Consider the following 70,005-nt stretch of genomic DNA (forward strand, 5'->3'; position numbering starts at 1 on the left):
CACTGGCCCCATGTTCCTAGATGGCACTACCCAGGACCTCCAGTCCCCTCCAGGAAGGAAAGTCTGCTCCCCTCAGGATACAGCGCAGACTGTGGCCGGTGCTCCAGGCACACTCATGTTCTGAGGCACCCGGCTTTGCACCGCTGTGTAAAACTCACGTTCTTGCTTCTCTTCCTCAACTGTTTCAATCCCACATTGAGCAGTTTCTCTGTCAGCCCTGACCCACAAGGACTTCTTTGCAGAAAACCTCCTTTTGGAGTGGTTTAAGCCCTGGTGCAAGCAGCAGTCCCAAGAATGGGTCCCTCAAGCCTGTTTGTGCCTCATGGTCACAAGATGGCTGCTGCTGCTCCAGCATTGCATCTCCTTTCCAGACAGTAGAAGCAGAAGAGCAAAGTTTTCTCCTGGCAAGGTAAACCCTCCACAGGACGTCTGTATACGTGGCAGGTTATGTCACGGGGCCTCTTTTAACTGCGAGGGAGGCTAGAGCGCCAGTGTTTCCAGCCTCTGCGGCAGTAAAAGGCAAAGAGAAAGGGGATGTGTATGGCTTTTGAGTAGCCACTCAACAGCACCTGCTGTGCCTCTCATTTCAGTCACATTTAACTCATACCAGGAACCCCCATTTCACTACTTGAGAAAACCGAGACTCAAGAGACAATATCCATCACCTCCTCCTGGAAGGACTCCTGGATGCCCCAACCCCGAGCGGAGTAGTGCTGTGCCCTTCCCCGAGCACCCTGGCCCACGGCCGTGTTGGCATCTCCAACGTCCTCAGCGGTCGGTGAGCCTCCCCAGGGGCGCCCGCGCCACCTGCTCGCCCAGGGCCTGGCGAGGTCACGCCCAGCGCTGGGCAGCAGCACTTGCGGAGCCGCATGTGACGTGCTGACCCTTTCCACTGGGGTGCCGGGCCCCTAGGGTGCTAACGCATCACTCTTTAGAAGGAAGAAACCAGCAGGTCCCCAGAAACAGGCCCCAGCAGAAACAAGGGCCGCCTGGGCCTGAGAGGCCGCAGCCCAGCGCAGTCTTGTCTCCAAGCGGCCGCGCGCGGGCCGGGGACTCCTCGAGGCGGGGCCTGGGCGCTGCTCCCGGCGGCGCGCCCCGCGCAATGTGGTTTGCGTTACGGCAGCTCAGTCATGGAAGGGGCTCCTTGAGTCAGGCAGGAAGCAGAAAAGATCAGATTTGGAGCCCGCATTCCAGGCATTGCAGGCGATTACCCGGGAAGGCGCGCGGGCGCGCGCAGGCAGAAAGCGGGCCGGGCCGGGGCCTCCACGGGCGCAGCGCGACCGCCACCGGCACTGGGGACAGGCCGCGCCGCCCGAGAGATGGGGGCCCCCGCCCTCACGAGCGCGCCCCTCGGCGGTCCGCGCTGTCGCCGGGGGCTCCTCGGGCCTCGCGCCAGGCCGGCGGGCGTCACCGCGGGCCCCGGGGGCGCGCCCTCCTCGGCGGCTGGGCGGCCCCGCCCTCACGCCCTCTGCCACCGGCCGCTATGACGGCTGTCTCGGCCGCGTCCCGCTTCCACCGCAGTCCCCCGCGCCCGCCACCACAGCCCGAGTCCCGCCTGCTGCTCGCACGGCGCCGCCAGTGCCTCATGCTTCGAGCCACAGCTTTCTGGTGGGGCCGCTCACGCTCACAGCCCTGCGATGGCCTCAAGTGGGGCTTCGGGTTGTGTGCACCTGGCCCGGCCGTGCACGTGCCCCGCGGCTGCGCACCGGCCCTGGCTCTGCACGCGGCCCTGGGCTCTGCACCCGGCCCTGGGCTCTGCACCCGGCCCTGGCTCTGCACGCGGCCCTGGGCTCTGCACCCGGCCCTGGGCTCTGCACGCGGCCCTGGGCTCTGCACCCGGCCCTGGGCTCTGCACCCGTCCCTGGCTCTGCACGCGGCCCTGGGCTCTGCACCCGTCCCTGGCTCTGCACGCGGCCCTGGGATCTGCACCCGTCCCTGGGCTCTGCACCCGGCCCTGGGCTCTGCACGCGGCCCTGGGCTCTGCACGCGGCCCTGGCTCTGCACGCGGCCCTGGGCTCTGCACCCGGCCCTGGGCTCTGCACCCGGCCCTGGCTCTGCACGCGACCCTGGGATCTGCACCCGGCCCTGGGCTCTGCACCCGTCCCTGGGGTCCCTGGGATCTGCACCCGTCCCTGGGCTCTGCACCCGGCCCTGGCTCTGCACGCGACCCTGGGATCTGCACCCGGCCCTGGGCTCTGCACCCGTCCCTGGGGTCCCTGGGATCTGCACCCGTCCCTGGGCTCTGCACCCGGCCCTGGCTCTGCACGCGGCCCTGGGCTCTGCACCCGGCCCTGGGCTCTGCACCCGTCCCTGGGCTCTGCACCCGGCCCTGGGCTCTGCACCTGTCCCTGGGCTCTGCACCTGTCCCTGGGCTCTGCACCCGGCCCTGGGCTCTGCACGCGGCCCTGACTCTGCACCCGTCCCTGGCTCTGCACCCGTCCCTGGCTCTGCACGCGGCCCTGGGCTCTGCACGCGGCCCTCGGCTCTGCACGCGGCCCTCGGCTCTGCACCCCGCCCTCACTCTTGCCCCTGGCCCTGGGCTGTGCAGGTGCCCCTCAACCATGCACGAGGCCCTGGGGTCTGCACCTGGTCTTCAGTTGTGTGCCCGGCCCTTGGCTGTTTACCCGACTCCCACTGTTTACGTGCCCTTTGGCTGTACGCCCACCCTCAGCTTGCACTTGGCCCTCAGTTCACACAGTCCTTGGCCCCGCCCTTGGCTAGGCACCGGGCCCTCCGGCCCCCTACCTGTCTCCTGCCTATCCCTTTTCCTTCCCCTTGCTCCCTCTTCCGCCTCTGAATTCTAAGTTCCCTCCTGTTGTCTCCAGGCTTCCTGCATGATAGTCCTATTCTGCCCTATCCTCATTCTCAGGCCCTCTTGGACTTTGGCTCCCTGACACCCCGCTCCGCAAATATAAGGGCAAGGCAGCCGCCAGCGCAATGGCTGCCCCTTGTTCACTGTACACCTGTACTGCCGCTCCGGCTGGGGAAGGTCTGGGCTGAGGCGCTTCCCACCAGCTGTGTGGCCCGGCGCAGGAGCAGCAGCCTGGGCCTCCACGCCGCCCCGCCTTCCTCTGAGGGGCAAGCCTGGGCCACCGTGAACCCCACCTGCTGGCCTGCGGGCAGCAGCCTGGGCCCCTCCAGACCTTCCTTCCCTCGCTCATCCCTCCTTTCGCGGCCTCAGCTTGTCCACAAACATATTTGAAAGAAGCGAAATAAGGCCATGCGTGTCTGCAGTGCTCAAGATGCACCGGGGAAAGCGATTCGTCTCTCTAAACTTTTCGCTTTAGAATTTCTTCATGAAAACTGGGATTAAATACGGGCGACGAGGCCGGTCACCATGAGGTGGTGGTTGTGAGCGAGGCTCCCAGGGAGCAGGCACACGGCACCAGAGACCATGGCGCACAGGGAAGGGCTTGTGAGCACACTGCTGAGGGGTGCAGTGGGCAGGGCAGGGGTCTGTGCCCCGGGCGGGAGGACCCTGAGGCTGCTTTTAGTCTCTGTTCTCAGGGGCTTGCCCATTTGGGTCAGCGGTTCGCACCTGTTCTGCTGGGATGTCTGGTCTAGGGCGGTGACTTTGGACTCTGCTTCTGCACTCCTGGAGCTCTGCTGGTGAAGGAGGTCAAGGTGGTCCCGCTTAGGCCTGGTTTCCATGGCAACCTTACAGATTCCCTTATCTGTTCAACCCTCCCTGCTGGGTGAGGAATGGGGGCTCTGTGTTTGACCTTGAATGATGCCATGACAGGTATCACCCCATGGTGTGTGGTACCACTAAGCCCCAACACTGCCAGTGGGGCTCGCTGTGGAGATGTTACAGGGCAGGGTGAGGGGCAACCCAGAACCCCCAAACCTGCCCGCTCTAGGTTCTGCCATCTGCCGCATCAAAACTAAACATACTCTGGTGCGTAGGAACTTAATGGAAGGAACTTCAAGACGATTAGTGTGACGAAGACAAGGGAAAGAATATAGTTTCCAAATCAAGCACCTGAAGTGGCCCGTCCCCTCGTGGGTCAATGCCCAGCCAAAGAGGGCTGGCCCAGAGCAGGGCCACTGAGGCCTGACAACTTGCCCCAAGTCTAAGGCACCTTCTGGAAAGAACCCCAGGAAAGGGGCAGAAGGCGCCAGGCAAGTCTGGGCCAAAAGGAGCAAATCAAAGTACAAATCAAGTTAAAGGCTGCCACTGCCAGCCTCCCCTTGGGTCTCTCTCCCACATCTCTTCCAGGTGTTTCTGTCCACAGCCAAGTTCCTGTAGAGAAGGCAAAGGCCGAGAAGCAAGTGCGGCTGCTTCTTCACATGTCTGTCTGCTCCACGGGCCTCCTCCAGGCCTCATCCCTCCAGCCTTCTCCCCCAAGTCCTGTTCGGCTTCCCCTTGCTGCTCAGCAACACCCTCCCTGAGCGGGGCAGGGAACCTGGAACCTGCCTTCCTGCAGGGGTGACACTGTTACAATGCGGACAGCGTAGACAACAGGGAGGTCCTTTTCGGTTGCTACACATTCTCTCCACAGACCCCCCACACTGACTACCTGCACCCCAGTGCCCAGCCCTGGGGGCAGAGCACCTCAGAGGCACCGCAGTGAGGTGGGTGGTGGCACCAGCGTTCCAGAGGGCGTGGGGCCCAGGGGAGGGCTCTTTCCTTGGGAAGCGCAGTCAAGCCTCGTCTTCCTGAGGTAGGAGCAGCATGGCAGGGTGGCAGCAGGAAGGGAGGCAGGCACAGAGGCACGTGGAGAGGGGACGGCCACACACAGGAGGGAGGTTTCCCAGTTGCGGTGAGAGGGAAACGGTGAGGTGGCAAAGGCTCAAAGCTCAGGCTCTTCTGAAGCCTCCTCTCAACTAGGCCTTGATCCCGGCCTCCTGTGGGGAGCCTGGCCCGCCCAGCCCGGTCTGAGCAGCCTCCCGCCCCACCCTTGGAAGCAGGTGGACTTCATCACCACCCGGTCCCCCTCGGGGTGTCCTTGGCCTCCCTGTCACCTAAATTTCCTTGTGCTCCCTCTCCCCAGTATCCTTGTACTGGGGACATGGGTCCCAGTTCTTTCCCTATTGCCTTGTCTGCACCCCTAGTGTAAGTCTTAATAGTCTTCCTGACCACCCCCCGCTTTTTAAAAAAAAAAAAAAAACAAGTGTCAGAGTAATATTTAAGTTTTCAGAAACTTTTTTTAAAGAAGATTTATTTATTTATGCACACAAGAACTGGGATATAGGCCAGAGGTACAGGGGGTGAGAGGATTCACCAGAGACAGAGTGGGGAGCAGAACAGGCAGACTGACTGACATACACTGCTGAGGGGAGCAGCGGGCGAGGCAGGAGAGGTCTGCCTCGCCATGTGGGTTGCTCCCTGGCCAGCCGGGGATCGAACTCGTGCTGCAGAGGCTGCGGATTGCTTCATAGTGCTGTGCTTCACCCCTTGCGCCACCAGGGAGGCCCATTTTTCAGAAACTTTCGTTGGGCAGGGCCAGTTTGCCTCTTTTCAAAGCCAGCGGGAGGGGCCTGGCGCAGGACCGCCTCCAGCGGGCGGCGCGGTGTGTGTTTTGCAGGTTACGTGGCCGCATCTGAACCCGCTGACATGGCTCCGGCCTCTCCTGCTCGGGTCAGGAGCAGCACAAGGGGCCCTGTTTCCCCAGCACCGTCCCCAAAGCGGGGCCACAGCACTCAGCCTCCGAGCCGGGGCGCTCCGGGCACCCTCGCCGCGCTGCGCCCCGGGCGCGGTCAGCACCGCGAGCCCCGCAGAGGCCGGGCAGCCCCGTCCCTTCGCCGGCCGCGGCGGCCACCAGGGGCCGAGCCGGGGCGGGCCGGGGCGGGCCGGGGCGGGCCGGGGCGGGCCGGGGCGGGCCGGGGCGGGCCGTGCGCGGGGCGGGGCCGCGGCGACGCCGCCGCCCGCGGGTCCCGTGACCGCCGCGCGCCCGGAGACCCGCGGCCATGCAGCCCCCGGCCGTGCTCGTCACCTCCAGGTGAGCCGGGCCCCGCGCCCGCCCCGGCTCGGCGTCGTGGGGTCCCGGGGCGCGCGGGCCGGGAGCCGCAGAGGCGGGCGCCCCCGTGGGCGGCGCGGGGTCCCCCTCCCCGGCGCGCGGCGTCTGCGGGAAAGACGGGCGGCCCGAGTGCCCCTGTCTCACACTTGGGGAAACTGAGGCCCCCAAGACCCCGCGATTGGTCTGGACTGGCCGCGCCGCCCTCGCCCGGGGCGCGCCCCTCCTGGTCCCTGGAGATTGGCGGCCGGTTCTGGAAAATCTGGTTCAGCGCGCCCGGCACGCCCCGGGCCCCGCGGCGGGGACTGGATGACTCGGACCGTGCGGGAGAGTGGCCCGGAGGGGGCGCGAGTTCAGGTCGCCATGGGAGCTCGGCGCGGGTGCAGGCGGGCTTGGGAGGGGGTCGGGCCGCATCCTGGAGCAGGACGGGTCAGAAGCTGCTCAAGGAGAAGGGCCGGCGAGGGGAGTGGCGGGGCCACGCGTGAGGGTGGAGCTCCCTGAGCCAGGCCCGGAGGACCCCACAGACGATCCCGAAGGGGCCGGCACGCCGGGGTGGCGCTCTCCCCTGGCCCTCTCTTCTCATATCTGGAAAGCAGGTCAGGGTGGCTCATGTTCTGCAGCAGTGACCGCCCCCCGCCACACACACACACACACACAAAGCAATTTATTATTTAAACTTCCCTGTGACCTCAGGTCTGGAAAAATCTGATAATCTTTCAGGGAATCCTGCCGTCAGGCCTGCTCGCCCTCCTCCGCGTGGTGCCACTTGGTGGCACCTTCACAAGCATGGAAGGTTTCCCTGATGCCACAAGTCACCTCCCCTCCCCAAGCTTCAGTGTCCTTTCCTGTACAAAGGAGCTTTGAGATTGGCAGGTCTGAGCAGGGCCAGCCACAGACCCTCCCAGCCCCACACAGACTTCGGTGCAGTGACTTGCTACTGCCCCACCTGAGCCATCGTGTTTGCAGAGGTGAGGGCCAGGTGAGTGGCTCTCACTTGTCCTGCCTGGCAGGTACTGGCGCTCCCAAGGAACTAGCTGTAGGCTAAGTCCAGATGCCCTAGGCCAGCCACTGGGCAGGCCCTCAGCTTTGCACCCCAACTCAACTTTCCACTCTAGCCCCCCGTTACTCACCAGCAAGGGCATTCAAGCCTCATTGGTCCTGCAAAAGTTTCCTGGGACCTGCTCCGCCTGGGCCTGCTGTCCATTCTGGGACACAGCAGTGACAAAGCAAAGCCCTCTTGGGGCACCCTAGGGGGACAGCAGGCGGTAGGTAAAGATGTCACTTGTCAGGGATGATCAGCAGTAAGAAGGAAAATAAAGCAGTAGGAGAAAAGAGTCATGGAGAGTGAGTGCTGCTGTGTGCGCCTTCTGATGACGGGGCAGCCGCACACATCCCTGCCGAGCAACCTGAGAGCCGCAGAGACACCTTGAGAGAGTCTGACAGGGTACGGCAGGAGCCAGTGTCCTGGGGCGGGCAACTTGACTTCCGCCCAGCTCCGCTCGTCCACACTCCAACAGTGATACCTGCGTGCAGCCCAGGACAGCAGGGCTGGTACTCAGCTTCAGGCAGGAACACTCACTGGGTTACTGGCCAATACTGGTTCATCTTTCCTACGCAGAAGCATCTCTTTGGGTTCCTGGAACACCTCCCTGAAGTCATCTTACCTGGGCCCCAGTGCAGAGCTGCCTCACCCCGTGATGGGCTCCATGCACAGAGGGCCAGTGGCTGTGCATGTGCTCCCACATGTGACAGCTGTGGCCCCCATGTGCCTGTTGTGGAGGTGGGAGTGATCTGGAAGGGGTGCTGCAGGCTGGTGTTATCTGATGGGTTGGGGTGTGATTCCAGAGAGGGATGGGCCTCCCCTTCTGCCCCTGCAGTGGGACCCTGGAAGCCCCTCCCCGTCAGGTATCATCCCTTCCTTGGTTCCCAGCATATAGCAGCACCTGACCTTGACCATCAGTGCCTGGCACTTAGACCTGCTTCCCCGGGGTGCAGCCCTCTGGTTAGGCATCTTCGTCTGCATTCGGGGTGGGATGGGAGTTCATCCCTGCCTCGTGCACACAGCCAAGCACCGCCTTCCAGCACAGAGCCACCAGGATGGTAGGCCCCCAACTCCCACGGGGGCTCACGTGCCCAGTTTGTGTAAGGCAGCTGGCTGTTGATGGTTTTTCTATGAGCCCCATCTTCTCCTGGGGACATCCCCAGAGCCTAGGGGGCCAAGGTCTTTGAGGGGCTGGGGAAGGCAGGGCGGTGGCTTGGAGCAGTGATCACAGAAGCCGGTCAATGGAACAGCTTCAGCTGGCCCAGCCGCCTCAGGGTCCTGCCCGCTTTCCCTCGAGAAGCCTGCTGATTTGACCCTGAGCTTCTTCCTTTGCCTTCTTTCCCTTTGGCAGGCGAGTTCAGAATGCCCACACGGGCCTCGACCTGACTGTGCCCCAGCACCAGGAAGTGCGGGGCAAGATGTTGTCAGGCCACGTGGAGTACCAGATCCTGGTGGTCACCCAGCTGGCTGCGTTCAAGTCGGCCAAGCACAGGCCCGAGGATGTCGTCCAGTTCTTGGTGAGCTGGGGCCCCTGCCAGGATGCTCCCGAGGGGCCTGTGGGTCCAGGTGGGCAGACACACTTGCCATTGGGGCACCAGCAGCAGCAGGGAGCGGGCATGCCAGCACATGTCTGGCGGTAAGGACCATGAATCCAACACTCACGGTCCGTGAGGAGACGGACTTGGAGCCGAGAAAGCAGTGACAGGCACGCTCGGGGGCTGTGGGAGTAGGGGTCACCTAGCCTATCCTCGGGAAAGCCCATCCCAGCGAAGACTTCCTGGAAGAGGTGAGGGGCAGAAGTGGCAGAAGAGGGGAGAAGAGTGTCAGCCCAAGCAAAGGCGTGGAGGCTAGACATGGGTGCTGTGTGGGAAGCCGTGAGTATGGAGTACCCCCTCCTGGGTGATGTGGGAGAAGACGAGGGGGATCATGGGCAGGATCCGGGGGTGAGAGGGTGTGCAGGCTCGCCTGGCTGTCTGGTCTAGCGGGAGAGTGGAGTTCAATGGGAAGGCATGGGCAGGAGCCCAGGTCCGAGGGACCCCTGGGGAGAGCTGGGGGCAGGCCAGCGGTCAGTGACATGGAGCAGAGGGAGAGAGTTGAAAGTATTTCCAAGGTAATATTCATGTAGTACGCCGAGGCATGGTTTCTTCCCGGTGAAATAAGGGGCACCGGCGGGGGCACCAGTGTAAGGAGGGCACGTGGAGTGAGGTGTCCACCCTGGGGACACACAGGCTGGAGCGGGACAGGATCTGGCCTAAAAGGCAGGTTTGGGGGGCGTCAGCTTGGAGGCGATGTTGAAGTGCAGCCAGGAGTGGATGACGGTGCCCGAGAAAGGAGTGGAGGGTGGCGGGAGGGACGGGGAAAGGCCAGGGCGGCAGCGGCTCAGGGACAGTAGAAGAGCAGGGGGGACGAGGGGCGAGCAGGGGCTTTGTGCCCATGGGCGCTCAGGCCAAGAACCAGCTGTAATGCCAGTGGCTCTTCTGGGCCCGCTTGGCTCTGTGGGCAGTTTGCTGTCCTGGTCATCTGACTTGATCCCGGGATCCCTGCGCCCACGTTTTCAGGGACAGGAGAGGAGAGTATCTGAGATGTCCCCAGGCATGGTGGCGAGGCAGCTTTTGGGGAACCCTCGAGGGCACAAGGAGTTCTCACCATCTCTGCACCCCATCAGCACCACTCATTCCTCACCAGTGCCTCTCACGGTGTGGGGGGTCATGCCTGGGTGCCCACAGGAGTGGGGCTTCTCAGTCCTTCTAGCCACCTGTCAGCGCAAGGAGAACTCATTTGCTCCCCCTGAGATCCGGGGGGATAGCCACAGCCTGAAGACTCTGAAATTGCAGAGTTTTTTCAGATTGATAAGCGCCTTGTATTCTACCCCTTCAAAGGACATAATATGCATTTCCATGGACATGGGCCGGAGTAGAGCCAGCTTCGGGAAGGGGCACCTGCCTGCTTCACCACATGTGCTGGCCATGCTGCCACACTCTGACGCTGAGGGACTCAGGGTGATATTGTGGTCCCCTGCAGGTGGGGACACTAAATAAATGGGAGTCCCACCCTGGGCACCCAGGGCCTCTCTCTTGGCCTCCTCCTGTTGCTGCATAGGTCACTACCTGGAAAGGCCTTGCTTTGGGACATGAGTGTCCGTGGACCCTGTATGGAGGTGCCCCTGACCAAAAGCTCCTGGGCCCCATCACGAGGCCTGCAGCTTTCAGAACCCCAGTCCTGGTGGGTCCGTAGCCAGGCCTGCATGGAGCAGTCTGGCCAGCAGAGGGTGCTCGGCCCCCACCTGACTTCTCTGCTGCGCCTCAGGCTTCCAGAGGCTGGTCCAGCCTGGCTGGAGTCCTGAGCCCCCGGGGCTTAGTCCCTGGGGATTGGGGCCTCATCATTTTTGATGAAATGATACTCTTATTCTTCCATGAGGCCTTTCTAGGAAAGCCCCAGAGCCAGTCTCATGTCAGTAGATGCAGGCTGCAGCCCCCTGTCCCAGATGATCCCCTGTGGGGATGGGTAGCCTCAAGTTCCCAGTACCCCAGTCACCTCCTGGCATCTGGAGCCCTCACCTGCCAGGGGTTCTGGTGACGATGCTGGTCAGCGAGGGCTGTGAGACCCTCACAGCTGTGCACAGGGGTGGCAGGTCTCCCGCATCTGACAGCACAGGTGCCTGCCATCACCAGTCATCAGTCGCATGGCAAGTCAGTGCACTCTCGGGCCGGCAAGGCCTGCCACTGTGGGTGGGCACAGCTGAGTCATCCCCCTCGAAGCTCCTTTGGAGTTGGGGAGACGAGCCCAGCATTCAGGGAGAGCACAAAGGTGTCAGGTATGGGGGACAGAGTGGGTGTTCTCTCTGGGTTACAGAGACCAAAGTAGTGGGGCTTACCTGCTCGGTGATGGCTGCTCACCCCACGGGGGAGCCCGGGCCTTGGGACAGACCATGCTGGGGCCCCCACTCAGAGTAAACACACAGAAGAGCTTGAGAAAGCCCTTCGTGGCTATAGATGGTCTGAGGGCCTGCTTCCTGAGGTGCCGGTGTGCGGAGGGGTGCTGGCGGGTGGCAGGGCTGAGAAACCAACTTTGCTCTGCCTGGCCGTTCACCACCTGAGCCCAGTGCACACTGGCCCGCCAGACAGCTGCTGCTCGTTCACAGACGATGGTCTGGAGACCCTGGCTGGAGAACGGTGACAGGTGGAGTTTCTGTGAGATGACTTACCCCCCAGCAGGCTGCGAGGTCACCAGCTAGTGTGCTGAAAGCCCAGAGTAGAGGTGGCAGCCACATCACCTGCAGGCGAGGAAGGGCCTAGCATCAAATGTCTGTCCCTGGCCTGTGGCAGTGCCCAGAATCCACCACCACCTCATCTTTCCTTGGGCCCCTGAGACTTTGCTAACTGGCCTGGCATTGACCGGGAGGGCTAGGAATGGAACCTGAGGTGGAGAGAAAGGCTGCGGGTTCCCCCCAAGGCCTCTCGGAATAGCCTGCCCTCCCGGGCCCCCAGTCAGGGTGAGAGGGGCGCGCCGCTCACTCTTCACTCAGGAAACCACGTCTCCTCTCCTGCCAGGTCTCCAAAAAGTACAGCGAGATTGAGGACTTCTACCAGAAACTGACCAGTCGCTATCCGGGGGCCAGCCTGCCCCCACTCCCCAGGAAGGTGCTGTTTGTGGGGGAGTCTGACATCCAGGAGAGAAAAGCCGTGTTCAATGAGATCCTGCGCTGTGTCTCCAGGGACGCGGGGCTGGCGGGCAGCCCTGAGCTGCTAGAATTCTTAGGTACCTGAGGTTCTGCCCCAAATCCCTGTGGTGTCCCCAGGTCTCCAGAAATGGGCCTCGCCACCCTGGCTTGGCTGGAGTGAGTCCCAGCTGCCCCTGCGGCCTGGAAGCCTCAGCCAGAATGTGGAGGCAGGTAGGCTTGACCTTCATCTCCGGGCCTGGCTACGGGACAGAGGGTGCTGGCCCACTGCCTTGAGGGCTGAGTTCCTGGCTCAGCTGGGTCCTTCTCTAGCTCACCCCTCCCACGCTTCTTCTGGCCACACACCCCCCCCCCCGCAGCACACACACACACACACACACACACACACACACACACACACCCCCCCCCCCCCCTCACCCCCCCACCCCCGCCTCCTACCAGCCAGACACAGGCTGCAATAGCAGAAGAAAACTGCCCCACAGCCAGGCTGATGCCCTGCCCGGGCCACCAGCCTGCACCCCCCACAAAGGACCCCCACCTTCCCCCAGTCTGGAGACCTTGAATGCTTGCTGCTCGTGTGGCCAAGGCTTCCTGTCCTCTCTTGCCGGTTTTCCCATCACCCCGTGGGAGCAGCCGGCTCCAGGGGGCTGTGAGCGTGCGTGCGCCAAGCACAGGGAGGTAGCCAGCACAGAGCCGGCCGCACAGAAGTGCCATTGGGGCCAGGGCTCAAACTTCACCCCCACTCCACACCCGCATGCACTCGGGGTGTCCCCACCAGATGGAGAGCAGTCCCATCAGTGGTGCTGGGCTCCCATCTGGCCTTCTCCCTCTTTGGATCGCTTGATTTAACTCTCCTAACTGCTGAGATCTCCCAGTTCCACGGCATGGGTGGGCATCGTCCCAAGAGGAAACTAATAGCAGAGAGACCAGTGGTTTTGAAGTGAGGGGTGGAGAATAAAGGAAAACCAGTGACTGCACAGAAGGTGGGGCCTGGGGAAGGCGGCAGAGCCCCCCCAGTCCTGTAGGCCAGACTCCTGGAGGGCTCCCCTGCCCCCATCACTATCCACATCCCCCCATTTACTCCTCACTGCTTGGGGCCTGTGTAGATCGGGGTGGGGGCAGCCCGCCCATTCCTGGAAGAATCTCCCGATCTCCCCACGCCCTGTTATGGCGACCAGGAGAGGGTGATCTGACTTTCCTAGCCTCTCTGTGCCTCAGCTCCCTCACCTGTAAAATGGAGACACACGGGAGATCTCCCTCATGGGCATTCATCTGTGTGATGCTTGCTTCTTGACATTGGAGGCGCGTGAAATTTTGAAGAATATTTTCATATTTGTCCTTATAAAACAGTGAAGCATAATATAAAGCAATAGTCATTATTGCCTAGTTTTATGTATTAGTGTATTCGAGTATAGAAACACACTTTGAGTATGCTGGGTTCTCAAGTTTTTCACCTACAGGGTAAGAATTTTTTTTTAAATGGCTGCTTTCAAAGATACACTACCCAGTCACTCTTTGGAGAAGATGAATAAGTAGTCTAAACCCTCCTCAAGCCACCCGTGGCACAGAGTAGGTATTAGATTCCTTATCTATCATAGACGGAGTCTCTCATAAATACAAAGGTGCAAGCTCGGATGTTGTGGCAGTGGCACTCTGCTGTGGAAGCTTCTGGATGCTTGCTCTCCTTTTCTCTACTTACCTCATTTTGAACACCTATCTGGGAACTACACTTTGATGTAATAAGCCAGTCTGTAATGAAACCATCACATTTTGTTCTGGAACCTTCCATGTGCTCACTGCACACTCAGAAGGTCATGGTCTTATTGCCCTAAACCTCAGAGCAGTTCACCATCCCTGGTTAGACTGGCACAGCTCCCTAATGTGTCCCACAACTGTAAGACATTTCTGGGAGCACCGGTTCCGTGGACGCCCTGTGTGCTGGCTATCTCCTGCACCACCCACGGCCTGGGACCACAGGCTTCAGGAAGCACTACCCCTGTCTTGCTCTAAAGCTTCCACTTGTAACTCCCCCACGTTGGCCTTCCCAGGTGCCAGACAGCCCTTGGGGCTGCAGCAGGACGTGGAGCCCAGGATGCCCCCACTTACCCAGACCCGCTGTCCTGGTCCACAGTGCTGCAAGAAGCCTCAGGTCCTAGCACGGAGCTTGTGTGGTACCTCCAGGTCCCGTGGCGGTGGGTGTCAGGGCCTCTCTCCTGTTTCCACAGGCACCAGATCCTCAGGGGCTGCAGATCTCATCGGCAGAGACTTCTCTGTCTTGGATGCAGACAGCCAGGCAGGGGATGACGGGGAGGCTTTCAGCTTCTTTGAGCAGCAGGATCAAGTGGAGGGTGAGGGCCCGCACATCCTGGGCCTGAAGATGGAGGATGCAGGGCAGTCAGAAGAGGAAGAGGAGGAAGTGCTGGACCCGCTGGGCATCATGCGGTAGGTCTCCCCATCCCGGCGAGGACCCTTCAGGCTTGTCCCAGGCTCCTGCCTTCCCAGTGTCTGAGAGAACCCGTCTCCCCAGGTCCTCACCCTTGTGGCCTGCTGTGCTGGGGGCTGATCTGCTCATCCTCGACATCGCCCGTGCCTTTGGAACTGGGCTCCAGTGTGGCCTGCCCTGTCACAGTCATGGGGTATGGCCCTGCCGCCCCCTCTCTTCACTGAGACTTTGCAGGCTGCAGCCCTCTCCCACAGTTTCGCAGCCCAGGCCACCTGAACCCTCCCTGCCCACCCAAGGGGCCTGGGTTCTCCAGGGAGCTCATCACTGCCAGCCTTTGACTTGGGACTGTGACTGGCGTTCCCTGGTCCTGTCACGGTCTGCAAAGCGGGGGTTTCCTTGACCTGCCTCCTGAGGCGGCACGTGGGAGCAAAGGACTGGTGACCCATGAGGTCCAGAGAGGTAAAGTGAGCCCTGGGACACTGGACGGGTTCCCTTTCCACACGTGGGCACACACCTACACACACAACTGGCCAGCCAGCTGTGGCCTTGGTCCCCTCTGGTGTCCCTCTTCTGTAAACTCGTTCCTTCCTCTTTCCTGACCTCTGCCTTCAGGGGGCTCCTGACCGCCCGCTGCATGAACACCCTGTGTCTGGGGTTGAGACATGACAACCACACGCCTGCCCAAGACCCTCAGCTAGGCACAGGCCGAGGGGTCTGTAGGAACCCCACCCAGGCCACCAGCCCCCGGGCTCTCACTGCTGCTGCCTGATCCAGACATGTGCTTGGAGGAAGCTAATCTTCCTCTGCCCTTCTAGGTCCATAGGCCAGAAAATAACTAAATAGACATGTGAGAAAAGACAAAATTTCGTAAATAATGGATTCTGGGGTCTGGTCATGCCAGGGAGGTTGGATCGTCTCTGGAAAGGGGCCTGTGAGTGCAGCGGGTAGGGGTGAAGCAACAAAAACCTTGCAATTAAAGAAGTAAGAATTTTGCAGGGTTCACCTGCCTATGCATGGACACAGACCTTGCAAGCCCTGTTCTGAGGTGAGAAGGCAGACTCTTATCTTCAGAACTACCACAGAGAAGATTTACTTCTCTTTTTAGGCAAAAAAGCACATTCTTGGATCTTCTGTGTCTCAATTTCTTCCGTTTCAAAATAATCATAGGCAAGTGACTCAGGCACCCCCTGGGGCGGCCCGCCTTTCACCCTGACATATTGCAGGAGACCAGGTGGGAACTAATTCTAGGTGTATTTAGCACACCTGCCCTATAGGCAGCTGTTATGACCCCATTTCACAGACTAAGGAAACTGCAGCCTGCAGAGCCAAGTGCCATTCCCAGGGTCAGGCAGTGGTCAACAATGGTGCTGGGGTTCCAGCTCAGGGTCCTGGACTGTGGAACCAGACAGCCTGGCCTGGCTTTGACCTTTACCAGCCATGGGTCCCTGGAAATGTGCCCTTTTACTTCAGTTTTCTGCAACAAAAATAGGGTAGTGGTAGGGCCTGTCTGTGATGTGAGGGTCAGCGCTAGGAAGATGAGCTCCTCTTCACGCTCCGCCACCTGTGCAGGATCAGCACAAACTCAGGACACTCAACTTCAGTCAACAGATGAGGGAGGCCTGCCTGATAGGCCCCATTCCAGCAAGGAACCAGAGCTGATTGGAAATCAGGAAGGGGAAGGTTCAAGAAAAGCACCATGAAAGGTTCAGTCCCAAAAGCACTGCCCGCCAGCCAGCCTTCCTCTCCCGCTGGGGTGCATGAAAGCAGGCACGTCGTGGGGCAGGCGGCTGCAGGGAGGTCATGAGACCCACCTGGAAGCGATGAGCATCCAGGCAGGGCTCTGGGTGCTCTGGAGGAGAGGACAGGAGCCTGAGGCCGGCAGCACCCTAATGCCCTGAGCCAGGCCCCTGGCATTCCAGCCAGCCGTGTCCTGGAGGGGGTCAGTGGCCAGAGGGAGGTTAAGTCAGGAGAAGGCTGCAGTAGTTGGTCCTTATCGGCTGCACGCAGCTCTGCAGTCCTTCTTGGCTTTATTTTGGTAAGGATAAGGCTTATTTGAGCTCGAAGTCACTGTTGTTCTGAGTAACCACACGCTTTGAGCAGTGCCAGACTGAGATGGGCTTGGTGGTTTGTGCCAGCCTTTGGCTGCAGGACATGCTTAGCAGTACGGTTCCTTTTTTGGGTAGGAAAATGCTCTTTGGAGTTGGCAAGGGCTGCTTTGAATTTCTGCCTGATTCCAGTAGTACATTGTCAGGGACGGTCAGCCATCCCGGACCGACCACCCCTCAGTGATGTCCCCATCAGTCAGCAGCCTCGTTCCCAAATTGGAGGAAAACGTAGCACCTCAAAGGGACGCCAGAGGCGCTAAGACCTGACAGTTTCCCTTTAATGACCAGTGTGACAGCAGTGCTGTCGCTCCATCAGGGATAATAACCACACATTTTGAGAGATTATTAAATGTCAGGAACTGATTAGCATGTGGGTGTATTCAGCTCTGCTATTTTCTGTTCTGTCATTCGGAAAAAAAAAAAAAAAGGTCCTTACCCACCAAATTGCTTTCAGGATCCACTGTGGGTCTGGCCTGGGAGATGGTGCCCCCAGGGAGCCGGCGCTGGCTGCTGCTTGTTTGTGTTAAGAGGAGCTGGCGTTGGCGGGGTTCAGCCACGTCTCACAGCCACGGCTGTCAGATGCAATCTCCCCCATGCCAGGCTGGGAGGTGTGCAGGGCCCTAGGATTATCCCCCTTTCACAGATGGGGAGACTGAGCCTGATGTGGCAGAGCCCTGCCTGGATCACCCTCCAGAGACATCCATGGGGCCGGCTGATGTCCCTGTGCAGAGCTGCCCACTTCGCGTTCTGCTGGGGAACATTCTGTTCTTTGCAGGTGACGTGCACTTCGCATGCATGTTTCTCCGTGTTGTGCCCTCAGTTCCTCTGCAGAGGCGGCCGCTGAGCCATTCTCCCAGAGGTGTCCTGCACCCCACCCCCACTGCCTCTGGCCCTCCCTGGCCGCCACCCTTCCGGGCCAGTCCTTCCTGCCGCGGCCACGGTGGGGCGCTGTTGCCCCACTGCAGGGCGGCAGGAGGCTGGCTGCACCAGCACAAAGCCCGAGCAGAGGCTGGCCTGGCTTTTCTTTGTCTCTTAAACATGGTTTTGATTAGGGGCGAGACGGGGCCCTACACCTTCAGGGAGCAGTAGAGGCAGAAATGGCCCACACAGGTCCTTCCTGACACTGCCGCCCACTGCTGGCCGGGGTCGGTGCTCCCGGCCCCACGGGATCCACAGGCCCACCGTCGGGCACTTGCCTTCTTGTGGGTTTTTGCTCACTGCCCTCTCTCCATCACGCTCCTGCCCTGCGGAGCTTTCATCTTTAACTGTCTATTGTAGAGACCGCAGAGTTCTGAGAAGGATGAAGTTCTGCCAGAATAGTTCTGCCTTACACTGGAAACATTTTAATTTAATTAATGTTTAATTCTGATAATAGACAACGAGTACAGAAAAATTGGAAACAGTGACAAGTTCTTTTGCCATGCGCGCTTCTGGATAGTCATATTTTCTGCCACAATGAGTTTATGTGACACGTGCCATTCCGTAATTTGCTTTTTTGAGCTTAAGTTCTGGGCCTTTCCTGGTTGACAGTCGGTGTCTAAATTCTCACTCTGCGCTGGTCCATCCAGTCGGTGCTGCAAGTTGCCTTGCCAGGCCCCTGCTTGTGTTTTCCGTAGGTCTTTGCGGTTCCAGGTAGTGCGGAACCTCTCCGTGGGTGGAGCTTTTCCCCAGTGCAGGTCACAGAAGAAGGGGGGCGGGTGTTAAGTTATGAAAGTTATTAAGGGCCTTAGTCCCCTTTGCTGGTAAGGCCTCCCTACTGCCCCCACACCTGCCGACCCACAAAGCCCACCGCCTCCCCGCTCCTCCCCCAGAGCCCAGGGAGCCCCCGAGTGCTGGGGACCCTCAGCTTCCTGAGGGACAGGCATGGAAGGGCCATCTGGCTCCTGGGAGGCGTGGCTCCCCACATTCCTTCCAGGGGAGGGGGACACCCGTGCCCAGGGCACGAACTCTCACTTTGAGTGAAGCCAAACATTTCTTTGGAATGCTGTGTTTTCTCATAAGTATTCATACAAATGTTGCTTTATCTTCCTTAAAGTAACCCTGTGTGTTTTAGGATAAAGGTATTTTACTCCCTATATTTGGCTGAAATCACAGCTCTGGGATGGCACCATGGTTTTGAAAGCTGCCCTCCATCATGCCTGCAGCTGTCACAGGAACACAGCAGCAGCGGCCCTTGGGATGACACAGCTGCACATGGGCCGACCAGTGTCTGTGCCAGTGGGCCCGAGTGAATGGACCCTCAGGGACAGCGGGTATAATCATGCATCCCACTTTTTAAAATCAGTAGCAGAATCTTTGGTTCAAGAGAATTCTCACCTCAAACCCTGACATTTAAGCAGATCAAAGTAGAATTGACCTGGTGGGGGATAGGCTGGGGGACAGGATCTCGACCCCTCACAGCCCACCTCAGGTGACCTGAGCAGCTTAGCAGAAGGTCAGGGCCTCTCAGAACATAGCTTGAAAGCCACTGGGAAAGCCTGAAAACTGGGGCGCATGCTCACCCCAGAGTGGGGTTAGAGGCAGGCAAGAAGACCCAAGTTCAGATGTCACTTCTGCCGCTTGGCAGCTAGGGCCACCGGGTAACCTTCTTAGCACCTCAGTACCCAACTGCAGACCACCAAGGTCACCCAACTGAGAACCAGCAAAGGCCTTAGCAATGGAGGTGGGGGGCAGCCGCCATGACCTGCGTTTGGAGAAGACTCAGAAGGCAGTTCAGTGAGCAGGAAAGGTTTCGGTGGAATAGGGAAGACTCGAGGCATCCCGGCTGGAAGCCGGAGCTGCTAGCTAGAAGCATGGCGTCCTGTGGCCCCTGAGATTGGCTGGGGAGTGCATTCAGCTTCCTCTGGCTGTGCTGCTCCATGGGGAACAGGAAGCAGGGTCCTTAGGGAAGCTACTGGCCCGGCCCTGGCCCTGGCCGTGACGCTAGAGGAGCTGGTCTGTGTCCTGGGCTGGTTGCTGCAGGCTGCAGGGCAGAGCTGCAGTTCATATCTGGTCTGGCCATGCCCTTGAGCTCCGTCTCTAGGGGCTTTGTGGGTGTCTCCAGGTGTTTTCCCTGGACTCGGGGTGCTGCTGGTATCATGCAGATGACAGGCAGCATTTGGCCTCTGTGTAGAAGTGAAGAAACGTCGTCACCTACCACCTGAGAGGGGAGGGGGTCGCTGAGATCCTGGTCCCTGGTGGTGGGCCCAGTGCCTGGACTGTTGAGAGACAGGTCCTTGATGTAGTCCTGGGACCACAGGCGTGATGGGCCCCCATTACTTTTTAGGGCCCAAAATGAAGTCATTTGGGTCAAAACAGATCGTGAACCTGGACATCACTGAGTGGCACCTTGGTCACAGGCCTGTGCCTCATGGTGACATGCACCCCAGCTACCTAGAGCGATCCTGTGGCGTTGCCTCCTGACTGCACTTTAACATATAAGGAAGCAGATTCAGAGAAGCGAAATTGCCCTTCATCCTCCTTGGGGCGGCAGAGGCCCTGGGGATGCACCCTGACTTCCTCTTGGGCCCCCTCCCGGGGCCCAGCTGGTGAGACCTTTATGGTCAGTCGATGCCAGACTCTCCCACCTCGGCGCATTCTCGGCTGGAGCTCATGCTTTGTGAGTGCTCAGGCGCCCCCACGGGTGCAGCCAGCACCTCTGAAGTCATGTCTCTGTGCTGGGCCCCTGCGGCCACAGTGGCAATGAGCAGCACTTTAAAGCAGGACGCTCACGTGACGGGAAGGAGCTTTATGTTCAGGTTTGGTTAGGAGTCACCCTGGCTGTGAGGGCGGTGGTCACGTGATTGTGGAGTCTCAACTTTGGAGGCTCCACCATCATCGATTTAGTCCCAGACATGGCTCTGTGGTTCCTGTGCACCTGGACGCTGGGCTGGTGGTGCCCATTGTGGTCAGCCCCGCATCTAGGAGCCTGGACATGGCCCTGGCTGGCCAAAAGAAAGCCATGCTCACGTGTCAGTCATGTCATGGAGCCGCCTGAGCACAGGGCTGTCGGCACAGCATTGGCACCTCTCACGGCTGTACTGCCCGCCGGTACAGGGGCCTGGCCAGCCAGCTGTCTCCTGACAGGCACTCCCGGTGGGAAGCCGGAGTCTGTCCATGCACACGTGCGTGCTACGGAAACGCGCTTCCACGCCTTCAGCTCCCAGAGCATCCCACCCTCAACAAGCCTGTGCCACTGAGACCCTGCCCTCCCCGTGATGCCCGTGAAGTCAGGCGCTCAAGCTCCGCCGTGATGCCAGTTTTCCCAACCCCGGCGGCCAGAGTCAAGCACACTGTGCTCCCTGAAGGGAGGAGAGGGTGCCCCGCAGAGTGTCATGAAGGGCTCTGCCCGTGCGCAGGGTGGGCTGGACGGGGTGTCCTGCAGGCAGCAGGTGGACACTGGGGGAGGAGGAGCTGGGGGGACAGAGGGTGTGGGGCCCACAGCCCATGTGCGCAGCTGAGTCCATGCCTGACCAACGAGAGAGGACGAGGCCGGGCTCGGAGACTGAGTGACCACCTCATGCATGCGACGCCTGACCCCGCCTTAGTCAGGATCTGCACCGCCCTGGGTGCTGGAGGGCGGCCCGCTCATCCCCGCAGCAGCCCAGCTGTGTGAGCGCCTTTGCCTCTGTTCTTCTCCCTGGTTGTGCCTGCCCGCCCTCCTCTGCGCCCCCAGCCCAGGCCCGTTTCATTTATCCTTGGATCACGAGCACAGCTTCTGGGGGGACCCAGTTCCCTGTACCTCAAGTTCTGCCTCTGCCGTGGGGTTGCTCGTCATCCAGAGTCAGCTGGGTTCCCCATGCCCCCTGCAGGCCCTCCCAGGATGAGGGTCTCTTGGCCCCTCTGCCTGAGACATTCTTCCCTGCAGACCAAGGTTGCCGCCCACCTCTCTCGGAAGCCCTTGGGCTGGGCCGGCTCCTGCTCTGCCCCAGCTGTCAGGAATTACTGCCAGTTGGTGATGACGGTGCCTGGCCTGTGACTCTCCTGGGCCGTGAGCTGGGCACAGAGGCAGGCCTTCCTCCTCTCTGCGCCCTTACCACCCGGCCCGGGTTCCGGGAGGTGGGAGGTGAACCCGGGGTGATGAAAGAACGCAGAGTAAATGGATGAGTTGCTTGCAGAGTAGATAACGGGGTGAGGGCTAGAAAGACCCCTTGAGTAGACTGAGAGGTCTTTGGAGGAGGAGCAGCAGGGCTGGGGGACTTTCTGCATGGGGGTCTCTGTTCCAGACTGAAGCCAGAGACCCTCTGTCTTCACTCCCTGACTCTCCTCCCCGGGCAGTAGGTAGGAATAAGTCGGCATTTAAGATGATTTGTGACTGATGTTAAGATGTGAGGGCCGTCGCTGTGTCCTCTGCCCTTCGTTCCCCTTTCCTTCTTTGCTCCCGCCATCCAGCCAATCAGACTTTCAGCATCCACCCACCTACCCACCCACGTGCCAGCCAGCCAGCCATTCACCCACCCACCTACCCACCCACGTATCCATCCTTTAACCTGATATGCATGGCCGTGTGCTCTGGACCAGGCGCACTGCCGAATCCTAGAGACTAAGTCTGGGGGCTAATGCGAACAGGCCCCTGAAATTTCAAGCACCAAAGCTCCATACTTCCTGCCTTTTCGGTGCTTCCCCTTGAAGGCAGGTCAGGGAGAGCCAGAGAATGGGGTCAGGCACAGATGCTGCCTGGTTTGCAGCCCCAGGGGCCACAGATTCACTCCGTTTCAGTTCAAGACAACAAAAGATCAGCATGTTCTCCAGGGAGGAAAAACAAGAACATTCATCCAGTTGGAGAGGAAACCCCGCATAGAAGGAAAGTCAGGCCTGATTTGTGCTCTCGGAACCAGAACTAGGTGTAAGAAAGGAAATCCTTGAACTCTCTGTGCCTCTCTGTAGAGCTTCGCATCTGTTCCCTTTTTGTGCTTTGTTCTTCAACCGATCCCCTGTTCTCTGTGCTTGCTCTGATGGCTGGGCCCTGGAAGCCGCTCGCCTGGGAGCTATCTCTGGCCCGCTGTTGCTGAGCCACCCGGACCTGTGGGCATTGGCTGCAGAGTAGCCTGTGCCCTTCCCTCCCTGTCTACCCCGGGCAGGCGTGGGTGGGGGCTCTCCACTCCTCACTGCTGCAGCCCCTGCCTGCGCTGCCAGCCCCAGGAGTGTGGCTGCCATGAGTGATTGAGGGCAGCAGGGGACCGAGCCCTCGGGGCGTGCAGTGTCTCCCATCCTTTTCTCCCCTCCCCGCCCTGACTGTGACTCAGTTGCCTACAACCAGGGTCCTGGCCTGTCTCTGGTATCCACCTCCTCGGGGTCCTTGGAGCTGAACTGGCTGTCTGCTCAGTGAAACAAGAGGGGGAAGGCCCAGTAAGAGAGAGCCACCCTGTCTCCTCCATGAGTGGGCAGAGGTGTAGCTGAAGTTTCTGGAATGCCTTTGCTGTTAGGATGGAGTCCAGGCTTCTTTCCCCATGCCTAGCACCATAGGCGGGGCCCGAGGATGGTGCCACAGGAGACACAGGTCCCTGGTGGCCTGTGAGCCCGTCCAGCTGGTGCTCAGGATGGAGAGGGAGCAGCGGGCAGGCAATCTGGTCCCACCCCAGCACTGAGCCTGCTGTCCACCTCCACCTTTGAGGTGTGTCTCCTTCTGGAGTCAGCAGGATCGGGGCCTGTCCCCACACCATCCTACATCTTCCAGCTCAAGGACACCTTGAGCGGGCGAGGACAGAGGACCGTGGACCTGACAGCCCCACCCTGCCTGCCCAGCCTCTCTGAACCACGGTTTCCCCCACGAAGATCCGCCCTCCAGGGCTTCTTCCTCCCAGGTGTGCCCAGGCCTTCACAGCTTCTTCCTGTCTCTGTTCAGAGCCTGAAATCCCACCAGACTTCCAAATCCAAGCCGTGGGAATGGTCACCTCTGTGTGTCCTGCCGCCCACCCCCAGGGCCGCCCGGCTGCTATTTTTATCTGCTGCTGGTCAGGCAGTTTAGGCAGCACCAGCCTCCTGGGCGCAGCTTCCCGGTAGTTGACAGTGAGCTGGGCCCAGCGGAGTTGCCCCAGCCAGAGGATCCCAGCATGGCGGAAATTCCCTTTCCAGTAAAATGCAGACTTCTTATTTTAGGAACCTGAAAATGAGTAATTTAGGCACCACAGCAGGGACTGGATCACCTTGTTAGACACAAGCCAGATTTACTCATTTACTGACGTGGTAGAACTTACAGGGCGGGGGGCGGGGGGGCACATCTCCTGCTCCATGAATTGTAGGGTGTGCACCCTGGAAACAGGTAATAAGGTGCTCCGAGGGCCAGAGAAACTGCCCCCTCCCGGTTTCCTGCGGCAGTGACTGGGCCAGCAGACCTCAGCCTGGCGTTGAATGAGACACAAGGGGCCCTTCGGGCTGCTGGCCCAGTGGGACTCTGAGTACCAGAGGGGCTTCCCAGAGGAGGAACTGAAATATTTTCTAGAAAGATGAGGGCTACCCCACTCCGGGAAAGCGGCCTCATGGGGGAAATTGGGTCCTTGAAAAGTTTCTTAGCATAGGCTCCAGCTCACCTGGTGCCTGTGTGGGTCTCTCGGGACTGCCAGTGGGGCGCTCATACGAAGCCTAACCCTGTGCTTCATCTGCAATTCTCCAGCTCCAAGAAGCCCAAGAAACTCCCTGAAGTGGCCCCGAAGGCCAGGCCCTCGCCCCGGCTCACCATCTTTGATGAGGAGGGGGACCCGGACGAGGCCCTGTTTGGCCCGAGCAGGAAGCTGTCCCCTCAGGGCCCTGCAGAGGACAAGTTCCCCAGGGACTGTAAGTAGAGCCCCGGGGTGTTCCTGTTGTACCAACTCCGTATTCAGTCCGGTGCTCAGCTGACCTCTGTGGGGTCTTTGGACCACCCCCCCAAGACATGTGAGCAAGGCGGGAGTCCACCCTTTCTCTGGTTCACCGTGACATAGGTTTGGCTGATGGAAATTTTCTGCTGGAGGAGTCTAGTCTGGCACCTGTGTCCCACAGCCTGGAACATTCCAGGACTATACATTTATTCTACCCATGCCTTGGAAGAGGAGGGCGGTTTCCTTTTTGCTTTGAGAAGTGTGGGTTGTGACTGGTATAAACATGCCTGTTACATCGGTGGCTAGAGGTGGGCGCAGGTGGAGATGCTTCCCTGCCCGGGACTGTGACCCTGCCGGGTAACGGGTGAACAAGACCCATGCATACCCCAGCAGAGGCCCTGTGCAGACCTGGAAAAGGGAGAATGAGCAGCCTCATCCCAGGGCCTCAACTTTCCTCACCCCACCCAGGGCAGGAAATTGGTGTCACCCATTATTCCACCACCGTTTGGTGAGCACCGAGGGCTGGGCTCCATGCAGGGCAGCCAGCATGCTGGTCCACAGCTCATGGATGAGACCGTCCCGGCCCCAGGCCTCCCAGGGAGCCAGGCCACCTGACCATGGCAGGACAGCCTGAGTCTGGAAGGGGCCTGGGGAGAACGTCAGGCGTCAGGGAAGACGTCCAGGGTGGGAGCTGGGTCCGCACTGTGCTCTGGAGAGGGTGGGGTGTAGGCCTGGGCTTCTTGAAGGCAGGGGCCACGGCCAGAAGTGTCCACTCAGCTCCACAGCCTGGCAGGCAGCAGAGCCAGGTGGCAATTGTTGAGTGCTTGTTGAGAGACTGGAGCCTGAGCTACAAGATCCAGCTACCCTGGGGCCTGGGGGGCCTGGCACAGTGAGCTGAAGAGGCAATTTCCGCCTCGAAGCAAGGGAAGGCAGCAAGGACTTGGCTGGGGAGTGGACTCGGCCGACTCTGGCCTGGCTGGCACTGAGGGGGGCGTGGACGGGTGTGCCCAGCGATGGCGCCTGTCCCTGCCATCCTCCACTGCTGCTCCACTCCCCTGCGTGCTGTCGGGCCCTCGCTCACTCCGTGCCAGGGCAGGCGGTCTCCACACACCCAGCAGCTGAGACGCGCCAGGACGCGCCAGGACACTCCCTGACCACTTTGCTGCTCTCTTCTCTGCAGCCCTGAAGTTGTTTGATGACCCTGACCTCGGTGGGGCTGTCCTCCTCGGTGACCCCTTACTGCTGCCGGCTACCCGAGAGTGTGGAGGACCCACCTCCCCCCTGGGCCGCAGGGAGACTTCCGAGGAGTTGTTCAGGTACCGCCATCCCCCGCCGTCTTCGCCAGCTCTGAGTGGCCTGGACAGGGCCAGGTCCTGTCCCAGCGTGGGGGCTTTTGAGCAGGGGAATCCTCCCATCAAAGGCTGGGACCTGTGGTGGGAGCTGCCAGGGAGCAGTGATTCAGGGTGGCCGCAGGGTCAGCTCCCAGGGCAGCCCAGCATGTTCCTGACGAGAGCGCTGCGTGCATGGAAGTCTTCCTTTTCACACCTGTATTTTGGTAGTTGATAAAAAGTAAAAGTTATATAATTGCAAAAGCTAATATCACTGGTATAAACAGGTTTGGGAACAAATAAAACCGCCTCTTGGTAGCGTGCAGCTCCCCGGATCTGCCGGCTGGCTCTGAGGTGGATTGACAGAACTCATGCCGAGCCCATGTCCAGGGCTTGGAGTGTGGGCCTGGGTCAGAGAACGCTGGGCACCTCCCACGTCCCCTTATTGAATCTTCGCAGCAGCAGGTGCATTTATCTCCTTGGAGGAGAGGCTGTGAGGGCTCTTGGGGTGGGAGGGGGTGGGGGGAGGGAGTCCCGCCCATGCCGGCTGCCTTCCTGGGCTGCTAGGCACTGTGTGTCTCTCCGTGTCCACCTCTACCCACCGCAATCCTGGAGGCAGATGTGCGTGGTGATTTACAGGAAGCTGAGCTGTGTCGTTCCGAGAGCAGTTAGGTGGCGCCAGGGCCCCGGGTCCCAGGAGCCGTCATCTGCACCCTCATTAGCAGGCACGGGCTGTTAGACAGCCCTCCACGCCTGAGTCACAGCTCGGCTTCTTGTCTTTACATCTCCCCGAGGCCCTTGGCATCTGTTCATTCCCTGACATCCTGGCAGGCTGGGAGAAGCTGGCATTGTGGTTATGTCATTAGGGGAGAAACTGAGGCCCAGGAAGCAAGTGCTGGAGTCGGCCCCTGTGAGCATGTCCCCCGCCCAGGGAGCCTCTGTGGCTCCAGGACCCGGTGTCCCAGTGGGGGCAGTTCCAAGGGGACCTTTCTCTTAAGTCCATCAGCCGGCACTTTCCAGCCCATGTCCTGCAGAACAGGGGGTGTTCACAGGTGTGACCTTCAGACGGGTCTGTGTTCGGGCAGCTGTTAATGGGCTCTGCAAGCCCTCAGTCTGCCAGCCTGCATGCTCGTGGCTCTGGAGAACACCAGGAAGTGCTTCACTTTCCACCTAGCCCCAGCCTTCCTTTGCAAGGCTGGGAGCATCGCAGGCTGGGGAGGCACTGCCCAGAGGTGACCCCTGCGCCTGCTCACCTGACGGTCATCAGTATTAAAGGAGGGAGCTTGATTCTTGATTCTTGATTCTTGATTCTTCCTCACATCTGCGCTGTGACTCTCCAGGCAGTAGTTGGGCTTCTTTACACTAAGGTGGCCCTAGTATTCATTCATTCATTCCTCCCTGACTCCGCTCCCTGCTGCTTTCCCTGTCTGCTCATCTCGTCCGCGCCCCCAGGCCAGGCCACGGTAGGTGGTGCCTGGCAGGTCTGCAGGTCCCTCTTGCTGTGCGGCCAGCCTATTAGGGGGCCTCCAGATTTGGTCGTGATCCAAGCCCAGTCCTCTGCAGGATCTGGGAGGAGAAGCAGGACTGAGGGCTTCATGGCTCTGTCCAGGCTTTCCGTGGCTGAGCTCCCACCAGTGAGGCCTGCAAGAAAGGGGAACTGGACTGTGCATTGGTGGGAATACCTTGCCATGACTCAGGACCCCCAATGAAACAGGATGCTTGGGGAGGGTGTCATGTGGCCCTGGGCCCTAAGAGCCACTGCCCCCACCTGGCTGGTCCTCACCTTCCACCTCAGGGCAAATCCAGCTTCTGACGTACTCCATGAGCCACACTTTGCCAAGCAGTGCACATCCTGCATCCAGCCGCGTGCTGTCCACTGCTGTTTTTGTTCCCTACGCACCCATTTATGGATAATTCGGTCCTCCTGCTCAGCTTGCCCAGGGCACCAGCCTCCAGGCAAGGATGCAGGGGGAGAAGCACCTACCTCAGGGCACTCGAGAGAGAGGGCTGCAGCTTGGAGGCAGCTGGGGCACACGAGAGCCAGGCATCCCCAGCCCCAGCAGGCAGCTGGCTCCCCGGAATTGAGTTCTGACACCAATATCTGGCAACCGGAGCTCCTCAGGAAGCAGGAAGAGCTGGCTGTGGCCTGCCTTAATTCCTGCCATCCAGTCCCTGGGACCAGTCGCTGGTGACCAGCACACAGCATCCGTCACACCCACTCGTGGGCCATGGCTGAGCTCGGGCCTTGGGAGACTCGGTCTAGTGCCCTGTGGCTCACAGACAGGCACGTCTTTGTTCTGTGTCGACGTGAATGTAGTCTACGCAAGGGCACGGCCTCTGAAGTCAGACATGCTGGTTCTGGTCCAGGCCCGGTCACCTGCTGTTATCTCACCCAGGTCTCTGGGCTCCCTGGCGCCCAGGGCACTTCATCTGCAGGGAGGTTCAGCCGTCCTCCCCAGAGGCCTATCTGGGGATAAAGACAAGATAATGTGTCTAAATGGGAGCATCTGGTCACTGTTCCATTGTTTCTTGAGGGTTTGCAGGAAAGATTACCTGAAGAGACCAGTGTGTCTAGGTGGGGCCACCTGAAAAACAGCTCTTTGGAGTCTGCTGAGGTGCCGGCTCTGGTCCTGCTGAGCTGTGGGGGTGCAGGGGAGGAGAATCCTGCCCTTCAGCTGGTGGAAGGGACAGGTTGGGGCTGTCTAGGGTGAGAAGCCAGAGTGAGGGGCTGAAACCCAGGCCCAGTGCCCAAATAGGGGTGCCATTGTCTGGAAACCTTGTTCCTTTTGTGGAAGGTTGTGCTCAGGGCCTCTCATCTGTTTCCTAGAGTTGAAGAGGACTTGGACCAGATTCTGAACCTAGGGTCTGAGCCCCAACAACGGCCCAAGCCCCAGGCCAGGTCCAAGCCACCAGTGGCAGCTAAGCCAGCGCTCCCCAGAAAGCCAGTGGTTCCCCCCACAGCGGCCCCATCCAAAGCTGAAGCCAAGCAGCAGCAGCAGATCCAGGCCATGGACGAGATGGACATCTTGCAGTATATCCGGGACCATGATGCACCTGACCAGGCAGCCCCCAGCCTCTTCTGAACCTCCACCTTTGCAATGGCCTTGACACCCATCAGGGGGTGGGAGAGGGGTGGAAGCCCCCCAACCATAGGACCCTGTACCGCCTTGTTGCTTTTTCTCCTGGCCTGTGGGGTCATGGAACCCTGCAGGGTACAAAGAACAAGGTCACCATAGGAATTGGAGCCCAAATTATCTCAGCCACATGGATGTGGAGGGGAGGCTATTCGTGGGGAGGCCTCGCCAACCCAGGGATGGAGTGAGGCTGGGGTGCTGTACTCGAGCAGGAAAACTTTGTGCCTACCCATGCCCACGGCTCTGCCCACCCCCCATGCAGGAAGGAGGGCTTGGCTGACCTAGGCTGGGGCGTGGGGGTTCCCTTTGTCAAGCTTCTAGGAATCTCTGGCAGCAGGGCTCCTGGGGACCTGCAAGCTCTGGGAGGGTCCCCAGCACAGGGATGCTGAGTGGGTGCCCAGGAGAGCCTGGCTGAGTTGGGGTCACCTTGAACCACCAATAGTTACCTATGCAGGGTGCTTACCCACGTGTCCCAGCTCAAGGGATCCATCCAGCCCAGCCCTCCGGGTGGGTGCAGATGGCCTGGCAAGCCCGGTCTGCCCCCACATTCCCAGGAAACGCCCGGTCAGCCATGGCTGCCTTGGGCTTCTGGCCTTGCACCCCACGTCCACCCTTGCAGCTCTGGCAGAGTGTGTCACGGCATCCTCCAGAGCTCCACAGGCCGGGGGTCCCACGGGGGTGAGGCCACATCTCTCCAGGTGCTGCCTGAGGGCCCACCTGTCCAGGGTGGGAGCTGTCCTGTCCTCCAGGTCTGGACATGCTCACCGGCCTTTCACCAGTGGGCGCTGCCTTCCAGGGAGCAGGAGCCCTGTGCCTTAGACGCCTCCGGACCCCGCGCCCCAGCGCGCAGTCCAGGGCAGCATGGTGCTCAGGAACGCCGCAGTGATTGCAGGAGGCTTGTTGGAGCAAAGGCTTTGTTTGTGTGTCTGCTGCAGTCCTCACATTCAGAGCTGGTGTTTAAGGAAACAAACCATGTTTTTAATGAAATAGAACCATGTTGTCCTTTGGCTCGTCCTCCTTGACAGGCTCTGGAGAGGGGTTTGCTGGGGAATAGGACCCTGGGCCAACCCCGAGAGAACCCTCCTGACCCACATGGGCTGTTTGCTGCCCACAGAGGTTGGGAGCCCCTCGTCTGCCCTGGGCTCACCAGCCCCTGGTCAGCTGCATCCAGTCCCAGCAGGCCCCTCCCCTGGGCCAGAGAGAGAGGAGAGAGATGCTTCTTCCCTCTGCCTTCCCCGGGCTCCCAGGGCCCCCTTCCCAGGGCTCTGAGCTGACTGCCCGGCCCCAGCCCAGCACCTGTGTGCGTTTCCCTCACACCCCACCCCATCCACACCCTGCAACCCGAAGCAGATGCCTCCCCCACCCAGCCCCCTCTGCCCCTCCCTCCCTGCTTCTGACCCCACGCCCCAGTGTGTGACATAGGAACAGAGGTGCAGCCAGGTGACCTGGGGACCCTCCACCCTGGTGCTGGTTCCAGCTCAGCAGCCTGGCGTCCTCCAGACACCTCAGTGAGGACCTGCGCGTCCCCAGTCAGATGCTGGACCCACAAGTCTGTGACCTACTGGCCAATCAGTGATGCCCAGACTTCCAATAAAGTTTGCCAGTGACTCATTCCAGCCTTTGCTGCTGGCTTTCTATTTTGTGCCTAGGCTACAGGGTACAATGTGGGGGGATCTTCCACAGCTCAACAAGTGGAGCTGCCCTTGAAGCACCCCAGGCTCTTCTGAGTCTCTGCCAGGCTGCTGCTTGATGGGGTGGGCTAGTGCAAGGGGAGGAGTCCCCTGGGGAACCACACAGTGGGCCAGGCCCTGTGTGGGTCACCGGTCAGTAACCTCTCATCCAGGGCTGTTTGGGAAAAGGAGCCTTCCCTTCTCCAGACCTCCCATCGCCTTGGTGGAGAGGATGGAGTGGGAACCAGGCTAGACGCTGTCTGGCCCTGTGCCCCTTCAGCTCCGACGCCAGACAGCCGCCTGCCTCCAACCCCTGCAGGCCCCGGTTCTCAGATGCAGCTTCGTGTCTGGGGCCAGAGGGTCCGACACACGGGGGTCTGCAAGCCAACAGCCGCTGGAGGAGAAACGGGCCAGGAGGCATTCCAAGTGCACCAGCCTCCCCCACACTTGGCCTGGAGTCTTGTAGCTGAAGGTAGGCCTGGGGCCTCGGCTCCGCGCACAAGCAGTGGGCCATCTAGAGAAGGACCGCTCTGCCAACACGAGCCGGGAGTCCCCAGGGAAGGCCAACCCAGCTTTCATTTGTAACAGCGGCGCTTGTTTGTTCTGAGGCCCTTGTGAGCGTGTGGACAGGAGGCACCGTCTGGGTTGGGGTCCCCCCCTCCCATCTCACTTCCTCCCAGGAAGCCAGGACTCCAGCCAGTTCTCTGGGAAACCCCCATCCTGGTGCCCGCCCTGGCCAGGCCTGTGTGGGCCCCGCTGCAGAGGGTCTTCCGTTGTCAGGTCTGGCTTCCCTTGACGTGTCTGTGGAAGTGTCTGACTCCAGCCTGGGGTGCTCCGGGGGCTGCCCCGAGGCTCCAGCTCTTCACCGGATGCAGACTGGACGGGGTCAAAGGGCCCGAGGCCTGACTGCCCAGCTGCCAGTTGGGAGGTGTCACACCCTCTGTGTGGTGACTTACATCCAGTGTGAGGCTCTGTTGTGTCTCCAGGATACCTGAGGTGGAAAGTTCCATACAGGTCTCAGCTCACCAGATGTCCAGCTGAGCATATTCTGGGGAAGAGGGGCTGGAGCTACCAACATGCGCCCTGCTTGTGACTGTGGCTGGAGAGCAGGTGCCTCAGTGCTGCTGGGGCTCTGGGGAATGCTGGCTGCTCAGAGCCCCTTCAAGTGGCCACCTTTTAGTGTCAGGTGTTGGTGTGCCCACTCAGGGCCAACTCGGAGGGCTCCAAGCTGCTCCACCCAGTGCCCTGAGGCCTCGGTGGGGGGTGCTGACCACAGACCCAGGGGAGGAGTCAGCTGTAGGCACTGGGCATGAAAAGATCTAGGTTCCGGTCCAACTCGGCTCTATGATGTCCCCAACCCTCAGTGCCAAGGAAAGGGTCTTCCCTGGGGCTCCGATGAGGAAGCAGGCGGACGACCATCCTGTCCTTGTATGGAGTTCCTGTGGGCTGGCCGCTCCCGTTCATCACACGGGGACCCCTGCCCAGGACAAGCTGGGCACTACTACTAAGTGGTGGGCTGTTGGTGGGTTCCTGAGGACTCAAGTTCAACTCAGCCTGAACTCATGCGCATGGGCCCCAGGTGTGGGATACGGTGAACACACCTGATACCAATGCTCGTCCCACTCCTGGCGAACTCCTGAGCCCTGCTGCCCATGCCCTGGCCTCTGAGAAGAGCCCAGAGATTTCAGTTCTTAGGCCACACTCAGGATAAAGCTGGAGCAGGGATTAATGGGCCTAGGTCAGCCCCGGTCCTGAGTAGTAAGCTGGAGCAGGCAGCTCTCATCCTGTGAGCTCTGAGTACCTCAGACCTACCTGTCAGCTCCACACCTACCTGAGGGGACTCCTCAGGAGGAAGCAGGGAGGGGTACTTCTGTTGGCTACTTGTGCGTGGCTGGTCGGATTCTCTCATTCACCGTTGCCGCCGTTAATATTGAAACCTCTGAATCAAAAGCTACATCTCTTTATCCAACAGTGAAACTCCAAATCTTGCCGAAAATGACTCTCAAGAGCAACCCGTAGCACCAAATGGAGGCTTAGCGGTACCCAGAGCTGTCCTGGCCACCATCCTGGTGTCCTAGGAAGGTCTTCGTCACCCTCTCCCTGATCTCCCAAGGCAGCGGGCCCTCTCGCTCCTCTTCCTCAGGTTGGTTTTCTTCCTCTGACAAGAGCGCTCCTGACTTCACATGTGTTTCTGTTTTTCCTCCGGCCTTAATAGCCACTTTGCTGACGTCCCCCTGAGAAGTGTCCTTGGTCCCAGAGGGTGATTTTTTTTTTTTTTTTTTTTTTTTTTTCATTGGAAAGTAGAGCACTGGCTTCTTGTCCTTCGGTTTCTCGGGAGCAAGGGAGAAGCTGAGCTTGACTGGGAGCCTTGAGGGGCCATGTTGCACCCAGACTGTAGGCTCCACAGGCTTGTGCTGGTTGTCTGGGCTTGGAACCGGCCTCTCAGACTCATAAAATGCTGGGCATGGGAACAGAACACGCTGCAGTCCCTTGGGGGGAAAGTTCTGCAGTTTGTTTTTTTTTAAGAGCAGAACATAAACTAACCGTACTAGCCAGCAGGACCCTAGGGGAAAGGGAAGCATGTGTCCACACAGGTGTTCATAGCAGCCCTATTCAGCATGGCCAAGACCTGGAAACAACCCCGGAGTCTCCCAGCTGTGAGTGGATGAACACAGTGTAGGGCAGGTGCTCCGTGGAGTATTATGCAGGAATGAAAAGGAGCAAAGTGCTGCCACATGGATCCACCTCCAAAATGTCACATTCAAGTGAAAGCAGTCAGTCCCCAAAGACCGCTTGCATGTGATTCTGTTTATGTGACATTTCCAGAAGGGGCTGATTAGCGGTTGCCTCCGACTGGAGGACAAAGCAAATAGTGACTGCAAGTCTTTGGGGTGGATCTCTTTTGGAGAAATGTTCTAAAATTATTTTCTGATAATGGTTGCACAGTTCTACACGTTTACTGAAATAATGTAATTGTACACTTAAAATGGATGAGTTTTAAATTATACCTCAATAAAACTGCTAAAATTAATGATGAAAAATGAAACAAACCGATCCAAGAGAAGCAGAAAAGAGTGGCTAAAAATGGAGGCTAAACCTTGGCTAAACTGACCCTGGGTCAGTTACCTACTGTCACTGTGCCTCAGTTTCCCGACCTATAGAATGGTATAATGATTGGACTCCTTCATTGGGGTGGTTATAAGGATAAAATGAGTTAATATTTGTAACGTTCTTTGTTCAGGCCTGCTTAGAGTACACATTGCATGTGAGTAAATAAACTTCAGTTGCTTTCAAAGCAGCATTACGTACAATAGCTAGGGCGTGGAAGCAGCCGGTTAGAACACGGCCAGATCAAGAAGATGCGATAGAGCCACACCATAGAGCATTATGTAGCCACAGATAGGCTGAAATGCAGCCATCTTCAACTAAACAGAGGGCGTGTGAGAGAATTATGTATAGTAAAGCAAGTCAGAAGGATAAAATACTGGACATTTACACAGCAGAAAATTCAGAAAGTAACACACTTTTAAAAATCAGTAAACACCAGGAAGGCTCTGAGGTTAAGAGGGAGGAGAGGAAATGGGACAAAGTGATGTAAGGGATGGAGGTGGGGGAAAATAAAATGACATTAAAACTAAAACTAATAAAAAAATTTTCCATCAATTAAAATTTGGTGATTAGAAAAGATCATGGTTAAAGAAATGGTTATTAATATCCTGAGAAATAATTTCACATGTGAATAATGATTTAACTATTTTATTCATTTGAAAACAAGAACTTTAATTCTCTCTAAAGGTTACATTTTTAACTTGCCAAATATCCTAAATAAAAGCAGGTGTTCATAAATAAAATTCAGTTGTTTATTGGTTTATTAAGAATTCCAGGATGTTAAGTGTTCCTCGTCTTCATTTATGGATGAGCACCAGGCCTCAGGGTGGATAGGAAGGCTGGCAGGACTTGCTAGATGGAGCAAGAGGAGAAGCTGTGCAGTTTAATATCAGAGGCTCAGCCTCTCTGAGCTGACTCTGCCCATCTGCCGAGTGGGGTGACACCTGCTTCTTGTGGGAGATGCCTCTTGCCTGTGAGAGATCCACAGAAGGGCCTGACACTCAGGGCTATAGGAAGGGTGGTAGCTGGAACATGCTGGAAACCAGCCACTGGAAGTGACGTCATTCTGATGACGATTACTAATAACACCAGCGGGCTCACCCAGCACACTTCAGACAAACATCAGCTTTCCCGGCACCATGGAGGTGAGGAAATAAACACATGGCTTTCCTCTCCCAGCCCCTGACCCTTTGTTCAGAGCAACTGGCTGGGCGGAGGTGGGAAGGACAAGTCAAGGGAGAGAGGTGCTGCCTTTCTGGCAGCCGGGTGCTCCTGGGACTGTCAGGAGGGCTGAAGGTGCCTGAGCACTGAGGCCCTCCCTCTCGCCACCTTGGGGCTCTCCACTTTTGGGGCTCTCCACTTTTCTCATCTTCCCCTGTCCACTCTGTGGTGGTGGTAGGGGGCGGGCTGCAATTTCCTTCTGAAAGAAACCAAGCCCACAAAGACTTATACGCAAATATTTATAGCAACTTGATTCCTAACAGCACCACCACCACCCACCCCAAACCAAAGGAAACAACTCAGATACCCACCAACCAGCCAAGGGAGGGACAAACAGGACACATTCACACAGTGGGATACTCAGCTAGGAAGGCTCTCAAAACCCAGCTAAATGAAAGCCAAACCCCCACGCTACATGCTGTATGAGTCCATTTATATGACATTCTAGAAAAGGCAAAACCATGGGGACAGAAAAGGACTTAGGGACTTAGTTCACGATAATTATGTCTGTTTCTTCCATGAACATTAACCTGCTCATGTTTTTCTAATCCTTTTCAAGTTAATTTTGATCATTTATGTTTCTAGAAATTGTCCACTTCATTCAGATTTCAAATACACATCACATTCTTTTATAAATTTGACAATTTTCTTCATATTTGTGGTTATAGTCCAGTTTTTACTTCTAGGTTTTTTCAAATCTTTTTTATTGGTTATATCTGGCAGGAATTTATTGTTCATCTCTTTAAATAACCAGCTTTTGGTTTTATAACTCTATTTTGCTACATTTTTATCTAATTAATTTCCATTTTGACTGTATTAGCCAATCCACCCTTTAGGCTCTTTTAGTTCTATTTTTAGAATCATATCAATATTTATTTACTTTTCTTCTTTGTTGTTAATTTTAAAAGCACTTAAAAGCACTTAAAGATGTCCAATGAGCACAGTTTTGACCACCTCCTGTAGATTTTATCATGGGGCATTCTCCTTTTCACTAATACTCAAGAACTCAAATTTGTACTTTTTATTTTCTGTTTAAAACTGAAAAACCATTTTATTTATTTTTATCTTTTTATGGAGGTAACATTGGTTTACAACACTTTATGGCCCAATAACCAACACCCTCCAGAGGTGTCATCACACCACACCCACCACCCTGCACTAGTCACGCGCTGTGTCTGTACTTCTGTTTCTAAGGTTTCATGACATTGCTATTGTCCCTTTGAAGTCCGTTATGATCTGAGGATGGGGCTTTGTATGACTTCCATTTTCTGCAATTAAAAAAACTTTCTTTACAGTCTAACACAATCACTGTGTAGAAATATAAAGGTACAATGAATATTTTAAAATAAATATATGTTCTGCTGGTATGTTTGTGTTTGTGTGTGTGTATACACATATATGGTAAATATACATACCTAGTTTTTTAATTATTAATCATGTTTCTCAGAATTCTGTATTCTTAGTCGTCCTGGGTCCTCCTGGCCCCTGGTGCCGAGAGGGAATGGTAATGAAGTAACCCTGTCAGGTACACCACTGTTGTGATGGTTTTGTCCAGTTCTCCTAGGAATTGTTTGATGACAGTCCTGTCTGAGGGTGCCCAGCAGTCTTGGTCTGGTCTCAGGAAGATGATAAGGGTTACCATGAGACATGACGTCACACATTGCCCAGCGGAGCTCACAGTCCTGTGTTCCTCTGGCTCTGGCTCTGAATTTGTGCTCTAGGGCCACTTTTTTAATGGCTCAAGTCATTTTCTTCACCAAGGTGCCTGGCTGTCGGGACACAGGCATTAGGGTAGGTACTTATAAGATTGCCCTCCAGCTAAGAGGGAAGACAGCAGAAGGTCCTGCCCACAAGCAAGGGTTTCCATGCCAAGTCAACAGACTCTGCCTGCCACGGAGCCAGGTGCCCTGGAACACCTGTGTCTTGATGGCCAACAGTTCTCCCTGGACTCCTGCCAATCAGGTCAGCAAGAATTGGTGATTTGTTTTTCCTGTGGCCAGGCAAGACAGACATAACCCTTCTCATCAAACCTGAGTTCTTAGTGATCTGAAAAACAGGTGCTTTTGAAGACTTCAGCATTTATGAGTTTCATTCCTCTTCCACTACCCTTTGTGCTAGAATGATGGAGTACCAGGTGGAGACACGCTGCCTGATCAATTTAGGGGAGGAGCCAGACACCATGGAGAGCCTGGGGAGAAGAGCCAATAAGCATCGAGAGAATGCTTGGTAAAAAACAGAGGGTCTCCCCCCAAGATAGAGACAAGACAAGCTGCCTACTTTCACTACTTCCATTCAGCACTGTATTGGAAGTTCTAGCTGAAGCAATTAGGCAAGAAAAAGAAGTAAAAAGAACCCAAATTGAAGAAGAAGTAGTAAAACTATCCTTGTTTGCAGCTCTTATACATAGAAAATGGATTAGAAGACTTAATATTGTTTAGATGGCAAAACTACCCAAATTGATCTACAGATTCAGTGCAATCCCTATCAAAATTCCAACAACCCTCTTTATAAAAATGGAAAAGCTAATCTTTAAATTGATATGGAATTGCAAGGGACTCTGAATAGCTAAAGCGTTTGTTTTTAAAGATTTATTTTTATTTATACAAGAGCTGGGGTACAGGCCAGAGTCACGGGATGGTGAGAGGATTCACCAGAGACGGAGCGGGAAACAGAACAGGCAGATCAACTAAAATACGCTGCTGAGGGGAGCAGCAGGGGAGACAGGAGAGGTCTGCTGCGCCATGTGGGATTCTCCCTGGCCTGCCGGGAATCGAACTGGTGCCGCAGAGGCTGCGGACAGCTTCACAGTGCTACGCTCAACCTGCTGTGCCACCGGGGAGGCCCAGCTAAAGCAATTTTGAGTAACAAAGTGATGTTGAAGAACTCACACTTCCTGATTCTTAAAATTTAGTGCAAAGCTACAATAATCAAAACACAGTGGTACTGGCACAAGGATAGGTATATTTAAAAAAAGGAATTGAGAGTTCAAATATAAACTCATATATAGATATAGATATGGTGAATTGATTTTGACAAGATTATCAAGACTAGTCAATTAAGAAAAAAATTTTTAATAAGTGGTACTATAGGAGATATTCACATGCAAATGAATAAAGTTGGACGCTACCTCACACCATGCAGAAAAATTAATTCAAAATGAACTAAAGGCCTAAATATAGAGCTAAATCCAAAAAAATATTAGAAGAAGATAAAAAAACCCACAAGGTTAGATCTTCATGAGCTTAGATTTGGCAAATGGATCATTAGATATGCCACCAAACGCAGAAGCAAATAGAAATAATAAGCTGAAATTTATCACCATTAAAAATTTTTGTGCTTCTAAGACACTATCAAAGAACAAAAAATCTACTTAGAGAAGGAAAGGAAATATTTTCACACCAGATCTCTGATAATGGTTTAGTATCCAAATATATAAATAACTCTCACAACTCAACAATAAACTCAATTCTAAAATACACAAAGACTTGAACACGCGTTTCTCCAAAGAAGATATGAAGAAGAAATGCAAAGGGTTAAGAAGTACATGAAAATATGCTTGTTACCATTAGGAAAATGTAAATTAGAATCACAACATGATGCCACTGGGCTGGCTATATTAAAATAAAGTAAGAAAATAACAAATGTTGGTATTATTTGGAGAAGTTGGAATCCAAATACATTGCTGGGAATATAAAATAGTGCAACCGCTGTGGAAAAAAAGTTTGGTGGTTCCTGAAAAAGTTAAACATACCATATGATCCAGCAATTCCATACCTAGGAGTATACCCAGAAGAATTGAAAACAGGTGTTCAAACAAAACTTGCACAAGAATGTTCATGATGGCACCATTCACAATAATTAAGAGATGGAAACAACCCAAGTGTCCATTAATTGATGAATGAATAAATAAAATATGGTATATCCACACAATGGAATATATTACTTAGCCATGAAGTACATAAAGTATTATACTTTAGCCATAAGGTGTCAACATATTAAGTACTGGTAAATGCAGCCACATAGAAGAACTTTGAAAACATTGAGATGAGCAAAAGAAGCTGGACCAAAGGGCCACACCTTCTAGGACAGCATTTACTTGAGATACTAGGATAAGAGACAGAAAGCAGATCAGTGGTTGCCAGGGGGAACAGAAAGTGACTGCTCAATGAGTACAGGCTTTCCTTTTGGGGTAATGAAATGTTCTATAGTGGTGATGGTTGGACAACACTGTGAATGTTCTAAACACCACTGAGTTGCACACTTGAAAATGGTTAAAATGCTACATTTTATGTTGTATATAATTTATGATACACACACAAAGCTGTATCTAGGATGTGAAGGGTTATGAGCCCAGAAAGGAAGGTGGTCTTGCCTGCCAGGCCAAGAGGCCACAATCACTGAAAGATGGGAAACGGGGGCGAATGGAGATCTGGGGGTGTGAGCGGGTTAAGAGAGAAGGCCAGCTTGTTTTTGCAGTTGACGTTGAAATCCTAGTGAGAGAAGCTGCTGGGAGCGCAGGCCTCCCAGGTTTAAGAAGCCAGTGTGTTTGCGTATTTCCCGGGAATGATATGGGCTGCAACTTGTCTTTCTTGGCTGCTTCTAAACTGAAGACAGGCTCTCCCCTGGTTTGGCAGGAAACATTTGAAGCTGTTGCCAAGACATCTGTTTCATGTTCGTTGGCAACAAAAGGGATCCTGAGAGATAGACTCAGGCTTAGAATTGGGAACATCCATAATTCTTTCTTTCTTTCTCCCATGGGAGTTTAAATGGAAGCTCCTGAGCTCCAGTTTACAGAGAATCAGAGCTGATGAGCCTGGGCCTGGAAAACTCAGCATTTGAAAAGAGAAATGACCAGGGATGGAGGGGGGAGGTTGGCAATGAGGAGTTGGGGGTGGAGACAGGAAAGCTGGAAGCACAACCAGGTAAGGAATTGTTGTTTCAATACCAACAAGGCCAATCAATTTCCATTCCTATGATCTGCAAATCATTTAGGAAGCTGGCACCTTCTGAGGGCAGGACCTTGGGGACCCCAGGGCAGGACCTTGGGGACCCCCTTGGGGAGCAGGCTATTCCATCCCTATTGATTGCTGGCACCCTTAGTCCTAGGACCCGTCCACTGGGCACCAAATGTTACTGTCTTCATTTAGAAAGATGACATTTCTCTGAGGAGGTGACTCAACTGGCAAGTGGCTGAACTGGAGTTAGAATGCATGTCTGTGCTACTGTGAGACCGGGATCCCCGTTAACAGTCTAACGAGCAGGCCACCAGGCTCACCTGCCAGCATGATTGAGCTGTACCTCACATACCGTGCAATTCACTTACTTAGAGTAAAATTCAATAGCCTATAGCAAAAAGACTAACGTGTTGGCAAGGGTGTGGTGAAAAAGGAATTCTCATCCACTGTTGGTAAGAATGTAAATTGGTCTAGTCCCAATAAGAAATGGCACAGAGATTCCTTTTAACACTAAAAATAGAAATACTATATGATCTAGCAATACCTTTCCTAGATACTTATCCAAAGAATGTGAAATCACTAATTCAATGTGATTTATGCACCCTTATATTTATAACAGCACTACCCACAAAAGCAAGACATGGAAACAATCTAAATGCCCACTGACAGATGACTGGATAAAGAAGTTGTGGTATATATATACCACAACATTGAATATATATATTCAATGAAATATATATATATATATTCAATGGAATACTACTCACCTATTAAAAAAAGATGAAATCTTGTCTACATGGATGGAATTTGAGGTAATTCTGCTAAGCAAAATAAGATAGACAGTGAAAGACAATGATTGATGGTTTCTCTCGTATCTGGAACATAAAGAACCAAAGCAAATAAATGAACAAACCATGTAAAAACAACTCTTAGACTGGAAAATATAGTGGTTACCAAAGGAGGAGGAGTGGTGGGGGAGGAAGCATAAAGGTAAACCAGCTAGCCGGAAGGCAATAGCACCTTGGTGAGGGGAGAGATGGTGCTTCTACAAACATGGAGGTGAAGATGAACTTGTGAAATTAACATAGTTTTATAAAGCAATGGTAAATCAATAAAAAAAAATTTTAAATATGGATAAAAGTTGAAAAATGTGTACATTTCAATGGTTTTTATTAGATTCATGGTGTTTGCACAACAAACACAATCTACCTTGGAACATTTCATCACCTGAGAAACTCCATAACCCTCAGTTTTCCTATTCCAATCCCTCCAATCCCCTCAGTCCAAGTAATTATTTTTTTTTTTTAAGATTTTTTTATTTATTTATATAAGAACCGGGGTAAATGCCAGATGTGCGGGAGGATGAGAGGATTCACCAGAGACAGAGCGGGGAACAGAGCAGGCAGACTGACAAAATACCCTGCTGAGGGGAGCAGTGGGCGAGACAGGAGAGGTCTGCCGCGTGGGATTCTCACCGGCCAGCAGGGATCGAACCTGCACTGCAGAGGCTGCAGACAGCTTCACAGGGCTGCACTCAAGCGCCTGCGCCACCAGGGAGGCCCAGTCCAGGTAATTATTAATCTATTTTCTTCCTCTATAGATTTTCCCATTCTGGACATTTCATATAAATGGATAAAATATGTGGCTTGGTGTTACTCACTTCTCTCATCTGGCAAAATGTTGTCAAGTTTCACCCATGTTGCCACATATGTCAGACTTCATTCCTTTTTATCAGCTGGACATTTGGGTTGCTTCTGTCTTTTGGCTCTTTTGAATAATGTTGCTGCGAATATTCATATACATATTTCGGTATAGATTTCTTATGCATATACCTAGAAGTAGAATTGCTGGATCATATGGTAATTCTATGTTTAATTTTTTTAAGAACTGTAGACTGTTTTCCAGAGCAGATGCACCATTTCACATTCCCACCAGCAGTGTGTGAAGGTCCCAATTTCTCCACAGCCTCCCCAACAATCGTATCTGTCTTTTTGAAGTGAATTCCTTGATGGCTGGCATGATCAGGATAATGACGAGACCCCTTTGTGCGACATCAGTGGAACTTTCTGTTCCTTCCAAGGATGCTGACACCATCAGTGCCTGACAAACACCAGGAGTCAGTTTAATTGATAAACCAGAAGAGAGCGACTATTCCAGAGCTGCATCAACAACCTCGTGATGGAGACCCTAACTGTCTGGTGTGCCCCCACACCTCCCCCTTCTCTCCCCAGCCCTGAGGGCGAAGAAATTCTCATCCTGCATGTTCCCACTTGCCTCTATTTCCTATGTAATATCCCTTCATCTCCTCTCGAGAAGGCTGCCTTTCCTCTGCTGTCCTCCTGATAAGACACTTTCGTGCACACAATCGTATCTTCAGTTTGGCTTTCCAAGCTCACGCAACGGCGCTGGGTCAGGTGGGTAACATTAATGATGCTGAACTTCGTTTCACGTGTTTACCAGCCACTTGTATAATTTCTGTGGAGGAATGTCTATTCAGATCGTTTGCCCATTTTTAAATTGGGTTGTCTTTTTATTATTGAGGTGTAAGAGTTCCTCATATATTTTCAGATATATGTTTTGCAAATGTTTTCTTCCATTCTGTGGGCTGTCTTTTCACTTTCTTGATCATATCCTTGGAGACTCACAAGTATTAAATTTTTTATTAGTAAAAATTATGAGTTCCCTAGTTTTTCTTTGGGGGTTCATGCATTTGATGTCCCTGCTGTCCTGATTTTTTAAAGCAATATATAACATGGGAGAATAGGCCACACCAAAACTGCAAGAACTATTGACTCGTTCTTGTGTTCTTTCAAACTGAGATGTCTAAAGAATTCTTTTATTATGCTGCACTTTATTCTAAAAATAATTTGATGTCACTTATGAAACTTCAAATAATAAAAAGGGTGCCATAAATAAAGAATTCTAGGCAAAGCAAAAGTATGCAGCTAGGAGGAAGTCAGGGGTAAAGTGTGCAAAACCACATTCACAGGGCTTCCTAGGGGTGGAAGCAACGAAGAAAATGCAGTTACTTATGAAACTCACAGGCCCAAGAGATGAAAATCCATTTGCAGCTGAAGGGAAGCCAGAAATAAATTTCTGCCATGACTTCTCGTCAAGGGGGAATGTGTGTGGAGTTGATTGGCTGCAAGAAAGTGCAAACATGATGTCCCAAGAAGCACTCTTTTCAGTTCAAATTCCTTCCCTTTTTGATTTCTGACTTACATCCCTTCCTGCCAGCACTTTCATCTCAAGTGAGATTGTTCATGTTGTAGTTAATCTTTTTTTTTAAAGATATATTTATTTATTTATTTATTTTATTTATACAAGAGCACTGGGTATAGTCAGAAGCGTGGGAGGGTGAGAGAATTCACCAGAGCCAGAGTGGGGAACAGAACAGGCAGACTGATGAAATACACTGCTGAGGGGAGCAGCGGGCAGCAGGAGAGGTCTGCGCGTCTTGTGGGACCCTCACTGGTGGCCGGGAATCAAACCGGCACTGCAGAGGCTGCGGGCAGCTTTGCAGCCCAGTGCTCAACCGCTGCGCCACCAAGGGAGGCCCTGTTGTAGTTATCTTAAACACACACACACACAAACACACACACACTGTAAGCCACATTTTCCCTTTCTGAAATGCTTTAGTAATTCCCATTGCCCTTCGGAGACAATGCAAACTTTGACCTGACTTCAAGCACCATTTCATAATTCTGCCGTAGATATCAAGAGTCATCAGTTTTGAACACCCCCGACCCCAGAACTCAGCTTGCTGAAGCCTCCACTCTACAGCCCTGACTCAGGCCTACATTCTCTGGATTATCCACATTTCCAACAAGTATATCTATTTTCCCCTAGATGACAGCAGGTTAGAAGCCACAAATTAGGGAGAATCAAAAAAGAATTCCTATGGACAGGAACACGAGACTGATAGTGGAGAGATTGAAAGGTTGTAAAAAGCAAACCTGGCTACTCAGCAAGTGGAGAAACCTAAAGTGATTTAAAGCAGCCACACTCTGCAGCCGTCCTGTAGATGAGCCTCGCATAGAGACAGGGTTTGGACCCTCTGACACATAAAGCTAAATGTAGATCCTTTCCATTGTGCTCTGACATAAGAAAGTGAGAAAATTCAGCACTTTTTAGAATAATTTTAATACACTGGCTAATATAAAACAATTTTTTAAAAAGTAATTTTTTCTTGAATTAGGAAAATATTACTTCTATAGACACCTTGACTTGTCAAAGCTCTCTCTGGTTCTCAGGAATGAAGTTGAGATCACAAATGGAGAGAATGAATACCCTCTCGTCTTCGCACCGATTTTTAAGAAAACGAAAGATTTTAGAAATACAAGAGAAATATATATTCATGTTAGAAAATAGAGTAAACCTAAAGGAAAAAAATCACACGTGATCCCACTTTCCAAAGATAACCACTGCTAGCATTTGGAAAGATTTCCCTCTATATTTTTATTGTGGATGCATATGAATGTGAATTTTTCCCACAAGAATGGCATATTATTAACAGTGTTGTGACCTTGTTTCATGTATCACGAGGGTTTAATGTAATAAATAGGATCAAAGCCTTTGCTGAATGGCCGTGAGCTGTGTAACTGGCTGACCCGTGCTCTGTGACTGTTTGTTGGGCATTTGGGTTGTAGCTGCTTTTTCTCCTCCTCCTGCGATTCTGGGCTCTGGGGTGACTTGGAGGGGGTGTGCTGGGTGCATTCTCTTTCGTGGAGGGGCTTTCTGTGACTTGAAAGCATGATGCATCTCCTGGTTGGGCTGTTACGACTTGTAATAATGGCGCTTTGTGGCTTAATGAGAACAGGGCTCTAATAATCCCTCTTTGTCTGACCTTAGACAACCTCGCTCTCAGTGGAAGCAGAATTCTTAGGCTCTGGGGACCCTATTGAGCTGTTGTCATAGTGACTGGTGCCAGGGGCAGGGTCACAGGGCCAATGTCCCTAACCAGACCATCTCTGTCTTAATGACACACGTAGGAAATGGCTGTTCAGTCCCAAACTCCGAAAGAGACATGCCTAAGCCCACTGTCACGCTGACGTTCAGCTGGGGAACCCCAATAACTCTGGCGTCTGGCATAACTCTCCCTGGTAGGACAGCTCAGCTGACCTGCCCAAAGAGTTCTCCTTGGGTACTCTACCATGCTCCCCATTGCTAGACCACTCACAAAGGGAAGGCCCAAGCCCCTGAGGACTTGCATCTCAGAGGACACTGCATCGGAGGGGAACCCTCATCTCCACAGAGAAGGCCTGGAGAAACCCCGACAGGCAGGCTATTTGCTGCCTCCCATGGTGAAGCTTTTTGTCACCCAAGCTCAGGGCTAGCAGGACCTTGGAGACTAGCAGGACCATCTCCCGATGGCACAGGTGGAGAAACGGAGGCCCAAGGAGCTGGATCTGATTATAAACCATTCAGCAAATAGGGAGCACAGTCTAAACCAGGCAATCCCCACTCACCTCTGACAAAGAACATGTTCAGAGTCTCATGTAAAATGATTGCTGTTCTTACAGTGAGTTCTTAAGTCTGGTCTGATTTTTTAAAAAATTATTATTGTCCAAACAGCCCATGAATGCATTTTCTTGCCAAAAAAAAAAAAAAAAAAATCCAAAACAAACAGAAAAATCAAACATTGCAGAGAAGGCTCAGTCCCTTGACCTCTGTCCCCAGTCTCAGCACTTTCCCCAGGGACAGAGGGCCTGTTCCATACGTATCCAAATCTGATTTTAAAGTACTTAGTGCTCATTTGCTTGACTTGGGAGACCCAGACAATTGGGATGATGCCAGCCTGTGTCCCCAACTGGGATTGAGCCCAGGTGGCTCGCTGTGGCTGGCAGGGGATACAGGCCCACACCGGGGTGCATCTCCCTGGCCCTGGACGTGGCAGGGAGCGTGGGGTGGGTTGGGGCCCTGCGTCCTCGCTCAGCCTGGAGCTGTGATGGCTGCTCTGTCTTCTTGTCCCAGTTCCTGTTTCAGAATCCTGACAGTCTGGACAGGAGGCCAGGGGTCTGAGCAGAACCACAGAATCTTTTCTGTCGGGGATTAGCAATTTTTCTAGTAGGCTGCATCGGGGGTTGCTCTACAACAAAGGGACAGGCTGAGGCCTCAGACTCCAGTGCCATCTTGGTTTCCACCCCCCCCCCACCCCTTTCCTGACACTCCCCGGTCCCCACTCTCCCTTCCCAATATCTGTCCCCTCCCTCCCTCGCATCCAGGACCCTCTGCAAGGAAGACACCCAGCTGACTATGTCAGTACCCCGGAGAAGGAAGAAGGAGAGTTTCACGAGCACAATGATACAGCCCAAGAAGCTAGTCTTACACAAGAGAAAGCCCCACGGTGGAGGCAAAGCACAGGGAGCAAAGAAGCTTTCCTGCCACACGCAGCGGGGGTCCTCAGGGGCCCCACTTTTGTCTGCCTAACCATCTGCGGCTGAGCCCTCTCCAGCCTTGGGATAGTGAGGTCCTTGCCAAAGAGGCCCTTAGAGCCTCTGGCCCAGCCTAGGAAGGACAAGGAGAGTCGTGAAAATAACAAGTTTTACAGCCTGGGAAACAGGAAGTGGAGTTTCTTCACTCCAGTTCTCTCAGTTCTAATGTTTGAGAACCTCCAACTTCAGTGCCCATGTTAGGTTCCTAAATGCATGCAAATCACATCAGCAGTTTTCAGGCAGGGTTTTTCCTTAAGTCAGTGAAAATCTTCATTTTATTCTCGAGCAAAAAAAAAATCTCACCCAGAGCATTAGCATATCTGACATAGTAAGAGAAGGCAAAGTATTTTCCTTGGCAGAGTATTCCAATGGCGTGGGATCCTGAGGGCTCCTACAGTCCAGCTTTCATCACCTGTCATCAAAATCAACTTCCTTCTTCTGCAACTGAGAAAACTGAGCAGAAGACTTAAGGGCTTGCTGAAGGCCCCAAAAGTCAGCGGCAGGTCCGAGATGGCCCAGGATGCCTAGAAATTGGGCCAGGGCTCTGAGTCCTACCCCAAACCTTCCTGAGCCTGAAGTGGTAAATCTAGACAAAACCAGAGCTTACGAGGACACTTCCCCTAGTTCCAGGCTGCTGGGTTGGGGGCAGGGGGAGGGGTGGAGATGTGTGTGTGGTGGGGGGTGAGGTTGCTGTGGTTACCCTGGCCCAGGAAGTGACCTTTTGCTCCAGAGTCCTAGAACAGATGCCTGCTTCCTGCTGAGCTGGAGGGAAATGGTGGGGGCCAGGCCCAGGGCCTCAGGCTGCCTGTGATCTGTGAACTCCAGCCCCAGGGCCATGCAGTCAACACCCAGGGACCCAAGGGCCCTAGGGTGGAGAGCAGGATCTGCTGCATGTGCTAGACCTCCCTCTTCGGGTGGAGACACATGAGGCAGGCTCAGCCGCTCTATGTGGCCAGGAGGGGAGGCCCTGAGCAGGACCCTAAACACACTCCAGAGACCCAAATCCCACCCAGAGCCCAGGAAGCTGAGACCCCTCATGGCTGCCTCAGGTCTGCACAGACAGTCACTGATGGGGCTCCTACATGGGCCCAGCCCGGGGAAAAGACACCAGACTCTGAAGGAACACAGACACACGCAGGGACACACAGGGGAGGGGAAGGGGTTATTCAAACACAGTAGGAGGAAAACCTTGATGGTGGGAGAACGCCGTGCAGAGGAAGGGGGAAGGGACCACTTGGCCTGCATATGGTGGTGAGGGAGGGAGATCAAGGAAAGTTTCTCCGAGGAGGCAGCATGTTAGATGGGGTCTTGAAGAGTGAATAGGAGTTTTCCAGGGGAAGAAAGAAAGGGAAGGAGAGAAACTGGGGATTGCAGAAAGACAGTGATGGGGTTAAAACCCCAGAGACCAGGACAGGAAGGGAGTGTCTGGCAAGGTCAGGATAGGGTTGGAAAGGCGTTGGGGGGATAGAGGGGAAAGGTTTGAAGTGCTTCAGAACTTTGGGTCACATCCTACAGATACGCAATGGTGGCCCAAGTAACCCTAGGTCTAGTGGAAGTGCTTCAGGGCCCCGAAGGGGTGCCAAGGGGTAAACTCCAGGTCACTCCTTACTCCACTTTACATCCCGGGGCTCCACACTGGGAAGCCTTTGAGCTAAAGTCCTGGTGACCTAAAAAACAATGTGAGACATCCCCTCCCAAGCGTGCTAGAAGCTCTTGAGTAATCTAGGACTCTGCCTCATGGCTGCCACCTCTTCTTGACCTCTCAGAGGCCTGAAAAGGCCTCCTCCCCTGGCTGGGCCCTGGAAGACAGGCCGGGATGGACCGTGGCCACTGTCTCATCCACCTTTCCTGCCCAGGAGGCTGCGGTGGGGTTCACTCCAGCCGCCGGCTTCCTTGGCTTTGAAGCTGGTGTGTCTGTCATCTCATATGCATTTATGTCACAGAAGAGGCAGCAGGAACCAAAGTTCAGAAATAGGATAGAAAACAGCCAAACCGGGGTGGGGAGGGGGGCCAGGACCAAGCCCTGCAGAGGGTGTCAGTAGGCCCAGGTTCTCTCATCCGGATCCTAGTCCCCCTCTTCTGAAATGGAGAACTGGGTGTTTGTTAAGGAATTTCTAGCCAAAGTTAGTGCTGCAGGGCCCCAGAGCCTGTCCACGCGTAATCCTTCATGCCTGCTCTGGAGACCCAGGCATCAGTGTGCCCACCCCGTGCCCCCACCCATGTGGCAGCTCTGGAGGTGGGCAGGGCAGCAGGGCCCACCTAACTAGCCCATACTGCATGCACATGGCTGGATGTGGCCAGGGCAAGAGCGGGCCAGGTGGGTGATGGAGGGGGTGGCAAGGGGCCGGGGCCTCGCTGACTTATATTATGGGTTCAGGGAGTTTTTGCTGAACCAGCAAGGCCCCTTCTAGATTTTCCACATGGAAGGAGTTTGACTTGGGGGTTCTCCTGAGAGTCCAGGTGTAGCAGGAATGCGGGGCGGGGCAGGGGCATGTGGTCTGCAGGTGTCCATGAAGTCTTCTGGGAGATCAGAACTCAGCCTGTGCATAGACTTTCCGTTCACTCCTTCATTCATTCATTCATGCATCATTCAGCCAAGGCCATCTTGCTCCAGGGGTTGATTGCTCGAGCTGCCAGGACACAGTAGTGAAAAAATTGACCAAAGCACCCCTGCCTTCTAGTGCAGGGGACAGACCAGATCAAGACATGAGTGCAACACAGATGTGTTTGGAGGTGACAGGTGCTGGAACAAGATAAAGCAGGAGGAGGTATTTAGCCCAGGTGAGGAAGGGGAGCTGCCTTCCTTGACAATTGATTGAGCCTGAAGAAAGCGATGGAAAGAGACATGTGGCTCGTGGGGGAGAACAAGCCAGACAGAGGGACCAGCCCCTGAGAAGCTTGGCAGTGGGGGCAACAGCAGCCGCAGCGAGCCTGGCCTGGTATGCCCGAGGAAGACAGGGCCCCTGGGGCCAGGGGTAGGGCTGGAGGGCAGCAGGCTGAGGTCTGGGGGCCCTGATGTGAGGTGGGAGGCTTGAAGGCAGCGTGGAAACAAATTCCACAGGTCCTCACAGGTGCAAAGATTCAGGATGCCCAATGTAATTGTGGCCCCTCAAAAGATAGATCTAAGCCCCAGAACTTGTGAAAAATTGGGAAGGGGATCTTCAGAGATATAATTAAATCTTGAGATGAGTTCTTCCTGGATTTTCCAGGTGGCCCTAAATGCAACGACAATTGTCCTTGAGACCCACGGAGGCCAAGTGAAGACAGAGGCAGGGGGAGACCGCTGGGGCGCAAGCCGGGGAATGCCAGGAGCTAGGAAAAGGAAAGTGGCAAGGGGGGATTCTCCCCTGGAGTCCCCTACACCCCCCAGGGAGTGTAGTCAAGTCTGTGGGAAGTGAAGTTGAAATGTACCTCCCACCCCTCCCCCAGCTGCCAGGTGCCACCTGTCCTGCCAGCCTCCCCGTGCAGCCCCCGGGGCTGTGTTCGCTCTCAGGAATCCTCAACAAGCTCACACAGGGCTCAGAGGGGCCAGAAGGTCTCGGCCACAGTGTGGCCAGGGCAGAGGTCTGACAGCAAACACCCCAGCATTAAAACCCTGGGTGACTTCTGCTTCCTGGGGCTTCCAGGATTTGAGCAATCATGGCTCCCTGGGGCTGGTGGCCATGCTCACATTTGAGTCTGTGTCCTGGTGATGGGTGGCTTCAAGCAAGACTTGTTCCTGTTTCCATGAAGCGGAGAGAGGGTGTGCAGGCAGAGTGCAGCGGGAGGGCTTTCTTGCCCTGGGAAGATGACAGAAGGTTTCTCTTCCCTTGGCAGCTCCCGTACAGGAAGAGGCTGGGGGCATCACGGGGACATGGGCACAGACGGAGACAGCCCTCTGCAGTGTCTGGCCAGCCTTGGCTTTGCCTGCCATGTCAGGAGGGCTGAGCGCTGCTCCACCAGAGCCTGACCGGCTGGCTCCAGGCCCCGTGCGACCACGCTGCCTGGCTTGGCTCCTGGGCTGGAGGCTGGTGTTCCTCTTGCAGGTTCTTCTTTGCTCAGAAGCACTGTGCTTGCCAGCGCACAGAAAGAGAGAGGGGAGGGAGAGGCCAGGAGGGGAACTGGGGCACTGTGGCCAGTTCTGTTTTTGTCCTGGTCCAGCAGCCTCGTCCCTCTGAGCCTCAGTTTCCCCTCACGCGCAGTGGAGACCATGCCTGCACTCTACAGGGTCTGACAAAGACGACGAAAGCCTGGTGGGTGAAGTGTCCTGCTCAGGGCCGGCGCTCCGGGGTCAGCAGGTGCTCCTGCTCCACGCTGCTCTGAATCTGAATTCCTGTCCAGTTCTGTTTATGAGATGTCAGGTGGGGGGTGGAGAAAGGGACAGTGAAAGGGACTGTGAGCAGCGACACACAGCAGCCACCGAAGGGTAGAGATGCTAAAGGGAGAGGCCCAGGAGCCGCTAGGGGATGGGAAGGGAAAGGCAGGAGTCTTTCAGGAACCTTCCCTCACGCTCCTTCCCCACTCCCAGTCTTACTTCCCACCTCTGAAACAAGAGATGGTCTCATGACACTTCTGCACTCCTGGGGGGCGGGGGAGGCAGGCCAGTGCTGCCTTCCGTGCCCTAGAGATCGGGTGTGAAGGGAAGGCACCACCAGGTGCTCACCCTTTACAGATGTGCGTGTGAGGGGTCACTTCTATATGGCCAAGTCAAGCAGATACATGGCTAATTCTTCGAATTGGCATCATACGTTATCTTCAGGCTACTTTTTTCACTTAGGGCTTTATAGTTCCTTTTCCTTTGCAAGAATAGTCTTCAAAACCACTGTTTTAAGTGGCTGTATAATTATACACCTGCACTGTAATATATTTAATTATGTTGGAACACCAGGACTTCCGTTTTTGGCTATTCAACATCCCGTTTATTGAGCATCTTTGCACATAATTTTTGTTTGAATTTCTAATTAGCTCCTTAGAGAAAATTCCAAGACATTTAAGTTTTCTAACTAAATATGATTGATACATCTGGCCAAAAAGATTCTAGAAGGGTTGCCCTTGGTTTATTTTATTTTTTTTTATTTTTTGCATCATTATTCATTTTTAAACAATATTTGCTTCCCCCCATCCCCTCAGGTGGGGTCCCCCTAGAGTGTCCTTCCCCAAGGCACCCATGCACCATCACCTCAGTCCCCTGTGCTGCTCCCTCCCTCTCATCCCATTCCCTCCTCCTCCCTGCAGGATGTCTCTGGTTTATAATTGTCTGTTTTTGCTTTGTTGTGTTTTGTGCTGTTGTTATTTTTTTACACTGATGTCTTACTGGGTTTACAAGCCACCACTGGCCTGGGGCTGAGAGGGTCAGTGTCTTGGGTCCGCACTAGGGTATGGTAATATAGTAATGCAAACCCTGTTATCTGAAAGGCAAATAATGGGATTTAAACTTAGAATTTATATGATTGTCAACAAAAGTTATTTTATCATTTTAAATTTGGGAGGTTTAATGATCTGTTTTATTCCCCCTTTTTTTTTGGCAAGGTTTAATGGATTTATTAAAAAATCATTTTATGAGCTTTCTATAGCATAGGTCACTCTGCCAGTTGTTGTGTATGTATTTCACTAGCCTCTGACTTACTTTTATCTTTGTTTTTCACGTCCCAGGGCCTGCGATGTTTACATTGTCAAACCCACTGGCTTCTCCTTTTATGACATAGGCTGTTACTTAGAAAGTCCTTCCTGGGAAGTAACTTTTTAAATGGGTCAAGAGGTTGCCTCTTCCTTTTCTTAATTCTCTATTTTTGGTAAATTTTGAACAAACATCCTTTTCCCAAATCCCATTTTTCCTGAAACATCTGCAATGTGCTTGCTTTTATTTCACCCTCCCCCAGGCCAGCGTGGGGGGGGGGGGCGGGGTTGGGGGGGGGCGGCTCTCACAAAGTGAGGATCTCGCGTGTGGAGAAACTGGAGTGGGGGTTTTGGGTTTCAGAAAAGGCCCGTTCACCTTCAAGGCTCTGTTCCAAAAACACCTGATCCTTCCCATCAAAGAGATGAACATGCCTTCTGAAAACCTCTTACATGTGACGTGCCTGCAACGGGAAGACCCTCTGTATTTGGCATCCACACCAACTCAAAGGATTTGCTTCTGTCCCCTTGGGCAAGCTGTCCCTGGCTCTGGGTAGCCAGAACGCCAATTTCCTACATGTCATCTCCGTCACAGGCCCACTGGGACCCTGCTCCCTTGCAGCCAAACAGCAACCCCCTGTTGGGTTTCCACAGCACGTGCCCCATCATGGTGCACCATGGAGGGCTTGCTTAGCTCAAAAGATGGGATCCCCGAGTTCTAGCCCAGTTCTGACTCCCCCAGATGTACAGCCTTGAGGAGGTTTCTGCCTGTGGAAGGAGGACCATGACCCAACTTGCAGGCTGAGTGCAAGGGGTGATGGTCACACATTGGGCAGTCCCCGAGGCAGCAGCGCAGGGACTCATGTTCATCTGATGGCGGTGGTGCCCGCCGCTGCCAGGAGCACACCGGTCTGCCCTGCCCTGAGGGGACAGCAAGGCAAAGAGAGCCAAGGTTGGCTGGGGAGGGAGCCAAGATGATTTTAATTGTTATTTTTCTAGTATTTGGAGATACTCGATTCTCAGCCCTTCAAAGCACCAGAGGATTTGAGGAGAGGAAGTTTGGTGTTGTGGCTAAGCAAAGGGCCTTTGAAGTCAAGTGCCCAGTTCCTAACTGCTTCAGGATCTGCCGTTTCTAACTTTATGACCTTGGGCGTGTTACTTATCTTCTCTAAGCCTTGGTTTCTTCATTGTTAAATGGGGGGTGTTAGAGCACCCCTCTTGTTGGTCCTTGTGGAGATTAACCGAAACAGTGCCAATAAAATTAGGGCATATGCATAGCTAACTTACAGAGCAAAACGCTATTGAGAGTGAAGGGAGCATTATTAATAATCACCCAGCAGCAGCGTTCATCCCAGGCAGACTAGGGTGGGCCAGGGGCCACCCTGTGTGAAGGGTTCAGTGTACCACCTCACTGAGATGCCCTTGGTGGAGGAGCTGGTGGTGCAAGAGTGGGGAGGAGCTCTCTCCACAGCTGGCGCCCTGTGCTGGAGACAGAAGACCATCAACTTCTCAGTAGAAAGCCCTGCATGGGTGGGAGGCCGGGGATGAGGGACTAGGCGTCCCAGCCTTGATGCTGAGGGAGGATCAGGAGCAGCCAGAGCCTGGCCTAGCCTTCTGCAACTCTGCATGGGCCTTCGTGGGAGGAAGTAGTAAGGGAACAAGTCTTGTTCCCAGGGTCGCAGCAGCGGAGGCCGCTCTGACCAACTCCCTTTCGGCTCTATCCCAAGGGGCCCTTTCAAACCGGCTCTGGACCGAGACTGCAGCTTGGGCTCCAGCCTGAGTCTGGCCCTCCCTCCTCTGGTCCTCTGGGGCCCACACAGAACTGCATCTCAGCAGCTCAGAGGTCACAGCTTCGTCCTCCTCATTCTTGAGAGGGCCCCTCTTCCCTAACCCCAAGCCAGTGGACACAGAGCAGACAGACATATGGTGTGCGCACCCCACACCCCCCAGCACCCCCTCCCCAACAGGTCCTCCCACTTTCTCTCTAGCCAGTGAGCATAAGCACATTCCTGCAGCGGGGCAGGAACCAGGACTGACTCAGGCCTCAGGAATGTGCAATCGGATCCCCTCTCTTGGGGGGCAAATTCCTTACAGTAAGGTGGGTAGCTAGCTGGTCCAGCCAAGAAGCTCTGCAGGGCCTCTGCTACTTCCGCTGTGTGAGCCTAAGCAGTCCAGTGAGGGGTCTGGACTGGCTCTGAGGACACAACTTCTGAAAGCTGCCGCTTATGCCTCCCTACAGACCTCAACACTTTATGGAGCTTGGGAGCGGGGCAGGGGCTGGAGGGAGTGCTCAGGGGCCAGGTTCAGGTTCAGCGCTCCCATTCCTGGAGCAGGCCGTGGAGTCAGCAGGGCTGGAGGCTGGGATCAGAGCCATGGGGGGCGGGCACCCCACTCTTTTCCAGGCCCATCCCAGAGCTGTGGGAGAGAAGCTGGATGTCTGGAAGCACCTGCCCTCTGGAGTAGCCCTCGGGGACTCTGCTTTCCAGGGGCAGCAACTGGAAGGCTGCAGTTCTGGGTTACTCACACCCACTCTGCCAGGAATTCTCTGGAGACACAGCTCTATGTCCTTGCTGTCCACCTTCAAGGCAGAGTTAAGGAATGGCTTTAAGTCACAGAAGAAATCCCCCTTGGGTGGCTCTAAGGTGGCCTTCTGCTAAAGGAAGGAGCAAAACACTAGTTAAGTCACTGAACCAGATGTCAAAAGTGAAGGAGCTGGAAACCCCCATAACAAATACAGATAAGAAAGACCAGACTTTGGGCCTGAAACAGATAGCTCAGTGGGGACTGAGTTCTGGGGCCAGACAAGGCATAGCCAGTCACTGGCTGTCACCATATATGGAACTGACCAGGTCCGGAGAGTGACCTGCTTTCCCCCACACAGGGGGAGACCTTGACCTTTACACTGTAGTCTGGTGAGCACTGGCAGTGCTGGACCCCAGGGGTCCCACTGACTGGGGAGGCACCCTGAGAGTTGGCAGCCCCCCCAGGGCTCACACCGCCCCACTCTGCTGGCAGACTCCAGCCTACCGTGGAAGATGACCTCTCTGCTCCTTTCCCAGAGTGATGGTGGGGACTAGGGCCTGACTGTTACAGAGCAACCCCGATATTAAACGGGTTCCTGGCTGTGGGTCCTCACCCGCGCGCTTTAAAGGACTTATGAATACTCTACTACAGACACACGCAAAAGGGTTAATAAAAGGTTTATTTACAAGAGGAAAGGAAATAAGGAAAATGGACAACTCAGGGAGAAAATAGGGAAATAAAGTCTTTAATGCGTCCTACCCGATCCGACGACCTGGAAACCCAAAGTCACTCTCAGAGCTGGCTGGACGCTGCGAGCTGGCCGAGAGCCCAAAAATGGAGAGAGCCCCCCAAAGCCCACGTGTCTGCCTTTTGTATCCACCTGGCTGCTTAACCCCACCCTCAGGTCCCAGCCACCTTCCCTTGGGTGGTGATGGGATTTGGAGTTCCCAGTGTCTTTGGCTTTGACCTGGGGTGGGGGTGGAGTCCACAAAGCCTGTATGGAATTTGCTTTGGGACATCCTTTTCCCCCTAACAATTCCCCCCTTTCACTTTTTGCCACCATTTCCATGGTGATGAAGATCGAATATATGGAGGTTGGGATGCAGTCAGTCTCTCCAGGTATTTGTCCATTGTGGAAAGCAAAAGTCCTCCACTCCAGGAAAAATAGTTCATCAGTTTAAGCCAAAAAAAAATCTGGAGGTGTTAGCCAAAACAAGACAGCAGATATGTAAAAATTAGAGAAAAAAAATGTTAAAATGGTTCAACTGATGTAAAAACACAAATTTTTTTAACCTTGATTCCAAACTTTCAACAGCAAAGCAAAAGTTTGCAAACTAAATTTACTTTTAAACCATTTTTCCTATTTTTGCATAAAATCACAGGGCAGAAATAACTAACAGCAATTTTTTTGCTGGCTTTGTTGAAATATTCCATACAGGATCAGAGCGAACCGGTGGCATCCCGTCGATGTATGCTTCAGGTATAACGTTGGTCTCATCAGACTCCACCTGGGCTTTCCTCTTCTCGAGGGTACCAGGGCATTTTCGTTGGCCGGGTTGTCCAGTCCTGCCAATGGAGGCAGCTTCCTCACCTTCTTCGCGTTTGGGTCAAAACCACACCCACAACGGCCGTATGCGCGGAGAAAAAAAAAAAAAACTTTTCAAGACGTGAAATAAAGAGTTTCACTGTGAGTCCTGCAGACCTAATGCGCTTTTATGGTGACCAACGCAAGAAAAATTACTTTGGGCTGGTCAACCACGGGTGAAACTTGCAAATCACGTTTGGGCGCCAAGCTGTTATAGAGCAACCCCGATATTAAACGGGTTCCTGGCTATGGGTCCTCACCCGCGCGCTTTAAAGGGACTTATGAATACTCTACTACAGACACACGCAAAAGGGTTAATAAAAGGTTTATTTACAAGAGGAAAGGAAATAAGGAAAATGGACAACTCAGGGAGAAAATAGGGAAATAAAGTCTTTAATGCGTCCTACCCGATCCAAAGACCTGGAAACCCAAAGGCACTCTCCGAGCTGGCCGGACGCTGCGAGCTGGCCGAGAGCCCAAAAATGGAGAGCCCCCCAAAGCCCACGTGTCTGCCTTTTGTATCCACCTGGCTGCTTAACCCCACCCTCAGGTCCCAGCCACCTTCCCTTTGGTGGTGATGGGATTTGGAGTTCCCAGTGTCTTTGGCTTTGACCTGGGGTGGGGGTGGAGTCCACAAAGCCTATATGGAATATGCTTTGGGACATCCTTTTCCCCCTAACATGACCACTGAACCCTTTCCTCAGGAATCCATGTCAACTTCAGGGGTGGTGGGTCGCAGCCAAGCCCACCTCCCGGGGCCTGCCTGCTCCAGCCTAGGTCTCCAGCCTTCCCCATCAGCTATCGAGCCACGCCATTCCTTTCCGCTTCCTTTGCTGAATCTGTTAGCCAAAGCAGGTGTCTGAAGTTTGCATATGAAGGCCAAGTGAAAGGGAGGGCCTCAGAGTGCCAGAGAGAAGGGCTCAGGACAGCTCAGGCAGGTTACCCACAATATGAGGACGCACCTTGATTGTACATGATTCATTCTGGAATCTCTGCTTGCCCAGGGTATGAGCAGAGCGGGGATAACTGATGACTGACAGCTTTAGGGCAAGAGCTGGCCCTGGAAGCTCTCAGGTTGGGGTGAGAGTAGCAGGTGGGCAGAATATGAGGGGACAAGGCTGCTGACTGACTGGCACAGTGCCAGGACTTCAGCACCACCCACAGCTTGGCAGGCTGAGCAGGGTTGAGCATGGTCTGGCTGGCCAGGCTGGCGGAAGTGCTTGAGGTGACTGGAGAAGAGGCTCAGATTCAAGAGTCTTGTCGGGGCCCCCAGCAACCTGGTCTTGTCTCAGCAGCACTTGGAGGCCTGAAGCATGGCCCCCTGGGCAGGGGCACAGGCGTTGGTGGTTCTGACCTTGCCCAGTGTAAAGGCAGGAACTGGGCACAGTGCAGGTTTTCAGATCCCATGCAGACCGGGTAAAGGAGGAGTCTGAGTCCTCAGTAGTTTTGCAGGTTTTTTATTTGGGGTTCACCAGGCATATGGCAGGCAGGGGTGCTGGCTGGGGGGCTGGGAGGCCTGCCAGCCTCCCAGCCCCCAGCAAGGCTTCACTCTATCTGGACTCTCTGGCGTTCGTTCTGCTGCTTCTCGGCTACTTCTCGGCTGCTGCTGCTGCTGCTGCTGCTGCTGCTGGCGTCCCCGTGACGCCGCCCTTAAAAGCACAGTCTTAACTCAGCTGAATCCCATCTACCTATGCCCACACCCTATTCCAGGTGCCCGCCATCAGGCATGCATTCAGGACAAGGATCCATCATCTATCTTGATGGCGGAAGGGCAGAAAAGCCTGACATTTTCTTTACCCTACAGTCCACCCCCTCAGGGTTTTCTGCCATATACAGTCTATACACACAATTTTCTAAGCAAACAAACAATGCAGCCATGGCCCACAAAAGCAAATACATCAAATATAACAAAACACAATATAACAAAATACAACAGAACACAAATAAGTCCAGGCAGGGCACCAACCAAGTGCAAAAGACAATTATTGGTACCAGCAGACGAGCCACCAAATCTGCTGCCGAAGGCACTGCTCATACGAGGAAGGGGAATCACTCACGGCATCTTTTGCAACATGCCAGGAGCCGTCAGGCTTCCTGGCCTTCTCTGGCTGTAGTGTCGTCTACAAGGCACACACAGCATCCACCCCCAGGATGCACTAGCTCTGGGATTGGCGATTTTATTCTGTTGGGGGTAATCGCCAACCCTCAGGGTTTCTGTCTGCAGTCGCTCCAACACTCGGCCTTCACAGCAATGCAACTCGCAGACCCCTGCACTCAAGCCAACCCACTGCACAAGCACATGGGTCGGGGATCCAAACTCTGCATTTGGCTTGGGCTCCACCCCAAGCCACGTTCCCCACCTGTCCCCCAAGGACGGGTTCCTCAGCTCCTCACCCTCACTCAAGAATGAGCAGGGCATCACCCACAGGTGATTTTACGAGACTCACAGGCCTTCAGCATACCCAGGCTGCTTAACAGCCGCTTTAGGGCTTCTCAACTTAGCATCAGTACCAGCTTTTGCCGTCTCAGTTGGCTTTTCTCCTCCCCTGGCTGCTGGGCATGCACAGGCTGCTTTTGGCCATCAAGGCCCACTGGCCACCCCCAGACTCCCATCTCCTGGGGTTCACAAACAAAACTGTTCCACCCCCAGGGTCCCAAAACATATCAACCTGCAAGTCCTCCGCCTTCTGGCGGGATTGTCAGTCCAAGTTTATCAGTCCATGTCCAGCAGTTGAAGTCCATTGGCCTCTCCCTGCATCAGCAACGGCCTGCTGCCTCAGGGGTCATTGGCTGGTCCTTTCCGGTGTCGTTGGCTGGTCCTTTCCGGTGTCGTTGGCTGGTCCTCTCGGGCGTCTCCTCCATGTGAGGTCTCGTCCCACAGCTCCGGACCGTATCCAACTTCTGTGCCGCCATGGCGCCTCCAGCGTCGTCACAGGCACACAGTCTGTTCTCCTTAGTCCCTCCAGGTCTTCGGAGGGCTCCAATACCCGTCTGCATGGATCCTGCCGACTTACGCCAATTGTAAGGGCAGGACAGGACACTGTGCAGGTTTTCTGATCCCATGCAGACCGGGTAAAGGAGGAGTCTGAGTCCTCAGTAGTTTTGCAGGTTTTTTATTTGGGGTTCACCAGGCATATGGCAGGCAGGGGTGCTGGCTGGGGGGCTGGGAGGCCTGCCAGCCTCCCAGCCCCCAGCAAGGCTTCACTCTATCTGGACTCTCTGGCGTTCGTTCTGCTGCTTCTCGGCTGCTTCTCGGCTTCTGCTTCGACTTCTTCTTCTTCTGTTGCTGCTGCTGCTGCTGCTGCTGCTGCTGCTGCTGCTGCTGCTGCTGCTGCTGCTGCTGCTGCTGCTGGCGTCCCCCCGTGATGCGCCCTTAAAAGCACAGTCTTAGCTCAGCTGAATCCCATCTACCTATGCCCACACCCCATTCCAGGTGCCCGCCATCAGGCATGCATTCAGGACAAGGATCCATCATCTATCCTGATGGCGGAAGGGCAGAAAAGCCTGACATTTTCTTTACCCTACACCCAGAGGGTCCCTGGTGTGCCTGGACCCAGTGGGGGAGGAAACCAGCCTAGTGGGTGCTGGTTTCTGCTGAACGATGGTATTCCCTGGCTCAGCACAAGCTCGGCCCAGCAGGCTGAGGTCATGTCTGCCCAGTGACAATCCTCCCTCTGTCCCTCTTGTGGGGACAATCAGCAGCCTGCCAGCCGCTCGTTAGCTGACCTCTTAGGTGCCTCTGAAAGTGAGTGGAGAGGGAGTGGGTGGATCCCCCATGGCAAGGGTGGTGGGGACAGAGGAAGAGGCCACAGTACGAGGGGCTGGCTTATGAGGGGAGAGGAGCCTCACTCTGTTGCCTGAAGGTCAGACCGAGGGTGGCCCCCCGCTTCCCCATCTGGGTTCAGAATAATTCCCTCCCCTTGGGTGTAGAGGGGCGTAACTCGCTTCCAGCCAGTTAACTGTGGCAAAGGTGCCAGGATTTTGCAGGTGTGGCTGAGGTCCCAAATCAGTTGCTTTGACTTAATCAAAACAGATTACTCTCTGCGGGCCTGGCTCAATCAGGTGAAACACCTTCAAGGAAGGATCAGGTCCTCCCTGGCTGAGAGGCTCTCCTTGCCACCTTGATGGCATAAACAATGGTGTTGAGGAAGCCCACCTGGCAAGGAACCACAGGAGCACTCTAGGACTTCGGGGGCTCCTCTCCCCCATGCCCTCGATAGCATCTGCCTTGGTCATTTCTGCCAATCTCCTGGGTGTAAAATAGCATCTCCTTGTGTTAATTAGCATCTCTCCAACAACTGGTCAGTGGGCAACCCCTTTGTGGATTGTTAGCCCTTTGGGTTTCCCTTCCTGTGAATTCTCTTGTCTATGCGTTTGTTCCTTTACAAAAATGATGTTTTGCTCCTTCTCTTGGGGTTTCTGAGGGCCACCAGCTTGGCCCAAACCCCAGGGCACCTGCTCAGCTCTCCCCTCCTTTTGCCCAGCTCTGGCCCCTGGCTTCTGTGCGGCTCCTGGGGCTGCATCCCTACACGTGGGCCACCTTCCTGGGTAAAGGGCGGCTGTGAGTTTGGAGTGTTTCTGCACCGGAAGGGCAGGTGGAAATTATATAGAAACAGATCCACAGTGATCCACCGCTGTCTCACTTGTTTGTTGGGTTTTTCTGTTTGTTTAAGGCAGGAGGGAGGCACGCATGCATGGGCAGCAGCATCCCGGTGACCCTGGTCCCATATGGTGAACCACATTTTTGTAGGCCTCGGGGTGGATGACTGGGTATTGATTTGCATCCTGTTGCAGGGACACAGGCTGCCTGGTGGACCCCCACATGCCCCATAGAAGAACAGCCCCAGAGACCCAGGGAGAAAACACTAATGACCACATTGAGTCTGCAGCGCCTGCCTGCGGGGGCTTCCGGGCAAACAATGGTGCTCTGTGTCTGGTGTCTCCTGAGGGCCGGAAGCCCCTGTGCCTGCTCCCCTCCCCCCATATGAGTCATGCAGGATCTCTCCTGCCTGCTTTGTTGCCTGAGATCCCTCAGCCTGAAATGGCAGATGATCTCATCGCTGTTCTGTGGAAGCCCTGTCACTGGACAGTCCTGGGAAGCTCGCGCCTACTCAAGGGCCAGAGTCTAGATCCTCTGGCCTTGAGCAAGTTCCTGGGCTGGGAAGGTGCTGGGAAGACAGGGCCAGCCAGGAGGAAAAGACCCTCATATTTATGGAGGCCAGGGAACCCCCACCTTGTTCTCTCCGGACACAGCACGTGTGTGCTGCCGCCCAGCCTCAGCTGCCATTTCCTGGACTCCGGGGAAGCCTTCCATCCACGCATCAGGGGCACCCACGGGAGGGCCGGCTGGGCCTGGCAGGCAGCCGAGGCCTGGGGTGACTGCCAACCTGGCTTAGCCTGGGAGGTTGGGAGGGGATGTCTCTTCAATGGGCTGGTCTGACAGATCTGAGAGAGAACCACAGGGTTTGGAACCACCTCAATTCTTGGGACTTGGACACTGCTTTTGTGGTTATTGTTTAATGTCCACGCTGGTGCAAAGCAGAGTCACACAGCCTCGTGCCCACTAGCTCTGTGGGGTTGAGTCAGCTGCTGTCCTTCTCGAGCCTCAGTTTCCTGCTCTGTGAAATGGGATGGTGGTGCTGTGGGGCGATGACTAGAGCCAGCGGCCTCTCTCCTGGCCTCCACCCATGGGTGTCTCCTCACCCACTAGGGCTGTGAAGAGGCTCTGGCCTGACCATGTTCCCTGGAAATTCCCATGTTCCCTCCAGAGGCAGGTGGTGGGCAGGGGCCTAAGAACAGTGTCGCTGGGGCTCTACATGTGGCTGATGGCCACAGAGAGTGTGAGCTCTGAGCAGGATGCCGGAGGGTGGAAAAGGCCCATGGGAGAGGTGTGAGCAGCCAGGGCTTGACTCTGGGAACCACGGAGACCAAGGCTCCTCCTTTACAGACTCTGAGGGCAGCCAGTGACAGCTGAGTGGCTGCAAGTAGGAGCCAGGCCCTGGGCCAGAGAACCCGTTCTCCGAGGGCTGCCTTCCACCTCTGCCCTGCACCACCTACTTGGGCTGCGCACTTGAGCCTTCATCCCACCAGGGAGCAAGTTACCTAACGGGAAATGATGCAGCTTTGAATGTTCCACGTCAGATGTTCCTAGCCTGTGGGCTTATCACAAGACACCAGCTCCTTACTGTGGCTGCTGCAATCGGAGGTCACCTCCAGCCACAGAAACACCAGTGGGCAGGGATCGCCCTGGAGCAGTTTGATGAAGGAGGTCATGTTGAGGTGGGGCCTGGAAATGTCTTTCCAGGTGGCTCAGGTGTGGTCAGTGGAGGTGTTGCTGACCTGCATCCCAGTAGCTGGAAATCCTGCCTGTACCCGGCCCCGATGCCAGGGACGACAACTGGGCAAGTGTCCCCCATGGAGAGCAGTGCTGCCCCAAGAATGTGACCTGGTCTGCGGCTCAAGGCCTCAGTGCATCTGGCCTGGCTGTCTCCATCTCCTGCCATCGCTGCCTCCTGCTCTACCCTCCAGCCACACAGGAGCACCTCACACTTCTCAGACGGGCCCTGCTTGTCTGTGCACACTGGAGGGTCTTTCTTCCCCTGGACCCCTCTGCTGGAGGTAATGCTTCATTAGAGCCGCTGGTGTGGCATGGGAAATGCAAGCAGGTGGGCCGCTGACTGGAAATTCCCTTGGCCTATAGCTCAAGGGAAGTCTTGGGCAAAACACTGGTAGAGAAATGAGACCCGCCCCCACCCCAAGACTCCCACTTGGCCCCAGCGGATGGTTGGAATGCTTTCTAACAGGATGGGCCTGACTGGGCTGGGGACCCCAAGGTCATCTTTCCTACCATCTCCTACGCAGCTCTCAGTCCCTCCCCTGCACGGAAACATCAAACCAATATTAAGAGAAGATCCATTTATAGTGTCCCCTGCTCTTAATCTCCCTGGAGGCCATATCCTTCACCTACTTGGCTGCACAGTAGCTCAGGCAGACTCCATGGCACCCCTGATTCATCCTCTTAATCCTGAAGCTCCTCCTTTGGGAAGCTTGAGGCACAATAGCCCCAAACAAATGCAGCTTTGCGTTCCTTCTCCAGCGCTTACCACGTGCTTGGCCCACAGCATGTGCTACGTGTGTGAACGGCTGCAGGGCTCTCCCACACGGCGTGAGCACCTCATGATGCTCATTTACAGTCTAAGGTGCAGGGTTACCTGCAGATGCACACCCTCTGCTGTGCCAGGCTCGCTCCCGTGTGCATGCCCCTGTCCCCGGCCTGGTCCAGCAGCCTCTCAGGCCAGCTCAGGCCAGCTCAGCCCACGTGGAGTCTATGAGCAAATCCACACACATTCTGTCCTTGTCACCCCAACTGTCATGGCCAGGACCCAAATTCAGGTTCTGATCCTCCATACCCAGGACCTCCTTGCATCCCTGTAGCCTCCCCTCCAGGGGTAAGAGCCACTCAGGCCAAGAGTCCGCAAACCCAGCTTTCTTCATGAAATGCCTTGCACACACAGCCTCAGGCCAGTCCTACCCGCTGTTCCCCAACAGCGGCCCTGTGATGGGGCCCCACATTGCCCATCTATCCTAACACACTCTGCGGCTCCAAGACTGCTGGCCCCCTCGTGTCCCCTCCACAGTGCCAGGCCTCCACCCCTGATGGTCCCCTCCCTGCTTGTCCCCCTTCACCCCCTCTCACGCAGCCCACCAAATCTCTGCTGTCCACAAGGCCCAGCCCAGCTCTTGTTCACCCAAGTTACTCCCTCTGGCCAACCCTCTGATTTTTCTCTCCCCTGTATCCCTGAGAGTTTGATTATTCTACAAAGCTAGATCTTTAGGGTCTCCATCTCATTCACTTAATTATGAACCCCTACCGTGTGGAGAATGCTAAATAGGGCCCCTGGACCAGACCAGCTTTGGCCTGGCTGAATGTGGACTCAGTGTAAAGTCCTCTGACGTTGGTGTTGCGGCAGGGTGGACTCTGGGGACACCTGCGTGGCAGGTGAGTTCAGGTCCAGCCTTCCTAACGGGCAGTCAGATCTGGAGCGAGCGCCTCAGACACCTGAGGCCAGCTCCTCGGCCAGTCAGCGTAGGGCGGGCCCAGACACCACCCATTCTGGACATCCCCCCAGGGAAGGGATTCATTTTGGGAAATTCTGTCCCGTCCTTTGTTTTCCTCTAAACAAAAGGAAATGACTGGTGTGTTTGGTTCTTAGAAAGCTATTGCTTTATACACAATAAAAACAGGAACTTCAGCCTGCATTGTCCCTCTGCTAATAAGTTCTGCTTCCCAGAAGTCTGGGAACGTTGCAGAAACAGTGTAGACTTGGTATGATGGAGTCAGTTTCCATTTCTGTTGTGAAATAAAACCCCCAGATTGCTTGGTGTGTCTGGACTCACACTGAGCACGCCATTCAAGGCCCCTCTCCTGCAGGATATCGGGCAGCAATTATCGTTGGCACCTGCCATGTGCCAGCCCTTTGCATTTCTGTAAGGCAGTGTAGAGGCAGGACTGGACACAGTGCAGGTTTTCTAAGATCCCATGCAGACCGGGTAAAGGAGGAGTCAGAGTCCTCAAGGGTTTTACAGGTCTTTTATTGGGGTTCACCAGGCATATGGCAAGCAGGGGTGCTGGGGGGCCGGGAGACTGGCAGGCCTCCCAGCCCCCAGCAAGTCTTCACTCTATCTGGGCTCTCTGGTGTTCTCTGCTTCTGCTTCTTTGATTCTCATTCAGCTTCTCTTTGGCTTCTTGGCTTCTCTTTCAGCTTCTGCTACTTCTTTCTCGGCTTCTTGGCTTCTGCTGCTGCTGGCGTCCCCATGACGCTGCCCTTAAAAAAGCACAGTCTCAGCCCAGGTGAATCTCATCTACCTATGCCCACACCCTACTCCAGGTGCCCGCCATCAGGCATGCATTCAGGACCACAAGGATCCATCATCTATCCTGATGGTGAGAGGGCAGAAAAGCCTGACATTTTCTTTACCCTACAGGCAGGGAATACTGCCCTGCTCAGAGAGAAGGCCACTGGGCAGGGCATGGGAACCAGGACTCCTGCTCTGCTGTCAGAGCCCCTGCCATACGCCGTGTCTCAGGGAGGTTCCAGACAGTGGGGACAGCAGCCGAGGTTGCTTGGAAAACGAGATACCTGTGCTCTGACTCCAGGGGTAGGGGAATCTGTTCTTGGAAGCCTTCTTGGAGGAGGTGAGCTTCTAGCAGCTGCTCTAAGGACAGGAGAAAAGTAGGAACAGGCAGCGTCCAGGTGGAGGGAAGAACATGAGTAAAGATTGAGGATGAAGGACAAACCCTCCCGCCCCCACCCAGATGCTCATAACAGGCCTCTCTAAGACGTTTCATGTTGGCATGAGGATTAACTCAAGTTGAGATCAATTAAGCACTGCAGTCTTGTGAGAATATTTTATGACCCCCTGCAGAGTAAGGAAAAATGTCAGGCTTTTCTGCCCTCCCGCCATCAGGCATAGATGATGGATCCTTGTGGTCCTGAATGCATGCCTGATGGCGGCCACCTGGAGTAGGGTGTGGGCATAGATAGATGGGATTCACCTGGGCTGAGACTGGGCTTTTAAGGGCGGCGTCACAGGGATGCCAGTAGAAGCCGAAAGAGAAGACAAGAGAGAAGCAAAGAAACAGAAGCAGAAACAGAGATCACCGGAGAGCTCAGACAGAGTGAGGATTTGCTGGAGGCTGGGAGGCCTGCCAGCCTCCTGGCCCCCCAGCACCCCTGCCTGCTATGTACCAGGTAACGCCCAATAAAAGACCTGCAAAAACCACTGAGGACTCTTGACTCCTCCTTGACCCGGTCGGCTGGATCAGAAAACCTGCCCTGTGTCCCTTCCTGCTCCAACACCCCCTTAACAAACTAGAAGAATGAAAATTGGGGATATAACCTTGCTGTGGGAGAAACCTATCTATATGGCATCTAATTACAGAGTGTATGGGGGCACTTTATCATATGAACCCTTCTCTCCTCACCATGTGAGTCCCCCACCTCTTTCCTTGAAGCCCCAGGCCCCTATCCCATTCCTTACCTCAGGATATAGACCCCATTTTGTCTCACTGGCTTTGGAACCCTCTTTCTATGTAGATTTCCTGTGTTCACACAGTTAACTTTTTTCTCTTCCCAATCTACCTGATGCTCATTTGACATTTCCATCAGTTGGAGAAGAACCCCGAGGAACAGGGGGAAATTTCCATTCCTCTCCGACCAGGGGAAAAAGCCAGACCTCGAGGAAGACGGACTGCATGAATTTGGGTGCCCTCCCAGGTTGCCTGTCCATAATTCCTTAGTGCCCCTTTTCATAAACACTGTTTTAAACAAGCAGCCCTCCTTGAGTTTGGGCACCAGGGGCCTAACAGCCTCTTGTACCTCAAATTAATTCCTCAGCTGCCCCTCTTCCCTGGGTGGGGTGTGACTAAGGGAGGGGGCGGCACAGAGGGTACAGAGAAGTCAAGAGCAGGCCTTGGGAAGATACCAGGCGCACTGGCCCCAGAGCTGTGGATAATGTGGGGCTCCAGCCCGGGGCAGAGCAGTAAGGCCGGCCCTGGGGTCCTCTCCAGTGCACCGGCCTCACCTGGCATGGAGCACCCTGGAAGAGGAATTCTCTACCTCTGGGGCCTGAAGGTAGGAAAGGGGTGGCAGGGGCACCAGGTCGCTGGGGGCTTTGTTGGCCACATGCCATCAGGCAGAGTCAGAGCAGGAGGACGAGGGCAAAGGCTCCTCTTGGCCTTTTCTGGCTTCGAGTCAGCTGAGGGCTTAACTAAGGCCAGGAGGCTTTGGACCGGTTCTCCCACTGCGAGCTGATAGTGTCCCATCCTGCTGGCCCCCGGCATGGCCGCTCTGTGCTGAGGGGCTGAGCCATGTAACACCTCTCCTGGCGCCTTACCCTTAGGATGTAACCTCAGCTCAGCAAATGCACCCCCTAGAGTGTGGAAGGCTACAGAAGCAAGCCCCTCGAGCCCTTTGTTCTGGAAGCTCCAGAGAAACCAAAACATATTTACAACAAATAATATGGAAGTGAAGAGGGAGTTGCCACCCCCCGCCCCCACCACACACACACCGAGGGCTGGCGGGCCCTTGGTTCTTATGCAGTCAGACTGTTATAGGGCAACCCCGATATAAAACGGGTTGCCTGGCTGTGGGTCCTCACTTGCGTACTTAAAAGGGACTTATTAATACTCCACTACAGGCACCTACACAAGGTTAATAAAAGGTTTATTTACAAGGGAAAGGGAAATGAGGAAATGTACAACTCAGGGAGAAAGTAGGGAAATACAGTCTTTAATGCTTCCTACCCGATCCGCCAACCCGGAAACCCAAAGGCACTCTCCGAGCTGGCCAAACGAGCTGGCGGGGAGCCAAAATGGGGGATCCCCCGAAGCCCACGTGTCTGGTTTTATACCAACCTGGCTGCTGAACCCCACCCTCAGGTCCCAGCCACCTTCCTTTGGGTGGTGATGGGATTTGGAGTCCCAGTGTCTTTGGCTTTGGCCTGGGGTGGGGGTGGAGTCCACAAAGCCTATATGGAATTAGCTTTAGGACAGCCTTTTCCCCTAACAAGACCTTTTTCCATCAATAGGTGTTTTGATGCCATTAATAACAACCACCACTCCTCAAGGTTCTTATTTAATCCCCACAGAAACCAAGCAAGGCCAATATTAGCATCTCCTTAGAAAGATGGAGGGAATGTAGGTCCCAAGAGGTCCTGTGATTTCCTGAGTTTCCTCCAGGTTCTTTCTGAGGATCAGTAGAGGTGGCAGTGGGAACTCAACCCTGTACCTTGCGTCTGTCCAGTCCAGCCCGACAGCACCCAGCCAGGGACAGGATGAGGCCAGTGGGGATTACCTGCTTCCCTTGAGGGTCCAGTCTCGAGCTGGCGCCTAAGGAAGCAGAAGCACACTCTTGCCAGGTGGCCAGGAGCTCAGCCTGACCCAGCACTGCCCCGTCCCCATGTGCTGCTGTGCAGGGCTGCTCAGGGCATTGCCCTCCCCTTAGCCCGGCCTGACCGTGTTCCTCAGGCTCGTGTCTTCCCATGATGCCCTGGCCCTCTGGAGCCTTGGAACGAGGTCGCCCACACACCCTCTGCCAGGCCAGCTCAGCCCTGCCTGCAAGCCGGGGCCCTTTGCGTGGTGGGAAGCAGGGAGTAATGGAAACACCACCTGCAGGTCATTAGCAACTGACGGCGTCTCCTCCAACACCTAAGATGTTCACAGGCCAGTATTTGCAGCATAAGAAAAAAATTACTGACTCATAAATTGTGATTTTTACATACTCATCTATTTCCAAAGCTCATCTCTAGATAATTAAGAGCTTGTTCTTTGATTATGGCCTTTTAGCACCTGGAATTCTAACAGGCCTGCCTGAGCCTCACAAGTCCTGCACCAAGAAGCTTGTGGGGAGCACGTCCACCTGTCCACGGCCCCTGGGATGCTCACAGAGGAGAATGGACACAGCACTGATAAGCAAGGCCGTTGTTTGCTCTGCTGCAAACATGACATTTTTCCGGATTTTTGATGGCGAGGTGCAAGGGAAGAACCCAGTTTTGCATTCTCTGTGGCCAACGAGCTGCCCTCTCTGCCACTGGTCTTGCTGCTCAATGTCCGCCTCCCCTTGAACTCTGCCGCCAGCCAGGCCAGCGTGTAGCTCAGCACAGCTCTTGGCCCTCCCCACACAGATGGGGGCAGGAGCCCTGTGTGCCCTGGGAAGCCCGAAGTTACTTCTACGAACAGCTCTGACTAGAGGTTCTGGAATCTGGGCTTTGCTGATTGTTATTTTTATGAGAAAATTACTTGTTTTTGTTCCTCCTTGCAGACCTGAAGGAAAACAACTTAAGCCAATAGCTGAACAGGAAGGGGAAACTCATTAGCTCCTAACTGAGTTAACAACTGGGAGTGATGGATTTGGCTCAGCTTCCAGAAGCAGAGCCCATTTGGCTCCTTTGGAATCTCTGGTCTCCCAGAACTACTCCTGGGTTGCAAACCTCTGACTCTTAGTCAGTCTACAAAATGGTGACTGAAAACCTGTGAAATGATGTGGGTCTCAGAATTAAAATGAACATGTCAGGGGTTCTGGGTCTCCCTGGGAAGAACAAGTCACAAAGCCCACGTCCTAGAGATACCAGCACACTGTAGGTGGGAGGCCTGAGGTGGGAGGCGGTTTTCAGTGGGAAGCATCCCCAGGGGAGGCCCAGACGGGATCCTGGACATGGGGCTGCTCCTCAGGGCCCCATGAGCTGGCGCCGGAACCCAGCTGGCGATTCCTGAGGCAGAGTTTCCAGATCCCCAGGGGATCCCAGTCAGTCCCTCCTTCCGGCATTGAGAGGCATCTGATCACCCAGTTCATATGAAACTTCAGGAACTGAGGTTGGGGAGAAGTTGCATGTTCTCCCTCAAACCCAACACAATGAATCCACCATGATGGGAGAGAGGTTGGGGCGGGGCGGGGGCCAATCTTTCTGTTGGGGCTTGGGAAGTGAGGGAAGGGGAAGGTCGCTGCTCCTGGCAGGACAGCCCCGGGTGCGGGCCAGGCCCTGAGGAGAGGGTGCACGGGGCCTCTGCTCCGCTACCTGTGTGTCTCTTGCTTATGGCCACACGCTTGGTGCTTTAGACAAGAATGTGTTCTCTCGATGTTCTGAAGGCCAGAAGTCTCGAATCGACTTTGCTTACTGGTATCAAAGGAAGGGGTCCCCGAGCTGGAAACGGTGCTCTGAGCTGGAAGGAGGCAGCAGAGCTTGGAAAGAGCGGGGCGGAACCACACAGAAGCAGAGGAAGGCCTCAGCCCGCTTCCCAGGCACCTACACTCCCCCCAAGGATCCCACTTCAGGACCAATTCAGCGTTCGGCAGAGGGGGCAGGAGCAGTGGGCGTGAAGCCAGGAGGCTCATCTGAGTCCTTACCAGCTCTGTGACTTAACCTCCCTGCCCGGGTTGCTTGGGAATAGGGTGAGGGGCGCATGCAGCAGGCTCTCCAGGACCTCCAAGTGCCGAAGTCTGCGGTCCTGTCCTCAGCTGCTCTGGCCTTAGAGGAGGCCTGCAGATGCAGAGTGGCCGGCAGGACGTCGTGACTTAGGGGTTCGTGCTCCATGCCAGCCTCCCAGGAGTGGTGCTGGAGAGGTGGTGGGCTCCGTTTCTAGCTCCTGAATTGGCACCTGCTTTCAGGGTGTTGTGGTCACCTCTCGCTTTGCCTAGGGACTCAGGGGCATCGAGGGTTCCCCCAGGGCACTCTCGCCACCTCCAGAGAAAGACTCCCATGAGAAATTCCTGGGAAAGTGGGCCCAGGGCAGGGTCATAGGAGTCCTCATGGCCAGGACGGGGTTCTGCCAGGTCCGGGGGGTGGGGGGGTGCACAGTAGGAAGATTCCACTGTCTTTGCTCTTTGGCAGGAGGAGGCCCTGGGCTTCCAGCGACTCTGTTTTTCCCGATCCACGGCGCCAGTCCCAGTTTGGTAAA

The 70,005-nt window shown here is 54.8% G+C and overlaps 1 protein-coding gene across 1 annotated transcript; it reads left to right on the forward strand.

Annotated features, from left to right (window-relative positions):
- Positions 1-5,890: 5,890 nt before the first annotated feature.
- On the forward strand, positions 5,891-32,410 carry HS1BP3 (HCLS1 binding protein 3). Its single transcript, XM_037528457.2, has 7 exons — positions 5,891-5,942; positions 8,351-8,516; positions 11,550-11,757; positions 13,903-14,119; positions 23,817-23,977; positions 25,181-25,316; positions 28,156-32,410. Exons 1-7 carry the CDS (start codon positions 5,911-5,913, stop codon positions 28,409-28,411), a joined length of 1,176 nt encoding a protein of 391 aa, XP_037384354.1. The 5' UTR covers positions 5,891-5,910; the 3' UTR covers positions 28,412-32,410.
- Positions 32,411-70,005: the final 37,595 nt, after the last annotated feature.

Source organism: Talpa occidentalis, unplaced genomic scaffold (assembly GCF_014898055.3).
Source record: "Talpa occidentalis isolate TD23 unplaced genomic scaffold, MPIMG_talOcc4v2.1 talOcc4.5, whole genome shotgun sequence".
Taxonomy (NCBI): Eukaryota; Metazoa; Chordata; class Mammalia; order Eulipotyphla; family Talpidae; genus Talpa; species Talpa occidentalis.

What these genes read in the sequence shown, in the direction of transcription:
- HS1BP3 (XM_037528457.2), top strand. Translation starts at nt 5,911, where the DNA reads ATGCAGCCCCCGGCCGTGCTCGTCACCTCCAG. An exon ending in GCCGTGCTCGTCACCTCCAG is followed by an intron (nt 5,943 to 8,350) that starts GTGAGCCGGGCC and finishes TCCCTTTGGCAG; the next exon opens with GCGAGTTCAGAATGCCCACA. An exon ending in GGACAAGTTCCCCAGGGACT is followed by an intron (nt 23,978 to 25,180) that starts GTAAGTAGAGCC and finishes TCTTCTCTGCAG; the next exon opens with CCCTGAAGTTGTTTGATGAC.